Below are 71,656 nucleotides of genomic sequence, written 5' to 3'. Positions count from 1 at the left end.
CCTCGAACATTTATTTATTATTTATTTATTTTATTTTACCGTTATTTACCAGGTAAGAAGTTGACTGAGAACACGTTCTCATTGCAGCAACGACCTGGGAATAGTACAGGGGGAGAGGAGGGGGATGAATGAGCCAATTATAAACTGGGGATTATTAGGTGACCATGATGGTTTGAGGGCCAGATTGGGAATTTTAGCCAGGACACCGGGTTAGTGCCATGGGATCTTTAATGACCTCAGAGAGTCAGGACACCCGTTTAACGTCCCATCCGAAAAGACGGCACCCTACACAGGGCAGGTCCCCAATCACTGCCCTGGGGCATTGGGATATTTTTTAGACCAGAGGAAAGAGTGCCTCCTACTGGCCCTCCAACACCACTTCCAGCAGCATCTGGTCTTCCATCCAGGACTGACCAGGAACCGACCCTGCTAGCTTCAGAAGCAAGCCAACAGTGGTATGCAGGTGCTTATTGCTGCTGGCAAAAATAAAAAATAACAACACTGTTGACCTGTTGCGCGTGCGTGAGGGCCCCCACCACCCCAGAGGACTGGTGATCTCGTCTCTCCGAGGTCGACGTGAGTGTAAGGTCTTTAATCAGTCAAACACTCACAAGACCGGGGACCAGGGACGGAGTATTCCAGGGCACATCATTGCTCAGGCATGCGCATAACAGCTTGCAGGTATATTCAAGGTCATTTTCAACCTCTCCTTGTCCCAGTCTGTAATCCCCACATGTGTCTTAAACTGACCGGTCATTCCTGTCCCAAGAACCTCTAAGGCTTCATGCCACAATGACTACCGCCCGTTAGCACTCACTTCTGTAATCTATGAAGTGCTTTTGAAAGCCTGGTTATGGCACATACCAACTCCAATCATTTAGACCCACTCCAATTTGCACTTACGCCACCCAACAGATCCAATCTTCATATTGCACTCCATACGCCTGCAACCACCTAGACCCCTAGCAGTGTGGTGCCCAATACAAAAAACCTCTCCCTCAACTCAGTAAGACCAAGGAGCTGATCGTGGACTACAGCGAAACAGGGGCGAGCACACCCCATCCAACATTGACGGGATTGCAGTGGAGCGGGTTGAGAGCTTCAAGTGTTCCTCGGTTTTCCAAAATCACTAAGGATTTAAAATGGTCCACACACACAAGCACAGTTGTGAAGAAGACGTGACAGTGCCTCTTTCTCCCTCAGGAGGTTTAAGGTTGCATGTCCCTCATTCAAATCCTATCAAAAAAAGTTCTTACAGCTGCACCATTGAATAAAATCTTGACTTGGTTGCATCACTACCTTGGTATGGACACAGACCACCCTCGATCGCATTGTGCTACAAAGGGTGGTGCGTACAGCTCAGTACATCACTGGGGCGAGTCTCTCTGCATCCAGGACCTTCTATATCAGGAGGTGTGAAAGGAGGCCCGGAAAATCGTTAGACTCCAGCCACCCAAGCCATAGACTTGTTCTCTCTGCTTCCGCATGGCAAGTGTTCTACAGTGCATCAAGTCTGACAGCAACAGGCTACTGAACAGCTGCTATCTACTTATTTTGTATATTCTAATTTTTTTTATGTGTTTTTTTGTTTCTACTTATTTATTTAGTACTACATTTTTATTGATTCTGATTGTTGGCTGAGAAAGCAACCCCTACACATGAGAATGTCTCAGGATGCTTTCTGTTGGCATTTGGTAATTTTATTTCACCTTTATTTTAACAGGTAGGGTCAAGTTCTCATGTTACAATTGATACAGGGACTGATGCGTGTTGTTGTTGTTGGAGAGAGATGGATGAAGTAACTCATTACCCCCCGTGAACGTCTCCGAACTTTCCTATCCCGAGTCGTCTCCAGTCACCGGTGGTTAGACTTTAATGTCTGTTTTGAATGTCTATGATATTAAATTCAATTAATACTTTTATTTGAACACGAAATAAGCAGACGCGAGCTTTAACATTTGTTTGCATTTCCTTTGGGAAATAGACACATTCTGACAAGCATACGCCCCGAGATTACACGGTACTCAGGACACATATTTTAACACTTTTGATATTTTATAACAAAACAAGACTACATACGGGAAAAGGTGGCATTACATCTTTAATCAATTCACGAGTTAATAAAAGAGCAGATTGACTCATTAACTAACTTTCCAACACAGTCAACTCCCCCCGGGCTTTTGGCATTAGGTAGACTACATGTACAGTCAGTGTTGACCACATGAGTGGGAATCCAAGAGCCCATCTGCCACTTGTGATTATGCTGTAGTTAGTCCTGACCGCTCATCCCCAAAAACCTAATAATGGAGGAAATGTGAAAAAGGTCATTTTCAACCTCTCCTTGTCCCAGTCTGTAATCCCCACATGTCTTAAACTGACCGTCATTCCTGTTCCCAAGAACTCTAAGGCTTCATGCCACAATGACTACCGCCCGTTAGCACTCACTTCTGTAATCATGAAGTGCTTTGAAAGCCTGGTTATGGCACATACCAACTCCATCATCTTAGACCCACTCCAATTTGCATACCGCCCCAACAGATCCAATCTCAATTGCACTCCATACTGCCTGCAACCACCTAGAAAAGAGGAATACCTATGTGAGAATAATGTTCATTGACTACAGCTCGGCGTTCAACACCATTGTCCCCTCCAAGCTCGTCACAAAACTTAGGACCCTGGGACTGAACACCTCCCTCTTTAACTGGATCCTGGATTTTCTGACGGGCCGACCCCAGGTGGTGAGGGTAGGCAACATCACCTCTGCCATGCTGACCCTTAACACAGGGGTGTGTGCTTAGTCCCCTCCTGTACTCCCTGTTCACCCATGACTGTGAGGCGACGCACGACTCCAACATCATCATCAAGTTTGCTGACAACACAACAGTGCTAGTCCTGATCACTGACAATGATGAGACAGCCTACAGAGAGGAGGTTAGTGACCTAGCAGTGTGGTGCCAGTACAAAAACCTCTCCCTCAACTCAGTAAGACCAAGGAGCTGATCGTGGACTACAGGAAACAGGGGGCGAGCACACCCCATCCACATTGACGGGATTGCAGTGGAGCGGGTTGAGAGCTTCAAGTTCCTCGGTTTCCAAATCACTAAGGATTTAAAATGGTCCACACACACAAGCACAGTTGTGAAGAAGACGRGACAGTGCCTCTTCTCCCTCAGGAGGTTAAAAAGGTTTGGCATGGGCCCTCAAATCCTCAAAAAGTTCTACAGCTGCACCATTGATAAAATCTTGACTGGTTGCATCACTACTTGGTATGGCAACAGKACCACCCTCGATCGCATTGTGCTACAAAGGGTGGTGCGTACAGCTCAGTACATCACTGGGGCCGAGCTCTCTGCCATCCAGGACCTCTATATCAGGAGGTGTGAAAGGWAGGCCCGGAAAATCGTTAGACTCCAGCCACCCAAGCCATAGACTGTTCTCTCTGCTTCCGCATGGCAAGTGGTACKAGTGCATCAAGTCTGACAGCAACAGGCTACTGAACAGCTTCTATCTACTTATTTTGTTATTCTAATTTTTTTTATGTGTTTTTGTTCTACCTTATTTTTAGTACTACATTTTTATTGATTACTGCATTGTTGGCTGAGAAGCAACCCCACACATGAATGGTCTCAGGATGCTTTACTGTTGGCATGARTTTTATTTCACCTTTATTTAACCAGGTAGGCAAGTTCTCATTTACAATTGATACAGGACTGATGGTAGCGCTCACCTTGTCTTCTCCGGACAAGCTTTTTTCCGGATGCCCCAAACAATCGGAAAGGGGATTCATCAGAGAAAATGACTTTACCCCAGTCCTCAGCAGTCCAACCCCTGTARCCATTGCAGAATATCAGTCTGTTCCTGATGTTTTTCCTGGAGAGAATTGGCTTCTTTGCTGCCCTTCTTGACACCAGGCCATCCTCCAAAAGTCTTCGCCTCACTGTGCATGCAGATGCACTCACACCTGCCTGCTGTCATTCCTGAGCAAGCTCTATACTGGTGGTGCCCCYATCCCGCAGCTGAATCAACTTTAYGAGACGGTCCTGGCGCTTTCTGGACTTTCTTGGGCGCCCTGAAGCCTTCTTCACAACAATTGAACCGCTCTCCTTGAAGTTCTTGATGATCCGATAAATGGTTTATTTAGGGTGAATTTCTGGCAGAATAATTCCTTGTCTTGTGAAGGTGTCTCCTTGTTTTGTTGATGACTGGTGTCCGTGTTTCCTCGCAGTGTAATCATGTTTGATCAGAGGTAAGAGAAAATGATTTCCAAGCACTGCACTCTCTTTTTGAAGCTCCAGTCTTGTGTAACTTCGAACTCGATAAAGGAGTGATGCTCTGTTCAGCTTGTCGCCTGTGTACCTCAGCACCTGTGTTAACGAGAGAATCACTGACATGATGTCAGCTGGTCCTTTTGTGGCAGGGCTGAACTGCAGTGGAAATGTTTTTTGGGGATTCAGTTAATTTGCATGGCAAAGAGGGACTTTGCAATTAATTGCAATTCATCTGATCACTCTTCATAGCATTCTGGAGTATATGCAAATTGCCATCATACAAACTGAGGCAGCAGACTTTGTGAAAATTAATATTTGTGTCATTCTCAAAACTTTTGGCCACGACTGTACTTGGGCACGTGATTAAAACTTGAAACTGAAACATAGAASATTTGGCACAGATTCCACTACAGGCTGAAGTTGATTTATTCCAATGATTTATATATTCACTAGATGACTCATCGGGCACTGTTTTGATGCCACCGTGCCTCCCACTTGGCACTCCCCCACCGTTGTAAAAAATATTTTAGAAACTATAGAAATGCATTTGTTKATGTCCACACTTTGTTTTTGCCACATTTATTCCACTACAGACAGCTTAATGCATACGTTTTAATTATATTATGTGAGCTAAACCAAAAAAATTATTAAAACATTTTCCTTTCATTTTTTTATTTCACCTTTATTTTACCAGGGAAGACTTCTGATTTAAATTCAATTTTCACAGAACTGCTTGTTGCAATTTCGATGAGGCTCTCTTTTTCATATATCGGTAAGTTTACTTGAGGCAGGGCATGAAAAGGATAACAAATCCAGTTGTTTGTGTCATCCGTTTTGGAAAAGTACCTGCGTAATTACTCACCCAACTCACTCAGGTGCTTCGCTATATCACATTTMACATTGTCCGTAAGCTTGTGTTAATTTACACACAAAAAATTATACAATGATGGAAAGACCTGTGTGTTGTCCTTGTTAATGCAGACAGAGAAGAGCTCCAACTTCTTAACCTCTCTAGGGTATGTGGGACGGTAGCGTCTCACCTCGTCAACAGCCAGTGAAACTGCAGGGCGCCAAATTCAAAACAACAGAAATCKCATAATTAAAATTCCTCAAACATACATGTATTTTACACCATTTTAAAGATACACTTGTTGTAACTCCAGCCACAGWGTCCGAATTCAAAAAGTCACAGAAAAACACAGCCATTTTTCCAGCCAAAGAGAGGAGTCACAAAAAACAGAATTTAGATAAAATGAATCTGAATCTTCATCAGATGACACTCCTAGGACTTCATGTTACACAATACATGTATGTTTTGTTCGGTAAAGTTCATATTTATATCCAAAAATCMGAGTTTCCATTGGCGCGTTATGTTCAGTAGTTCCAAAACATCCGGTGATTTTGCAGAGAGCCACATCAATTTACAGAAATACTCATCATAAATGTTGATGAAAATACAAGTGTTATACATGGAATTTTAGATCCACTTCTCCTTAATGCAACCGCTGTGTCGATTTCAAAAAAACTTTCCGGAAAAATAAACCATGCAATAATCTGAGTACGGCGCTCAGACGACAAATCAACCCAAAGAGATATCCGCCATGTTGGAGTCAACAGAAGTCAGAAATAGCATTATAATATTCACTTACTTTGATGATCTTCATCAGAATGCACTCCCAGGAATCCAGTTCCACAATAAATGTTTGTTTTGTTCGATAATGTCCATCATTTATGTCCAAATTCCTCCTTGTTGATCGCGCGTTCAGTACACAATCTAAACTCACCAAGCGCGGGCAGGTCCAGGCAAAAGTTCAGACGAAAATCATATTACAGTCCGTAGAAACATGTCAAACGAAGTATAGAATAATCTTTAGGATGTTTTTAACATAAATCTTCAATAATGTTCCAACCGGAGAGTTCCTTTTTCTTCAGAAATGCAATGGAACTCAAGCTAACTCGCACATGAACGCGCATGATCAGCGCATGGTCAGCTCATGGCAGACCTTTCTCAATCCCCTCTCATTCGCCCCCACTTCACAGTAGAAGCATCATACAAGGTTCTAAAGAATGTTGACATCTAGTGGAAGCCTTAGGAAGTGCAACATGACCTCATTTCCACTGTATCTTGGATAAGCAAAGAGTTGAAAAAACTAAAAAACCTCAGATTTCACACTTTCTGGTTGGATTTTTTCTCACGTTTTTGCCTGCCATATGAGTTCTGTTATACTCACAGCATCATTCAAACAGTTTTAGAAACTTCAGAGTGTTTTCTATCCAAATCTACTCATAATATGCATACCTTAGCTTCTGGGCCTGAGTAGCAGGCAGTTTACACTGGGCACGCTTTTCATCCGGARGTGAAAATACTGCCCCCTACCCCAAAGAAGTTAATCATAGCCTCAATTTTGTCCAGCACATTGAATTGCGGAGAGTCCCTGTAATCCTAGATTCAGATCATTCAGACGAGAAAAAACATCACCCATATAGGCCAGTCGTGTGAGAAACTCGTCATCATGCAAGCAGTCAGACAAGTGAAAATGATGGTCAGTAAAGAAAACTTTTAGCTCGTCTCTCAATTTAAAAATACGTGTCAATAGTTTGCCCCTTGATAACCGGGCGCACTTCTGTATGTTGTAAAAGCGMTACATGGTCACTGCCCATATCATTGCATTGTGCAGAAAATACACGAMAGTTCAYGGGCCTTGTTTTAACAAAGTTAACCATTTTCACTGTAGTGTCCAAAACATCTTTCAAGTCAGGCATTCCCTTGGCAGCAAGAGCCTCTCGGTGGATGCTGCAGTGTACCCAAGTGGCGTCGGGAGCAACTGTTTGCATGCACGTTACCACTCCACTATGTCTCCCTGTCATGGTTTTTGCGCCATCAGTACAGATACCAACATGAGCAGCAGCTACGTTTGGCTACATTACGGCCCATTAGTGGAATTCCCACGAGAGAGTAATGGTTAATGTGATTGGATGTTAATTATTTGACTACGCTACCTGTATTTGACATTGTGTTGTTATTTCGCTGAATATTAGATGGTTTAATTTTATTTTTGGCAGTGAAACGAGGCTACTCAGGCGAGAGAAAAAAACGAATCCAAAATTATAGCCCTGTTGGAAAATGTGAAGAAAAAAATGTGAATCACATTATTATTTGCCGTACCCCCGATGGCATTGCGCGTACCCCAGTTGGGAATACCTGGCTTAGATCATTGGAATGACTGTGCTGACATATTTATAGACCTATCCAAGGCCTTTGATACTGTTGACTATTCCCTTACTCATTCAAAGGTTGTCTGAAATGGGCCTCGACCAGCGGTGTAAAGTACTTAAGTAAAAATACTTTCAAGTACTACTTAAGTAGATTTTTGGGGTATCTGTACTTTACTATTTCTATTTTTGACAACTTTTACTTTTACTCCAATACATTCCTAAAAGATAATGTACTTTTTACTCCATACATTTTCCCTGACACGAAAAAAAACTTGGCCGAACTCGCAAGGATATTGCTGCCTATCCAATTCACACACTTATCAAGAGAACATCCCTGGTCATCCCTACTGCCACAAATGCTTTGTTTGTCAATTATGTCATCAATGTGTCCTTGGCTATCCATAAAATAATAAAACAAGAAAATCATGCCGTCTGGTTTGCTTAATATAAGGAATGTTAAATTATTTATACTTTTAACTTTTGATACTTAAGTATATTGTATTTAATCAATTACATTTGTTTTGATACTTAACTATATTTAACACCAAATACTTTTAGACTTTTACTCAAGTAATATTTTACAGGTTGACTAACTTTTATTTTATTCATTTTCTATTAAGGTATCTTTACTTTTACTCAAGTATGACAATTAGGTACTTTTTCCACCACTGGCCTCGACCAGGCATCTTGCAACTGGTTTGGGAACTATCTGTGAGACAGGACACAATGTGTGCTTTCTGATGGTGTCAAGTTACTACAATATTACTAAAAGTGTAGGGGTCAATTTTGGGACCTGTCCTCTTTACTATTTCTATAAGTTATATTGGTCTATCTGCAAAAACCTGTAACATTCATCTGTATGCAGGTGACACTGTTATGTACACTATTGCCCTTATGGCTGACCATGCTATGGTGGAGCTGCAATCAGATTGTGTTGCCTTGCAGAAAGTCCTTGTTGATGTAAAATTGGTACTTAATGCAGGAATAACTAAATGTATGCTATTTTCTAATTCTCTTCGAGCATGTTCCCGCCTATAAATATCGGGGCTTTTGTATTGACAATAGTTTGACATTTAAAAAACATATGGTTGAGCTAGTTAGGAAGCTGATATTTAAAGTAGGCTTATTTTATAGAAATAGATCATGCCTCTCCTTTAACAGCAGGAAGCAGATTGCAAAGTCAATCAACTTTCCTGCCAGTTCTTGACTATGGTGACACCATTTATCGGAATGCAGCAGCCATTACTCTTAAACCTTTGGATGCTGTCTACCATAGCGCCCTTCGCTTTATCAAAGTGACCGTTTTAATATGCATCATTGCATCCTATATTGCCTGGTCCTCATTAATCCCGTAGGTCACTTCATTACTCCCTTTTTGTTTACAAAGCTTTATTACACAAGCTTCTGACCTACCTCACTTCACTGTTAAACATTTTACATATGAGACAACAAACCTCTTCACAGGGATGGTTAACTCTTGAGGTTCCACTAGTACATTCCAATCTAGGTAAATCTGCCTTCTGTTTTAATGCCCCCCATTTTTGGAATAGCCTACAAAACTCCCTACATCTTGAAGTTTAGGACTTTCATGTTGAATGAATTTAATGAGAATTGCAACTGTTTGGATTGAATAATAATTGTATTTGTGGCGTTTGAAGCTGTAGTGTTGATTCTGTCATTTGTAGTTTATTTTAATTTTATTGATCATTTTGATTTTGTTGTATTGTTGTCCTCAGGGCACCATTGTAAATGAGACCCTGGTCATAATGGGTTCCCCTGAATAAATAGAAGTAAAATAATAATAATAATTTGGTCCAAGGGTACCAGTGAAAACAAAGTACCTGTTTTTACTTTTTTATTATCATGATTTATTCAAACAGTAATGTACAATTGACCAAAAATAAACCAACCCCTGTCTATGTGTGTGCAGTGCAGGTAGGGCCTATACACTGAGTATACCCAACATTAGGAACTAATATTGAGTTGAACTAATATTGAAAGCGTTCCACAGGGGTGCTGGCCCATGTTGACTCCAATGCTTCCCACAGTTGTGTCAAGTTGGCTGGATGTCGTTTGGGTGGTGCACCATTCTTGATACACACGGGAAACTGTTGAGTGTGAAAACCCAGCAGCGTTGCAGTTCTTGACACAAACCGGTGCGCCTGGCACCTACTTCCCCTAAAGCCAAAATGATATCACCTAATTAGCCTACTCCTGTCTATACAGAAATAAATAAACTCATTCAACATAGGCTACTACACCAGAAAGCATGATTTGGCCAATAATAATGATAATGATGATAATTAGCTTATTTAAAAAAAATAAGCTGTGGATTGTTTTAAATCACATTGCCTACAGTCGGAAGGGCCCGCAATTTGGGCAGCATGCACAGAAAATACCACGTCTGGGCTGCCTTAGGCAGTATTACTTATGGCTAGGATGTGGGGATTGAGCTCAGGACGATTCAAGTGTGAATTATCTGGCCCAAATATATTACTTGGGTCTCGGGCCGATTGGGGCTACTCTCTGGCAGATGATTACATGGGCTGCTTTATATAATTACCATTTCATTATTTATATATTTTTCCATATTCCCTTCTCTCATTGTTTCTGTGATCAAAAAATACAACTAGCATTTAAATTAAATTCTCTAAGAGTCCTGTTTAAGTTGTATTTTAGTATTTTTATACTTTGTGCAGGGCAATTGATAGGCATTAAAAACTTTGGATGGAGCCTCCCGAGTGGCGCAGTGGTCTAAAACAGATGCTGGTTCATGACTTGTCCCGGCCGCGACAGGGAGACCCATGAAGCGACACACAATTGGCCAGCGTCGTCCGAGTTATGGGAGGGTTTGGCCGGCCGGGATGTCCTTATCCCATCGCACTGCAGCAATTCTTGTGGCGGGCCAGGCGCATGCACGCTGACACGTTCACCAGGTGTTTCCTTCGACATACATATTTTTTTTGGTGGATGGGTAGAATTTGTATGCATAACATGTATAATAGTAATATTTAAAATGACTAAATCGGGTAATTTTGTATATATTTATTTAAATTTGCATCGGGCCGCTTCTGGGGGGATTCTGGTAAGATGCCGGCAAAGTCGGGTGAATTCCGGTAGACGGAAACGGCCCGATGTACTTGGGCTGATTCTGGGCAGTCATTCATTTTGATTCCGGGCTGAGTCCGACAACCGATTCCTGCCAGATTCAATCAGTTCCGGAACCCCAGAAGAGGGCTGCTTCTGGGCCGATTCCTCATTGCTAGCTGGGATGTTTCAATCAAATGGACTTGTTGCAAATAAAAATCAGTGCTGATGATGTAGTGTACACAAAATGTACTTTTTCGCTTAAGTTTTCATGCACCGAATAAAAATCTAAAGTTTGATGTGTTTCCATCGCATTTTCAACTCTATTGATAGTTTTGTCACAGAAACTGTTGTGTTGAATAGCTAATGTGCCTACTCTGGTCTTGGCACCTGCTCTCTAGCCAACAGCTCGCAGATACAGTGCTGGTAGGATGTGCGGGTTGTCGAGTATACAGTACATGAAGAGATTATTATGGATAAGAGAGAGGATATTTTTTTTTGTCAAACTGCAGTCAATCATCGATCATCATGTCACCAGAATAATTTATGGAGGGGGAAATTATATTTTAGATGGTGTCAGCACCATTTTATTTTCATTCATTTTGAAGTAGAAAAGTAACTGACTTTCTCACAGTTATGGTAAAGGGTACAAAAATAAGAATAAAGGGTTTTGACATTTAAACGTAGTTAAAGCAGGGGTTCGGTGGTGACTTTCTGAACTGTTTGAGTTAGACCAACAGTTGAAAGTATGTTATTTATAATCAAGTCAAATGTTATTAGTCACATGCGCCGAATACAACAGTGAAATGCTTACTTACAAGCCCCTAACCAACAATGCAGTTTAAAAAATCAGGAAGTGTAATCAGGAAGTGAAACTATGACACAAGAAAACAATTAAGATTACGACGACCGACCAGCTACGGCGTGCAACCTAGCGGCACACAAACAAAGAACAAGATCCCACACAGAATGAGGGGAAAGGGCAGCCTAAGTATGGTTCTCAATCAGAGACAACGATAGACAGCTGCCTCTGATTGAGAACCACACCCGACCAAACACATAGAAATAGACCACATAGAACCAAGACATAGAATGCCCACCCCAACTCACGCCCTGATCAAACCAAAATAGAGACATAAAAAGGATCTCTAAGGTCAGTGTGTGACACACCGGAGATGTTTTGATTTCTATACAGGCTAATGTCACAAAAAGAGGATAGTCTAAGTTTGGAGCAGTGCTTAAGTTGTCTATCTACTGTAAAAAAAATGTGCGCAACATTACAGAACCAGTTACAGTGGAAGTATCTGATCATCAATTCATTCTAGAAAAAGCCATTTGTTGTTTAACACAGAAGTTGCATATCATCAGATAGGCCTATATGCACTGGTAACTTTTTTGTCATTTGGGAAACTATAATTTCCTAATGTATTCTATTTTATTACATGATATTGTTGTTCCTAAATAGATTTGTGTTGACTGTGATAAGAGCATCTGCTAAGCTATATTAACAAACTAGGCATGCATACTCCACTGCATGATCCTCAAACTAAAGACTGAATTCAGTCACAAGGTGTGAGGATCCAAATAGGTCAGATCAGGTATTCAATGAATAACTTCAACCAGGACTGGTGGGGATTAACAACTCACGCCCTGTTGTAAATCAAGGAGAGAAGATTCAGATRTSRKWKMRSYAKTSRYRCWYWWKSARSYYWYMAAMYTYRKTWWYTTMKAYGWYAKWMRWSKKGRVWWWARTKMWWRASMRRAKWWMMGGSYWBMMRYMRKSSSRMCSMSMKKRKWMWAWKWAMMRKRKWMSTRMWWYKWYMWAWMMAMYWRMWMWTKMSWYTSWYTWTYRKTYMWWYWYTAWYMGTAWYKWWYKMMYWATYYAWARARWRAWWWYCSKAWAKWYYWARYYMYMWTTMYYKATYYWYCAMYSYYWWWSYTRYGAYGCYARKTWRWMWKCYCWAYWMTAAMRTMYTRRYWRKRRRRSRSKRYWKAWWWAYAAWYWTYWAAWYYAWAWARMMWYAKWTYMAAWGTATACCCACTACATGTCTGAAGTGTCCATCCTATGCGTTGTGCATGTAATGTGAAAAATTATGAAAGTGTTTTGTTAAGAGAGGGGTGTGATTTTAGGAGCCATAAGTGATTTTACATATTTMTATTATTAACCCCCTCCTACATAAACTTTGCACAGTGACAAGTCATGCCCCTAAGTGAGGTCAGAGAGCGTGTCAGCCTGATGGAACCACCCTTTCAAACAAACTGCAMWAAGAAATTAACATACCAGATCAGAGAAACGTAGAGCTGCAGCTTATGTTTAAAGTGGTCTGAACTCTGAATCTCAACACGAGGTAGAGACGATAAACTCACCACCCGGACAATCACTGGTACAGCTGATTAGCTGTCCTAAGTAAAGTATATTCGAAAGTGAATTTAAGTGGAACCATTCGACTACTCTGTTCAAACCATCGTATTACGCTACTCTCATTACCCCACAAGGAACCATCGACACGGCTGGCTAGCCTATCTTCAAAGAAGCATCTTCCAGAGCGAATGGAAGGAAAATAAACTGTAGTTGTGTTTAGGACTACATGACAAGTCACCGGATASCGGACAACTGCAGAGGAGAACAACAGTAGAAGACTTGTTGAAAACCTTTTGGACAATCAGAGCCTCACAAGCGTGCTGCGAAAAGGCCCAACCCCCTTTCCAAGGCAGCCCGGTTCCGAGGGAAATACACGGTGAACCAAGCCATTTCACATCAATACATTCATGATTTCTTAGTCCAAGCGGGCGACGGTTCATGGGTATAGGATTACTATAAGTGAGAGTAGTTTCTAAATGTACCAACGTTAAGTGACTGTCCCTCTCTCTCTCGCCCTCTCCATCTTTTGTAACAAGCAGCCATATTGTTGTCAGTCCGTTAGGGACCTGTTTTTTAAGTGTGTGTATTTATCCTGTGTTACCATTTAATTAGCTAGTAAATAAATAATAAAACCAATTTGTGTAGTAAGGTTCTGGTTTTTGCAGATACAAGGAGGTTACAARTGTTGATACGAGGTTATGATTAATAAATTGACTGTTTATAGATGTGATAGTTAAAGACCTTTTAGAGTTTAATTCGGGAGATGGTAACTCTTTAAAGAACTGCTCTCATGGTGCCCCAGATCCTAATGAYTTAATTGTTACATGATTAATTTAATCGGGTAACAATTAAACATATTTAGGTAATTAGATAAATAACAGTTTTCAGATGAATGTTAAAGTCAAGATAACATTTTACCTTTATTTAACTAGGCAAGTCAGTTAAGAACAAATTCTTATTTTCAATGACAGACTAGGAACAGTGGGTTAACTGCCTTGTTCAGGGACAGAACGACAGATTTTTACCTTGTCAGCTCGGGGATTCAATCTTGCAACCTTTCAGTTACTAGTCCAATGCTCTAACCACTAGGCTACCTGTCACCCCATTAGGAGGGATCTTAGACCATTCCTCCATACAGAATATTTCCAAGYAACCACATTTGTTTAAGCAAGTCAGCCATATCAGCTATGTTTTTTTAAAGTCAGTAAATGAGGCTGAATGAACTGTTTCGCTGCCAGACAAGGCTCCGCTGATAGCCAGGTGTAGCAGTGGTAAGCTGTTGGGACTGCTGTTGGGACTCTGCTGTTGGGACAGCTTTAAGTAGGTCCTAACAGTTTGTGGGCACGGTTTGTCACAATTATAGTGCAATTAATGTATAGTTTAGTGTTGTGTTGTGTAGTGGCTTTGCTGGCATGTATCCCACTTTACATTTTTTMGGCCCCACCAAGATTTACATGATAAAATTGCCACTGCTCACACTGCCAGAGAGTGAGAGAGGGTATGAGTGAGTGACATAGTGTGAATGAGAGAGAATGAGAGAAAGTGAGTGAGTGAGAGATTGAGTGAGAGTGGAAGTCTCTATCACTCATGTTCACTCACTTATCCACTCACTCTCCCCCTCTCTCTGTCACTCCTTCACATGCACTCTCTCTCACGTTCTTGTTATGACCTGCTGTTCTCTCTCTCTCTCATCATATGTTTTTATTGCACTGTTTATCAATGATAAAACATAATGCAAGTTCTTAAGTCTACTATAAATACAATATCATTACACTTATTAAAAGTGTACTTTATATTTATCATTTTTCCAGTCTTTTAATATACTATAAATAAACTATCATCAACCTTCAGTATACTTCTTAAAAGTGTACTTTAAATTCATTAAAGTATACTATATGCTCACTATCATTCAACTTAAACACACTCATTAAAACTATACTTCAATTTCAATCGCTTTAATTGTAATTTATTATATTCATTCAAATGACACAGTTTTGTTTTTATGAAACTGCTTGTGAGTGATCAAGTACACTATAAGTATACAGTGCCTTGCAAAGGTATTCATACCCTTTGTATTTCTTCAAATGTTATTGTGTTAAAAAGGGGGGTTAAAATGGATTTAATTGTAATTTGTTGTCAACAATGAACTCAAAGTACTCTGTAATGTCAAAGTAAAAAATTAATAATACAAATTAGATAACTAAAATATAGCCATTGCATACGAATTCAGCCCCTTTGTTACGGCAAACCTAAATTAGTAAAATGTGGCTTAACAAATGACATAATATGCTACATGGACTATGTGGGAAGTAATAGGGGTTGACATGATTTTTAAAATGATTAACACATCCTCTGTCCCCCATACAACATTTGTAAGGTCCCTCAGTCAAGTATTGATTTTCAAGCACAGAATCAACGACAAAGAGCAGAGAGCCTTTTGAATGCCTCATAAAAGGTGATGGTAACAATATCAAATCAGACATTGCAAGTCTCTGTAAGCATGGTAAAGTGAATAATTATGCTGTGGATTATGTATTACACCACCCAGACATATCAAAGATACAGTCATCCTTCTGAAATGAGCTGCAGGACAGGAATGAAACTGCATAGGGATGTTACCATGAAGCCATTGGGGATTGTAAAACAGTTACAGAGTTAAATGGCTGTGATAGGAGAKAGCTGAGGTTGGATCAACAACATTGTAGTGACTCCACAATAATGATTTAAATGACTGAGTGAAAAGAATAATACAAAGTTAACATCGGCTGAGAAGATTATTATTACAATAGCTAATGTGGTTAATGAGAAGAAGTGTATTTGCTAAGTCTTGTAGTGAGGAGACTATAAATACAATTTTAGTATATTTCTAATTTATGACAAATATACATACAATGTATTTAAGGTGTATTCAAAGTATATTTATTTTGCTCTTTGTCTAATATACTAAGAATATACAAAAGTACAAAAAAAGTTCAAATTCCGATAATTTTAAATGTATTTAATATACTTTAAAATGCTAATAAAATACAAATAAAATGTACATTAAATGCATTAAATATATTTAAATTCTTCCAATTTAGATAATTTTAAATATAATTAAAATATGTTAATGAAGCATGATTTAAGTATATTTAAATATTTTTTTRCCCCCCATGGGTTTATACTGCAAAACTTTGTTTATGCATTGTTTAATGTACTAATGGTGAGCAAATTGACTTGTCCCAGTAGTGATGTATTGAGTTGTAGTGACATGTTTTGGGGATTTAGACAAAGATACAGTGGCTGCGTTTCAAACTCAAAATAGACATCCCTCGGCCCTAAACCCTTTGAATGACGTTTTACATCGTCACATCCGAGTGTACCTTAATATGTCCCTTGTCAAGGCGAGGGGGAGTGATGATTGGAGAGGCAATGTCCTGAAGTTGAGCTTAAAAAAATATGTCTACTAAGCTAACATATCTAGCTAGCACTCCTGTCAGGTAGCTAGCTACAGTTACCCATACATAGCTGGCTAGCTAGTTTTATAGTTTAGTCATTTATTCCAATAAATTTCAGAATTCCCKAAAATATGTTTATGAATCTAGCTATGTTTTATATGCTTCTCACTACAAGACTAAGCCAATTTGCCAACGCTAAAATCAATGTGTATATATACTTTATATATACATATATTTTTTCCTGACATGCCGAAAATGCCGCCTTGTTGATTAAATTTGACACTTCGCGGCCACAGTTTGCATTGAATTGTGTGTCATAACCCTGCAAGTGACCAAAGTTGTTCACCCGCTCCCTCAAGCTAAATTGAGGGCCGAGGTGGCAACGTTAGTGAATTGGACTTCTACTTAAGATGGCAATCAAACTGCATCCGGTTTAGACGGSGATTCCCCAGAGGGAAAGTGGCTAGCGCAAGGGCTGAGGGGGTAAAAATGACATGTTTGGACTGCAGCCAGTATCTATTATTTTGAATGCTAGAAAGTGAACAAAAGTATGTAATATATTAGACCAATAAAAACAAAGGCAATTAAAATACCTATTTTTATTTCTCGCTTTGTGACMGYCAGGCGCCTATCTTATCACTAGAAGATGCATATTGTTCATTTTAGCGGAAGAAGGCTATACTGACTATAGAATTGAAACTTAAATGAACGGTTATATGAAGCGGGAAAAGTAGCCGGTTTACAGTGAGTCGGCTATTTCACCAATGGCCGGCCCTTATGGGAAACATTTTATATAGAGACCTTTCTTCCAGGTCTTCAGTGCCTATTACAATTATTACAAATCAATTATTGGGTTGAATGCACACGCGACAGAAATACTATATTAATATACAATAAACTTGTATTACACATTCCAGTTTCTCTGTGTGATACATGTATATACAACTTCAGGTGTATTTTATTCATCTGATCCATAGAGTATATTTGTTTATCAAATATATTAGTTGACACATCAGTCTGTTCTAAAGTAGATCCTTCATGATTATGAAAACATTATAGATATCATGTTTATTCCTTTACTCACCAAACCCAAATTGGTCAGAGATATCTATCTCTATTTGATGATTTATATACAGTATAAAACATTCATTCAAACCTCAATAGAACAAAGTAAAACATCATTGCCAATTTAAATAGTACAATTTGAAAAAAGGGGATACTAAACGAGTCAAATTACAAGTGCAGTTATATTACTTGAATCACAATACGTATGATGATCGATACATAATTTAATCATAGGTAATATAATATTATCACAGCTGACGGATGGTGACCGCTGACTCATACCAGACCCAAAAGCCTGGGTAGACAGGCTCAGCAAAGGAGGCCTTGAAGCGGTGTATGAGAGACATGGTGTCCCCTACAGTGTAGAATGAGAGGGTGCCTGCTGAGTGGTCCAGGAAGACCCCTATCCTGGACGAGTAGGGTGCATTGATTTCCACCTGGTCTTTACCATATCGGGCGGAATAGCTGGAATCGGAGCAAAAGAGGCTCCAGGACTTGCGGTTGTAGCCGATGCGGCTGCTGTCCCCGTAGCCTACTCGCTTGATGCCCTTGTAGGTGACGCCCACGGAGGCCCCCTCTCCACTCCAATCCACCTCCCAGTAGTAGGCCCCTCCAGACAGGGGCTCTTTGCAGAGGACCTGGGGCAGGCAGTCGAACCTGGAGGCACTGTCAGCGTAGTCCTGTGGTTCTCTCTTCAGGGCTGCCTTCCTGTTGCCTCTAGACAGGTATAGCTGGCGGTAGGCTGTGTTGGGGTCCAGGGTGAGAACGCAGGCATCTGAGAGAGGAGAGAGAGAAAGCAAGTCATGAGTGAGGGCCACTGTGTGAACTGAGTGCTCTTCTTTCCTATGGGCTTGATCATTTAACCCTTATACCCATACAATGCTAGAAATTACAAGGTTAGTTATGGAATGTAAAAGGTTGTTTAAAACCAATATTATACACAATTATACAAAACAATGGCTGCATTTAGACAGGCAGCCCAATTCTGATTATGTTTTTCAGTAACTGGTCTTTTGACCAATCAGATCTGCTCAAAAAAATATTTGATGTGATTGGTCAAAAGACCAATTAGTGAGATTTTTTTATAGAATTGGGCTGCCTGTCTAAACACAGCCCAAGTCCCAGATTGAAGTACCCTATCGCCTAGCACACCCCCAATCTGAAATGTCAAAAAGGTCAGTCTTATTAGATTTGTCCTGCATGTCCAGAATGGGATTCATGCCTGTCCCAATAACCATTTGGAATTCAGTGAATTCAGACAATATGCTGTTCAGAGAATAAATAAATAAATATTTGGATCATAGACATTGATAAAAGCAATATTCTTTCAATGGATGTAATAAAAGTAATTTTCTTTCAATTATGGATACATTTAAGGAAAGTGATTCTGCCTTCTTGATCTTTGCCTTTACCAAGAATGMTAATTGAGGTTCTTATAAATCATTATGATTACACATTAGTTTTGTTTGGGGCTTTGTACAAGTGCTTCTCTATTTTATGTGTGTCCTTTTGAACAGGTTTGTTTCTTGGAGCATTGCTATATAAATATGGTTTCTTGCTAGGATATCAAGACAGCTGYAACATTTGATAGGACTATTAAGGCTTTTCATTTACCAAAGCTGGACTCCAATCAGGATGTAGAAACATCTCAAGGATGATCAATGGAAACAGGATGCACCTGAGCTCAATTTAGAATCTCATATCAAAGCGTCTGAATACTTTTGTAAATAAGGTTTCTTTTTTTTTGTTTTGTAATACATTTGCAAACATTTCTAAAAACCTGTTTTCGCTTTGTTATTGTGGGGTATTGTGTGTAGATAGATGAGGAACAAATTGTATTTAATACATTTTAGAATAAGACTGTAACGTAACAAAATGTGGAAAAAGAGAAGAGGTCTGGACACTTTCTGAATGCACTGCATATAAACAACTTTTAGAAAGCTCATGTTCTGAGCTAGCCATTAAAAGTATGGTCCACAGATCTAAGTGAATCTGAACAACCCTTTAACTGGAACAGAGTATGGAAAAATATGACCTTGACATCCCATCATCTGAGCCATCAATTTATACTTTATTTGAACTGTATTTAACACCAAGGAAAGTTATATGATGAAATTGGCCCCATGCCAAACTGTTCACTGTGTCCCCTAAATCAGGTAGGCACAGTCCTTCATATAATGTGGGCGTGAACTGCAGTTAAATGCTTCTGGGACAAAGTCACACTTTTCTTTTTTCAAAGTGCATGATTGTAAATGTTCAATCTGCTATGTTATATTACTTCACGGTGATAGCTCCTTGAATCTCTCAGATGATTACTGCTGGCAGGGGGAAGGCATGGTTTGGGGAGGGTTCTCTGGTCTCTGGGAGGAAATGGGAAGGGAGGGAGGATGTAAAAGCATCCTCAGTTGACAAGGAACCGTGGATGTTTAGGGGAGTGGGCACTGACAACTAACCCGGGTTGCTAGACGGGGTAGAAAACATGATTACATACCAATTGTACTATTACAAAATCCTTTTTGATCAAAATAATTATTTCTGTATGTATTTCTTACTTAAAAAAAAAAGTTGTGGTGCCCATAGCTACATGTTATATAAACTGAATATATGAATTGATATTGTACCTGTAAACCACCCAACAAAAAAATTTACAAAATAAAAACTTGTGACCCTGCAGGACAGGTGTGCACCAGCATGCAGGTAGAGTAGAACAGCCACAGTAGCTCATGTACTATAGACTTGGTTCACCTGGCTGTGCTGCTGTGTGTGCGCCTGCACCCCCTCAGCCAGGTCAGAACTGGTGGTACTCTCTGTAGCCACGGCTAGGACGAGATGACCGACCACTTGGCCCATCTGGTCTGGAAGAACGACCACTTGGCCTATCATCTGGAATACCACCGGAGGCAGAGCCATTTATTTACATGTATAGCTCGGACCACAGTTATTCAAATCTGCTTGTGACCGATGTTTCCCTTTCCGCATGCTCAGTTCGCACTTCTATTCTGTATCTTGTTTGTCCTATTCAGAGCAGGTTTTAAACTTGCTGAAGCTGTAGTGTCCAATAGTTGTAGTAGTCAAGTAACGTACCTTAGAAAGATTTGCCAACACAGTGATGTCATTCTGTATAACCCTTTTACAAACCTATACTCCCACTCACCGCAGTAAACCGGTATAAAGTTCATTGAGCATGCCCACTTACACACCTAGTATCTAAGGAATGCGGTAAGACTACTCCCATCACAGCAKTAGTCTGTTTCCATGTGGGCTGGGCGCCAGGTAGTATTTTACACTAATTCCTGTCTTTATACTGGTTTTGACGCAATTTATGAACAGTAGTTCACACTTAAATGATCAAATAGTATGAATAATTAAATGGCACTAGAATGAGCCCTCAGTCCTATAGTAGTTGATTTGGTAAGTATAGTCTCAGAAGGAGAATCATTAAATAGACATACATTTCAGGAAGTCCTCTCTATGCTGGGGCTCCTGGCTTGGAGTCTTGTACACGGCAACAACTGCATCGGCTACAAAGAGCAGGAAATGCAAAAAATTAAAACATACATACATAACATTGTATTTGGATTGTACAATATAGTCTGATACTGCATGCATGGAAATTTACTTTACAATCTTTGGATTTATTAGTGTTTCGGATATCCCCAGAAAATCCAACTTTAATGAGTGTGTGTTTGTGTAGAATTGCTTGATGCGTGTGTGGCGTTCTAAGAGAGTTAACTTATCAGCCAATGTAAATATTCAGGTCCACTTGAGCCTCCACCTGACCATTGAGTGCCCTCTAATAAAGATCAAGGTGCTCAGACCACTTTACTATTCCAACGATACTAGAGGAACCATTTTGTTTTCTTACGCAGAGCCGAGCAATAAGGAAATCATAATCACTCAAGGAGCCATTCGAAATTCAGATTACGCTGCGATCGCCCTTTGAAAATGTTATTATTGGAATTTAGCTACAACACAAGGCAAGCCCATATTTCCTCAGCAACCACCTAACAATGTTGTTTGTGGGTTTGGTGAAGGTCTGGGGGAGTGGTGGGGTCGATATTCCTGTTTTTGAACTAATACCATTCCAAGTATTTTCCAGAATGAGATCAGTGGGGAGTTTCATGTTGATTGACTCACCTTTCACAGTATTTCTCCTTTTGCCTTCATCCAGTTGGCAGAAAGGCATTTTGTTCACTGAAAGAGGAAAAATTCTGGTTGAGTAAATATTCTCCATAAGAATATACTGTCAATTACTGAAGCATTTCCAAGTCTACGGTTTTAAAAAAGGACAAAAGCCTGGGGTTTAATTTAGGTCTCGGCTCTACATCATTCATTCAGCAATGGCAGTAACCAACTGAAGTTACAGTGCATTATCTCACTGCCTCACCAATCGTGGCCACTTTGACCAGCTCCTCATTGCTGATGTCATGGAGATGGACCTTCATCTCAGAGACAGCCTTGGTGACGGGTCCGAAGGAGAAGTAGGGGTTCACCGAGACTGTGGGCAGCTCCTCAGCCTCCGTCTGGGCGATTAGCATGTGGTAGCTCTGCGACAGAGAGGATAAGAGACGGTTAGATGTGTGACTGGATGAGGACAGACATGCCCTCTTTTCAAATGACACATTCATRATTTGAATTGGCTCGTGTCATTTCCTGTCTTCAATTATTATAGACAGGTTGGTTGTTTAACAACAAAACTGACGCGGGCGCAACTATGGGTCAAAACAGACTGGGTTGGCTTAGATTGTTGACATGTAACTATTTAGTCTTCAATGTCCATTTAAAAACAAATGCATTTGCACAATTGTTGTCTCAAATACATCATTGCGGTTGTTGGTTAGCTAGSTAGTGAATTTTTGCCATATTAGCATAGACGTGACATCAAAACAAGACATGGTATCAAGAATAAAGATTAAACTAGCCAGCTACGAGTRTCCACATTGCAGCTTCTTGTCATTGTTACTTGCCATCTGGCCATCCAGAATCACAACAACACACGGCCTTCTGCCCCATTGAAGCGGCAGTAGCATTAGGCCAGTAACCGAAAGGTTGCCAGTTCGAATCCTGAGCCAACTAGGTGACAAATCTSTCAATGTGCCCTTYAGCAAGGCARTTAACCCAAATTGTGCAAAGAGTTCTGGTTCTTTTGGGGTGATGAGCTTGGCGGGCCACTCAAATATGAGATATATAGTGTTAGGGGGAAGGCAATGTTTAAAATTGCTTGTGTCATTCCTTGGCTTGAGCCCAAATATTATAGTAGTWGTTTTAGGTTGAGGGGTGTTAGACTTTAAAGCCCGAGAGTACTTAGCACCTCTGAACATCATTTGCGAACTGYGTGSTCACAGATTTTACGGTGGTTCCTAAAACAAAGTGCACTGAACGATCGGAAGACAAACGCTAGATCCACYTTCGGTGCGATGTGTGCAAGCCTTTAGTCACCTGGATAAAGTGGATGTGGTCCTCTGTGCGTGACAGCTGTGTGATCTCGTTGTCTCGCTTCTTGAGGTCAGCGATCTCGTGGGTCAGACGCTCTAGGTGACCCTCAGCGTTGTTCAGTGCTGCCCTCTTATTGGAGGAGATGAGCTTGGTCATTTCCTGTTGCATCCTCTCGATGGAACGCATCATGTCACCAAACAACTTCTCACACTCCTGCATAGCCCTCTGGGCTGAGCTCTGGAAAGGAAAGGGGCACACTTAATGGGCATGCTGTTAAAATCTCTAAAGCATTTTGGGTTGTACCAATACACCCAGGAGGTCAGTCATAATGGAACTATTGGTGAAGTATTGATATTTGTGATTATGAAATCTCTTGGTGGGAAAAGATCATTTGTCTCTCCAGGACACACATTAGAAATATACACTGTGAGTACATCTACAGTATGTTTAGTATGACTTAACAGTATATTGTAATTGTGTAATTTCACAACCTACTGTATTTTATGTGCTGTGGAGACGTGTACCTTGAGTGAATCCACAGCTTGTTTCAGCTCCTCCATCTGCTTAAGCCTCTCATGGATCCTCTCCTGGATCTCTGCCTGGGTGGCACCCAGACGTTGCTATGGKCGGAGGACACAGGACGTCAGTGACATAGCCCCACAAGTCAGACAATCGTTTCCAAAATATTCCAAATAGTGAGCAACCCAAATGCTACCGACAAAAKAATTGTGGCTGAGTGAAGTGGCATCTTTTTCCTCGCCATTCATGTAACTTGAAATGGCCTTCAAAATGCATTATTATAATGTGCATTAGGTTCAGACAATGCAGTAATAAAATCTAGCCAGTAGTAGTTCTTGGAATAGAGGTTAGGTTACAACACCCCAGCCCACACACATMTACAGTAACTGCTTTCACTCATGTGGGTGGGTCTAACTGATTGCCTGAAGTATTTGTTTTAGGGGCTTGGCTGATACTAGCTACTCTACTCCAACAATAAACCTGTCGCCCTCAGTCACACAACTGCAGTCAATTGGCTACAGAAACCGTATGGTTTTGAATAGGCAAACTATTGAAAAGCCTAGAAAAAAGTTGACGTTTTTTTCCCCCCTGTTACATTAATGGCTTTGTCATTTTAACAGTACAGAAAGGCAACTACTTCAAAGAGATAAATCATCATAATATAAAAGTTTAAKGCCGTTTTACCTGTTCTTCTGACCTCTCCTGTTCGGCAGATACCATGTCGTGACCTTTGTGCTCCTTCACGGTGCACAGAACACAGATACACATCTGGTCCGTCTTGCAGAAGAGCTCCAGACCCTTCTGATGCTGGGGGCAAATCTGTCTGTCCAGATGGCCGATCTCATCCACCAGCTTGTGCCTCTTGAAGCCAGGGTTCTCATAGTGGGGCTTTAGATGCCTCTCACAGTAGGACGCCAGACACATCAGGCATGTCTTGATGGCTTTGTGCTTCTTCCCAATACAGATATCACATCCCACGTCTTGRGGTCCGGCGTAGTTGTAGTCTGGGTCTGGAGGTGGAGGAGGGTAGGTCTCAGACATCCTGGGTTGGGAGTGAGTTGAGTATGAGGAGGAGCGGGAGGTCTGGAGGCGGCGTGGGGTGGGTCTCTTGTTGTAGGTGACCCGACAACGTGGGCAGTTGTAGGAACCGGTGTGGTCAGCGTGGTCCCAGTAGGTCTTCAGGCAGATGGAGCAGAAGATGTGGCCGCACGGGATGGAAACCGGGTCCCTCAGGTCTTCCTTACACAGATGGCAGCTCTCCTGGTCAGTAGACATGGGGATTGACTGATGCACCCTGGTGCTGTTAGGTTCTTGGTAGTAGTAGGCTAAAAACGAAGTGAGACTGTTAAAATGTCTGTCTGTCCTGTCCGTCAGGTCTGAGCAAAGTGAGCCACAGGTGCTTCCGCAGCATGTTATATAGAGTAAACAGTCAGGAAGGGAAGGAGGCTAAACTGGTTGAGCAGAAACTAGTAAAACGTGGGTGGGGCCAGGTGAGGACAGAGTGTCAATGGAACCATTCAACAGCCGTCAATCAGGAAGAGGAGTGTGAAAACAGAAAGTGAGAGGAATGATTGAATTGTGTGATCTCAGGATTTAACTTTGTTTTGACAGTACTGCAAATAGATAGTGTAGTTACAAATATAGGTAACTGTTGGTTTCCATCATTTCCAACAGGGACTCTACCCCAGACACAGCTCACATTTTGACCCTCGTGTTTGTTTTTATGCAGTGCAATATTTTTATTTAACATGTGACATAAAACATGGTTCACTGCACACAGTTAAGATCAATTTCACATTGGATTTCCCTGCACATCTAATAATGTAAGATACGTGTTGCACTGGACTTCACTGCACATCTAATGAAGTACCAACATCAGTTGTACACAAGTGATACGTTTCTTTGATAAGTCACACTACAAAAGGGTAAACTATTGGTCTAACCCACTAAATGACAAGATAATCTCAGGCTATGGGAAGTGGTTTGTCTAATGTTTTAAAATTCAGCCATGTTTCAATACTAAAAACAAAGGACAAAAAAAAACTGGTTGGAGTTGCCTTTTTATCAACACCACAGTTACAAAATATTCCATTAGAATCTTTACCATTAAATCACAATACAGTTTGTAGAGGTTACTTGATAATTTTTTGGAAGCAAACTTACAAATAGGGCATCTTTCACACTAGTTCTAAAGTCTGGCCCAAAGCATCCATCAACACCTCGACAATGACAAAACATGTTGGATGCATTGTATACCACCATTCCATCATACAAGTAGATTTGCAGACCAGTCAAGGTCTATCTTCAACGTGACAAACACATGGCCAACAGAATCTCAGGTAAYATGGCTTTCAAGATGGCTGATTCCATTTCCCTCATTACTGCCACTTATTGGTGGACCTCTAACAATGCCCTACCTATTACAATATTTTAAACATGAAACACATTCTTCTAAAAATGCATTCTAATTTTAAATGTACTTTCTGTCAGTTCATGGAAACAAAAAAGATCAATGACCATATATCTCAAATGCCATAGGGAATAAAATATATTTTTTCTCAGGAGGCATAAGGAGGGGGCGTGTTTTTGCATGTAAGAATTGTCCATAGCGAGATGAATCTGAATCTGTCAACATCGTCACTGATAAATGTGGCCCCTAGTTCAGGAGTTTGGCTTCAGAGTATAGTTGTTGGTTGATAGCATCCAGCTTGTAGTGAGGGCATGGCTGTGGGGAAGAGTGATATGATGGATGCCCACTCAGGTCCAGATACACACTGACCTTTTGGCACAGAGCGGTAAAGCCTGGCTYCAAATCAAAGAGGGGAGGGTAAAGAAGACATTTTTTGTGGACTTTTCTTTAGAGTGACTAATGACATAACTAATCCCCTCGCCCTTCCGCTATAAATTAAGTTGGCTGGTTGGAATCTGGCTTGAGCAACAGGAAGTGACTTGCAATAGGTGTTCATCACCCTGCTATGCGATTGAGAGCAGTTAATTATCAACTGTTTATTTCCCATTTCTCTTCCACTCATTTCCTCTCAATCCAAATCATGATTCTAATTGGATTTTATTTTTTTCTCCACATTTCTCCTCTTCACATCAGCCTAAACACTCCTCCGTCCGTTTCAAGATGGCTGTCAGCTTGTTAGCTCTGTGGAGTTTCAGGGTTGTTAAAAATTAAGAATGTAAAGTGACCAGGCTAGATGGCCCAGATAACACCAGGGTAAAGAAAACTGCTTTAAAAAAGTACATTGTGTTAGTCAGAGCATAGTGGCTATATTCTACACACCGAATGTCATTGTTATAGGGTCTGCAAGTCATCCTGAACAAGTACTGTAGCCGACATGCTACTCACAAAATGTCCAGTGTCATGTTTGACGAGATGGTTGCAAGAGATTATTGCACATGAGGTGATCTGGTCAGTTCTTTGTGTTGTAGAATGTAGGTAGAGGTTGAAATCTAGATTTAACCTGAAATTGCCCCAGGGCCAGGGAAATTACAACATGATCAATATTTGCCAAGCAAATCATCTTATTAGTTCTAGATATTTAAAAAACAAAGAAAGCCTTGATATTTCTATAGCTGGCTCACAGCAGTAGTGCTGTTACAATTATCCAGTTTGTAAATCTGTGAATCTTGCACACACAAAACAGAAGACAGCAATGCTTTATTTATTGGTTGGATTGACTCTGTACTTTGTTTGGGTATACCAAACATTAGGAACCCCCCCCCCCCCCKCCACACACACACACACCCCTTTGCCCTCAGAACAGTCTCAATTCGTCGGGGCATAGACTCTACTACAAGGTGTCGAAAGCGTTCCACAGGGATGCTGGCCCATGTTGACTCCAATGCTTCCCACAGTTGTGTTAAGTTGGTTGGATGTCCTTTGGGTGGTGGACCATTCTTGATACACACGGGAAACCGTTGAGCGTAAAACAGCAGCATTGCAGTTCTTGACACAAACCGGCGCACTTGGCACCTATTACCATACCCTGTTCAAAGGCATCTTTTGTCTTGCTCATTCACCCTCTGAATGGCACACATACACAATCCATGTCTTAAATTGTCTCAAGGCTTAAAAATCCTTATTTAACCTGTCTCCTCCTCCCCTTCATCTACACTGATGGGAGTGGATTTAACAAGGGACATCAATAAGGGATATAGCTTTCACCTGAATCCACCTGGTCAGTCTATGTCATGGAAAGAGCAGGTGTTCTTAATGTTTTGGATACTCCGTGTAAATGTAGATTCATGATGAGCTTCAGAGGACATACAATTCCATTGCCAATGACAATACAGAGCCAGCTAACAGATAACTGGGCGGCGCACAATTGGCCKGGTGTCGTCCAGGTTTGGCCGGGGTAGGCCGTCATTGTAAATAATAATTTGTTCTTAACTGACTTGCCCAGTTAAATAAAGGTTCAATTTTWAAAAAWTWATAAAAGCATAGGGCTACCCAAAATACAAGCCCCTGAATGGAGCRCATGACAGCTCCACATCAGAAGGGCCTGAGTTCAGTTCAGTTGAGGCCCATATCCAACAAGACAATCAGGTGTTGTGATTCAATATCATATCACTCCCTTTATAATTGACAGACATCCTGMTGGTCTTTCAAATGAATGTGACTGTGAAGTCAAAGTTAGTTTGTTCAGTTGCCCTTAAAGTGAACCTTCAATAAAGATCTGTTTATAGGGAGGCGGTTATGTTGGCCCTTTTTTCTTCTGAGGTTTATTTCCACATCAGCTACCCACATGTAGCTGTGATGTGCGGTAACTGTAGTGACATAACCAGGATGACTACTAAAATAGTTAGTGATGTATTACAGCAGCATCCTATCTGGCTCACCTGACTCATTCTGGTTGTTGTTCAACATGCMGAGCTGATGATGACAATGGAAACACATGATGAACATCACATGATTGCTTATCTTACAGAGAGTCATGTTAATATGGATTCACTGGTTGCTTTCATACATTTACATGCAGAGCCAATGTTAAATCTACAACCMACATTTGCATAATACATTTCTGTCTCTGTTTTCCAGGTACTTTTCCAAGTGAACTGTCCAAAGTACCACACAAATGTCATAAAAAATATATATTTAATCAACAATTGTCCCTTTTTGCCCCCATTTGTTGTGGAGGTCTGTTCTGCAGTYTGCAGCAACAACCTGTTCCCTGTGWTCTGGCCCCTGTCCAGACTCCTCCTCTCCAGCCCTGTGTATCTGCCAGCCAGCACTAACAAAGGTAACCATTGTTCCAAGGCAACACTTGTAAATACTTTGTCTCTCTCCATATTCTGACCAATCACACACAGACACAGCTGGGTCCTTGACTTCTGGGTTGCGTCTCAAATGGCACCCTATTCCCTACATAGTTCACTACTTTTGACCAGCAACGTATGAGCCCTGGTGCATTATATAGGGTATAGGGAGCCATTTAGGAAGTAATCCTACACTCACACAGCCATTTTGTATTTTCTTATTCACTGACTCTTTACAACAACATCCCCTGACTGAAATCTCCTGGTTACCCCTGGTTACCCATCACTACACCTGATGCAAGAGAATGTTTGGTTTAATGAATGTTGACCTTTCACCTTGTAAACCGTAGGGTTTTATGCCTGACTGATRAAAAGACATAACTAGGACATGTTTATGCATTTATGACAACTGAACTGCTTCCTCACCCAATAACTTTGAGTGATGGGCATTAGTCTCTGAGTTTATTAAGTACATTGCYAGACATTGCATCAGGCCTTGTGCATTGCTTTTCATAAAAATGGGAAGTGTCTGTACCTAATCAGATGAGCCTAACTTGTATACCTGTGTGTTGATTTTTTCCCACATAAATCAAGACCATGCATTTGGCAGTGTATGGCCCTTCCCATCATAGTCTCTCTCGTTAATCAATAACGAAAACAGAGGGCTGCTTTTACTCTGGATTGGACTGCTTTCCTGGTATCTGATCCACACAAAAAAAAGAGTTAGAGAAACTGGCTTATCAGAAACCTGACCAAATACGGAGAGGCGAAACTCTCTCTAAAGTGCAATGATGTAAGATATGCAATGAGGGAGGAGTTGCGTACACGGCCTTGCGCAACCGGTTGGTAAAAATGTTTCAGTGGCCCTGTAATTTAAATTATTGTAACGTACTGTAAACTTAGTATGCCTATCAACTCTTCTGGAATAAGACAATTCAACCATTTTATCCCTAAGGTCCACTACCTCACACATTACCTTGTGGCTACAGGGTAATGAGTTTCTCATTTAGGCCCTCTTTAGTGAACTAGTGAGAGAGAGAAATGTGCACTACAGTATGGCCACATCCTTGGCCCAAGAGGAAACCAAGGTGTAAATTGAAATGCAAATTAGCTAATTAGTTCATGATGTCAGAATTGATCCAGAATTCTAGGGCGAGAATGGGCCATCCCACTGGGCACAGACGTTAATTCAATGTCTATTCCATGTTGGTTTCATCGAAACAACGTTTATTCAACCAGTGTGTGCCCACTGGGATGGGTCTTTAGAGCGAAACCAGCAATTGAAACATTAACAAAGCATCCTCCCGGTCCCTTGTTTCCATAAAAAGCTGAGGGATGGGCCAGGAGAAATGTATCACAGAAATGTCAGCAACTCTGGTATGCTCCCATGGTGATTTAAATCAGACACACAAAAAAGAGACAACGTTTTGATCCAAGTTTGATCTTCGTCAGGTCATAGACAAATGAATAAACAGAGCTATGGATGCAAGGACTGACCATCCATGATATCAAAAATAGTTTTGCCGTGTTTTGAGGCTATATAGTGTTAGTTTACATTTACTTTGTTTACAGACATTGTAGTACAACAAGCTTATATTTGGGGTTCTGATTGGGTATGACAGTTGAAATAAGCTCARGAGGTATTTATAAGTTATAWTCTTCAAGTATCAATGGGTACATATAATTCATTTGTAATTCCAAAAATGTATGTAGCAACTGCAGGCTTACTCTTTAAAGCCTTTGRAATATTACTCAATAAGCCTGTCATGGGAGAAAGAGGATAGGATGACACTTGGCAATATAGAAACCAAGGTGTGTTTCTTGAAAGATGGACTCTGCTGGTTTTAGACTATCGCTAATAAAGACACAGGATATGTTTATACTGTACATACCAAATACTAAAGTAACAAGGGGACTTAAGTCGTGGGCTAGATGTGCATTTTTACATGGCACAATATCTTAAAAAATATGTGAAGCATTCAGATCGACATCAGACAGATACACCTGAAAGAGATAGGAATGTTTTGTCAAACATGTTTCTGTGATTGCAATGTTCCCTTTCGGCTGCCTCTAATGAGCATTTTCTCTCTCTCTCTGTTTGACACACACCATATCTACTTTTACTACGCCATGCACCACTGGTGGAGGCTGCTGAGGGGAGGATGGCTCACAATAATAGCTGGAACGGAGCGAATGGAATGGCATCCAACACATTGGAACCATGTGCTTGCCGTATTTGAAACCATTATACTCATTCTGCTCCAGCTATTACCACGAGCCCTTCCTCCCCAATTAAGGTGCCACCAACCTCCTGGGATGCATCTGTAAAGGCAGTTAGACCCGTTCAACAGGCTGCAGTTGAAATATATACGATAACTTCTGTCCTGAACTCGAACTGCTCTTTGTCAAAACACCTGTGGCAGGCAGTTCAAACAGTGACAGGTACCGCTGTTTGTTTTGGGTAACAAAAGATAGAAAAAGATTCCCTCTGAAATTCGAAATGTATCCTATCCTGTTTGTGGTGGTAGCAGGTTTATTTGTTCAGTGGGTGGACTCCAGCCCCTTCAAAACCTGATCTTCCACAAAATGTGCATTTGTGTCTATTCAACTGCATCTAATGTAGGGCCTATGACATCTGTTCACTGTTCCAGTTGAGTTTGAGGGTGAAAATGGGAAAACAATGCCGTATCGTAGTCTCTGATCAGCACACAAAACTTCTGAGCTAATAAAATACAATGATTAACTGATCCATCCTGCGGTGTAGTTTGTACACTATCAAGTCAAATACAGTTAAAAAAAATTGAATCAAACAACACTGAAACCCCCCAAAAATGCAGGCATATTTAGCAGCAGTTAATGCCTCCCTGTGTGATACAATTCATTCATTCTCCCTGCCTCAGCCTATCCCCTATTTTTTTTAATCTCCTTTCAGCCCGCCCCCTCGCTCTCTCCCCCMCCCTTTAAGTCTCCTACAGCCTTTGCTCAACCTGTTTATCTGAACTGGGCTGAGCTCTACATACTCTCTCTCAGGCAGCACAAGGGTAGAGCCTGCTTTCAATCAATAACCTCTGGAATTCAGAAGTAGGTCCCGTCTCTGGCAGGCTCTGCCACACTCTTGTGGACGGCGGACTCCCTAGTGCACCGGTTAGATCCCTCTGTGTATTCCTCCGTCTGTCTGTCTGCCTTTCTCTCTCCCTACAGTTCTGAGGAGTGTCTGTGTAGTGTAGTGAGTAGCGACGATGGCTGATCCCACGTCTTCGGATTACTTCAGCTGCCCACTGTGTGTGGGGCTGCTGAGGGACCCCGTGGCTATCCCCTGCGGACACAGTTTCTGCATGGACTGCATCAGCGGCTACTGGAACGAGGCAGACTACACAGGGATCTACATCTGCCCCCAGTGTAAGATCACCTTCACCCAGAGGCCTGTGCTCAGGCCCAACACTATGCTCACCAAGGTGGCAGAGAAGATCAAGAAGACTGGTGCCAACCTCAACCTGAACCTCACGCCTCCAGGGAACACCTTTGCTGGGCCTGCCGACGTGCCCTGTGACTACTGCTCTGGTAAGAAGCTCAAGGCTGTTAAGTCCTGCCTGAACTGCCTGGCCTCATACTGTGAGAAGCACCTGAAGCCCCACTATGAGTCAGCCACATTCAAAAGGCACAAGCTGGTGGACGAGCTGGGGAACCTGGACAGAAAGATCTGCCCCCAGCACCAGAAGTCCCTGGAGCTGTTTTGCCGGACCGACCAGATGTGTATCTGTGCCATCTGTACTGTCAGCGAACACAAGGGACATGACATCGTCTCAGCCGAGGCAGAGAGGAGTGAGAAACAGGTAAGGAGAGGAGACATGTTTCTCTCTATCCGAGTGTCAGGCTTAACTGTGAGTTTTATGGGYGTAGCCCAGACCTTGACTTGTAGGTTTACAATTTTTCACAGAATGATTTGTATTTTGAAATCAAAATATGAATAATTTAAACTGAAATCAAAAAGTGTGATGTGAGGATATCTGGATACTTGACATACAATGTAAATAACTTGTTCAGTCGGTCATATGGCAGAAATCAGTACACCCTGAAGGTACAAGGCACAGTCACTTTAAGGGGAGTGTTCTAGAACTAACTCAAAGGTTAACTGACTAATGATTTATTCAGCAACACCTCCGTCCCTCCTTAAGAATCACATTTCTCTCAGTGAGCGAACAGATCTAGGTAGTTAGTCAGAGGGTAAATACGGGACAGGGATGTGAGTGAGTGGCCAGTGGATTGTGGTGGTGCGTGTTGATGATACAGGAATGTGGGGTTAGGCAGACGTGCAGTATTCCCAACCCCCACCCTCACTGCCACCACCTCTGCAACATTCGTACTTTGACCCAGCTAGCTCACCAACCAAACAGCGTCACCACCCACTCCTGCAGGTCAGGCAAGCACACTCACACATCCAAAACAAGTACAACTCTCTGATTAGCTGCGAGTTTGATCGAGGAATGTGTTCTTGATATGTGGTAAAGGTTTGTGGTGTTCCTGCTGTGCTTGATGACAGTGTTCCCGATCCGATAGCCATGTTCCCGGCTTACAAACAGGGGGTCTCAAGTCCCAGGAAGACCCAAATACACCAAAGGCAGACCCAGGGTTTCTAGCCTGGTGTATTCGGGGCTATATTATTACAGAAACTAGAGACTCCAGTTTCCTGGAGTGAACTTTGAAACCCACCTGTGGGAAGGCGCTGGGTTTAGGCCTGGTAGTGGGAGTGGGGATGGTGGAGGTGGTGATAATGGAATGCAGTTGTACCAGAATGCAGAGACTGAATCGAGGCCTTGTCTAACCGCATGTCCTATTTATGATCAACAAACCATTGACCTGACCATGACCAGCCCAGCCACTGCATCCAAATCAGTCTCCATTCGAATGGACTGCCCGAATTGGCAGTCAAAATGKTACAGTTTTTAAAACAGCCACAGTTGGGCCACATCAAATGAATATACAGTATGTTACTTTTACATTATTATCACCAATATCTATGACATGAATGTATATCAAGGACATTTATAATGACATCATCGTAATACTGTGAAGAAAAGCTTTTTACAAAGGCCATAATTCAGCCTTTCTGTTTGCTAAATGGGGAGACTGGTTCCTCTCATCCTCAGATTTACAACCTGACTCTCCTCTCCCATGGCTTCACTCCTTCTCTTTCACACTCCCCTCCCTCTCGTCCCCCAATCCCCTCTCCCCAGATTCCCCACATTCCTTGAGCTTATCTTGAAGAATGGGCTGGTAGGTTTTGAGTAAAGGCTGAATTAGCTCTCCCTCTCCTCTCTATACTGTATGTGTGCACCTTAAAACATATTTTTTTTAGAAGTCAGGCTCAGGCATACAGCAGTAGTTTCACATTCCTGGCATGGTCAGGATTCCATGAGGCTCTTTTTTCCCCCTCCTTCGGAGATAAAGCCGCCCATTCTAAGTAGATCTTTAGAGCTAAGCAGGTTCTGMGAAAAAGGCACTATTACTCTCATASTATAATRYCATCTTTGTCACATAAGATACGTTTTTTAACTTCATAAAGAGACACAAACAACCTATTAACTAATAACAGTATGAGAAATAAYCATTCGATCTTAATTGCAGAGTATAACATAAACCCATGCAATGCCCCTCAAGATAACGCTGTACACTGTCACTGTTAACCACAAATAAACCATTCAGTGACATTACATAATCAAGCCCAAGTTGGAAGGCATAACAAAGCCAATGATACTAATCGTGAACTGAATGACATGCAAGGCCCTTAAATATTCCCTCACAGGAGGCTGCTGAATGGAGGATGGCTCATAATGATGCCTGGAATGGAGTAAATGGAATGGTAACAAACGCATGAAAAACGTGTCCGATGTTGTCTATCATTCCATTGATTCCGTTCCAGCCATTACTATGAGCCCGTCCTCCCCAATTAAGGTGCCGCCTGTGACTCACTTGTAAGAGGCTATTGTGTTGATGATTCTGTGGTGTCGCCTCAACAGAAACTCCTGGGAGTTGCTCAAGCTGAGATCAGACAGAAATGTCAGGACAGGGTGAAGGAGCTGGAGGAACTGAGAACAGCAGTGGACTCACTAAAGGTACGGAGAAAATGTCTTGAAAACATTGTCTGATGAAACACTTCTATTTCATACACTAACTCATAACTGCTATGTCATGTTCAATGTTTAAAAAAACATTAGATATCATTTTCTTGTTAAACTTACATTCCTGATTCCCAATTAAAGCAGAGAAATGTAGATCAACTTAAATGTGCGATGACCTTCTGCATGGCAGCCTGTAACTCACGATGTATCAATGATGACTGTGTCTCGTCTAGAAATGTACATCTAGCTTATGTGTGTAGGCCTCTTGACCGGAGATAAATGAATCATTAACTGTGTTGTCCAGAGCTCAGCCCGGAGGGCCATGGCGGAGAGTGAGAAGATGTTTGAGGATATGATCCGCTCCATCGAGAGAATGAGGTCAGAGGTGACAAAGATGATTGGCATCAACGAGAAGGCTGCGTTCAACCAGGCTGAGGGGCTGGTGGAGAGGCTGGAGCAGGAGATAGAGGAGCTGAAGAAGAAGGAGACGGGACTCAAACAGTTGTACAGCACTGAGGACCACATCCACTTCCTACAGGTGAGACGGAGGACTACATACAATTACATACTGTATGCTCTGAATATTCTGTAGTACATTCACTTATAGTGGTCAGTGGATGTCCACTAAATTGTAAAGTGCAAGAAAATTGGATCTGTAAAAGGTTCAATATTTCAATTTATGTTTGGTCCATCCTTTAAAAAGGACTATGATATTAAGCAGCAATCAAAGTCATGGATCTCTACAATATGCTCCTCTGCTGCTCGTTCATTGTTGGTCCTTGAACATGCTTATTTGATGACACTCYTGATTATTTTTATACAGAACTTCAACTATCTGTGTACTCCCACGGATGATGGCTTTATCCCCAGAGTGTCGGTGAACCCAGACTTCTCGTTCAGCGCAGCCAGGAAAGCCGTGGCAGAGATCAAGGATCGTCTGGAAGAGCTGGGTAGAGAGGAACTTGTGAAGATCTCCAAGTCAGGTCAAAACAACATGCATAGCCTCCGTTTCCAGTCTTTCACGTGTCATATTTCAGAAGCAATTGTATGACCTGTGAGACTAGAACATATACAACCAGTGTCTAACTGACCACCATTTGTTTTAGATCTAAATACAATACATCCGAAATTCTGTTAACAGTAGCCAAGACACTCAATGTTTTGCTGACTACCTTTTATATTGCCTCTCACAGTGAACGAAGTCCCTGTTTATACGACAGAAAAGAGAGAGAAAAGCAGCAGAGGTGAGTCTTGTGATCAGTGTACTGTATACATGATGTTTGTTCATTGTGTAAAGTTAGATAACACACTAGCAAACTAAAACAATTTATGGTTTGGGAGGTGAAGGCCTATGAATAAATTCAGTGCTGTGGTTTTGAATAGACYTCGAGACATTGTCTTCTATTTTCACCTTCTAGTCATAGAAGTCATGACAGTGGACAGCCCTCCTCCACCAGAGCCCAAGACCAGATCAGAGTTTCTGAAATGTAAGTACATATCTGTTCAATTAGCAACTACTCTCAAACCTGGTTCCAGATCTGTTTGTGCTTTCTTACCAACTCCTATGGTCATTGTCGTGCCAAACAATGACCATAGGAGTTGGCAAGATAGTACAAACCCGATCTGAGACCAGGCTTATTATCTCTTCATAAACCTGTTGACTCATAAACCTGTATCACAGAACAACCCATTTCACTTCCATCCCTCCCCCAGACTTCTGCCAGCTGAGACTGGACCCCAGCACAGCCTACAAGGAGCTACACCTGTCGGACAGCAGCAGAAAGGTGATCCGAACCAGGGACCTCCAGCCCTACTCTGACACCCCGGAAAGGTTTGACAGCTTCGCGCAAGTGCTGTGCCGCGAGGCCCTGTCTGGTGGCCGCTTCTACTGGGAGATCGAGTGGAGCGGGGAGTTCTCCATGGGGGTGGCCTATAAGGGAATCAGCCGCAAGGGGAAAGGATCACTGTGTCTGCTGGGCTATAATGATAAGTCCTGGAGCCTGCTGTGRTCTGATACAGGGTACTCAGCCTGGCACAACAGGGCAGATAAATCCATCAATGCGCCCCATTCACCGAGGATAGGAGTCTACCTAGACCACTCGGCAGGGGTCCTGTCCTTCTTCAGTATAGGCAACCACATGACTCTCCTGCACAGGTTCGAAACCATGTTTGTGGAGCCCCTCTATCCCGGCTTTGGAGTTGGAACCTCGGTCAAGATCTGTCAACTCAAATGAACACGYACATGTGCCTCTTGTTCCTTGATGAAAAATATACTCACAGTTTTCTTTTCAAGAACGTTTCGGTTTATTTTTCACACGGTGCCCCCTATGCATCATTTGTCATTTGTTTTGTTTTTCTTTGAGACTGACTGTGCCACATTGCTCCATCCAAGAGTTCTATTTTATGAATGTTCTAAACATTTGAATGAGCAGAGGTCCTAATAATAACATTGTATGTAAACATATAACCTTTATCTGACAGCAAGTATTCTTTATTTAATGGTATTTTGAAAAACTAGTATCTACATGGTCAACTAAATGTGTTTGTACTGTATGTAACAGTTAGCTTTTTATGACTAGAATAACTATTTTCAATAAAGATGAAATGACCACTCATATATATACATATATATATATATACACACACACACGTATGTGGACACCTTTCAAATGTGTGYATTTGGCTATTTCAGCCACACTTGTTGCTGACAGGTGTATAAAATTGAGCACACAGCCATGCATTCTCCATAAACAAACATTGGCAGTAGACTAGAACTGAAGTGCTCAGTTACTTTCAACGTGGCACCGTCAAAGGATGCCACCTTTCTAACAAGTTAGTTCGTCAAATGTATGCCCTGCTAGAGCTGCCCCGGTCAACACTAAGTYCTGCTATTGTGAAGTGGAAACATCTAGGAGCAACAAGGGCTCAGCCGCAAAGTGGTAGGCCACACAAGCTCACAGAATGGGACCGAGTGCTGAAAATCGTCTGTTCTCGGTTGCAACACTCAATTACTGAAGTTCCAAACTGCCTCTGGAAGCAACGTCAGCACAATAACTGTTTGTCGGGAGCTTCATGAAATGGGTTTCCATGGCCAAGCAGCCGCACACAAGCCTAAAATCACGATGCGCAATGCCAAGCATCAGCTGGAGTGGTGTAAAGCTCGCCATTGGACTTTGGAGCAGTGGAAACGCGTTCTCTGGAGTGATGAATCACGCTTCACCATCTGGCAGTKCGACAGACGAATTTGGGTTTGGCGGATGCCAGGAGAACGGTACCTGCCAAGTCATAGTGCCCGCTGTAAAGTTTGGTGGAGGAGGAATAATGGTCTGGGGCTGTTTTTCATGGTTGGGGCTAGGCCCMTTAGTTCCAGTGAAGGGAAATCTTAACGCTACAGCAGACAATGACATTCTAGACAATTCTGTGGTTCCAACTTTGTGGCAACAGTTTGWAGAAGGCCCTTTCCTGTTTCAGGATGACAATCCCCTCCGTGCACAAAGCGAGGTCCATACAGAAATGGTTTGTCGAGATCGGTGTGGAAGAACTTCACTGGCCTGTACAGAGCCCTGACCTCAACCCCATCGAACACCTTTGGGACGAATTGGAACGCAGCAATATTCCAACATCTAGTGGAAAGCCTTCCCAGAAGAGTGGAGGCTGTTAAAGCAGCAATGGGGGGACCAACTACATATTAATGCCCTTGATTTTGGAATGAGATGTTCAACGAGCAGGTGTCCACATACTATTGGTCATGTAGTGTGTGTGTGTGTGTATATATATATATATATATATATACTGCATGCAGTATATTCCAGTGTCTGACATTGCTCATTCTGATATTTCTTAAATTCTATATTATTTTTCGTGATTATGTGTGTATTGGGTTTAAAAAATTGTATTGATGTGGGTATTACTGCACTGTTAGAGCTAGAAACATTTTGCTGTACCTGCGATAATATCTGTAAATGTGTGTACGTGACCAATAAACTTTGACTTGATATTTGTGTGCCTTTGACCTAATCTGTCTGATGTAATCAACTTGCAATTTATTGTCAAGGTAAATCCAAGGCTGTGTGTACCCTTATTTTCTTATTTAATAGAATAATTGTATTTTTTTCCCCCAAAGGGAACTTCAGTTGTGGCTAATTATAGTAAAAATTGTTTATATTATCATCATCATCATTATTTTACATGAAATGACTGATTAGTTTGTGAGCTGTCAAATCAAATGAGGCATTTTTCWTGAGGAGAATCTGTTTGATGTTAAAGTTACATAAGCTGTTTAAGGAATTAATGCTAACATGGCGTGTTTAAGTCAACTAGGAGTCAAATTAAAGTCAAATTATTATTTGCTTCATTCCAGTGACTGTTTGATGCTGAATATCAGTGAAGGCAAGCCCCACGGATTTTTACAATGGCCTCAATAGTGTTTAGTYTGAGACATGAACAGCCTAAATAATCACAACAATTACTTATTTGYGCCTTGTGCTGTGAACAGTCCTGCATGACAAAACACTGTGATTCTGAGTGAGTGTTGGTGATAGTCACTAATATTAATTATTTAGCCTACCATAATAAAAACATGTTTGAAAGGATTGCCGTTACAGTAGTCTTGCATGTCTTTTTGCTAAATTAATTTATATCCCTGTGTATTTATCAACTCAAACATATGTTTTATCCATATAGACAACATGCCCAATGAAGCAGCTTCAAGTTTAGTTAACACCACAATGATACAGTATTTCTGTAATTCTACGTCAAGACAAATGTTTGTCTAGTGTTCTCTGCTCATAGGCTTCTTCTTCTTCTTTAAAGTTTTATGGCTGACAACACCTATTTGTGTCTTCTTCTCATCCCCATCCAGCGTGACAACCTCTGYCAGACTCCTATTTCTCCTCCTGTCAGTACCTGTTTTAATGGTCCAAAAATATTCCACATAGTTCATATACACACACACTAGGCTCACAGAATAGGTTATATTACATACACATTTTGCTCAAAGCAGCCAACTAAAGTAATGCAGTTAACTTGATCATGGGCACAGTGGACATTTATATCTGTGATGTTCAAATTATTTCTTACCCCGTGTCTTACTTGCTTAAGGACCCAGTCACCCCTGTCTGTACCTGACATTGTTGAAAAACAAGTCAATAATGAATGAAGATCATTCAAACAATAGGCTCCTGGAATAGGTTATATTACATACAAGTGTTACTCAAAGCAGCCAACTAAAGAAATGTAGTTAACGTAAGTTCAATCACAAAATCTGGTTTGAGTGCATCGCCTCAGTTTCATTCAGTAGTACAACACGATTCACATTGCATTTTATCATGGGCACAGTGGAAATGTYTATCTGTGATGCTTAAATGTTGTCTTACCCCCAGAGTGAGAGTACCCTCAGATCTCCTTGCTGAGGGTGGAATTGATCACGCACAGCTTCTCGTGGGGTGAGCCTGATGTTCTGCATGTCACYCCTCATGTCTAAAACAGGGGAAAAGGACAAAGTCAAAATGTCGATGCATCTACAAATTCAATGTTTTACACAATARTGTATCATATTTGATGAGTTACTGACCTGCCCATCCCCAGGCTGATCTGCTAGTCTCTACAACTGGACGTGTGTGCTCAGATCACACTGGCACAYYATGTCCATGCACCYGATMGCCTGAGGGATGCACWCCTGRTGGACTGAYAAACAAAGAGACATTTAGTCAGTGGTGGGTCTTTTTCAATGCTGTATCAATCTGGACAGAAAATGCCTTATCATAACACAAACCCATCTTGGACAATGTGACAAGTGGTCCCTCAACACTCAACTTTCATTGTCTGTTCTTGTTTTCCCAATCGACAGTCTGGATCTTCCTCTTCCATGGTGCCATGGTGGATAAGCTACGTTTTCTAGTAAATACAGGGCCAGACCCGAGTGTTGTCACTGGGTTTCCGGTCTTCCCATCTGAAAGACAAAAAATATATAATTACCTAAATGGTAACATCTATATTAAAATACCATAACCCACAGACTTGACTATAATAAGGGTAAAATAGACTGGGGTTTTGTCTGTCTGCAGATCTAAAATCCTACTATGTGGATGGGACATTTCTACTGGGATGGAGGAATTATCTGGAATGATCAACTAGATCAGGACAGTCTAGGGTACTATTTGTCTGAAGAGGCAAAGTATTGTGATGAGCTATATGACTGTACTTCTGATTCTAATTCTCAAGACGAAAATTAAAACCCTCAGCCGTATGGTCATTGAGGAGGATCAACAGTGATGGGGGATCGTCTGAAAGCAATCGACATGCAGGGATGTAATAAGGAWTTTGGGCACTGGCCAGCAGACCACGATTTCTACATTCAGGTCCTAATCTGTGGTTTGTAAAGGCAAAATGTCACTGCTGTGTCAGGCTAGTTTGGCACATTGTCTACTAGCAGAGTCTGAAAAGTGCTTAATTTCCATCCCTGCTGACATTTCTAACTGACTTCACAGGCCATTTGATTAGTCATGTACAACCGTTTCTGTTCTGTAAGGGGAAAACATGAAGTAGTTTTGTAAGCTAGCTAGCCAACTTTAGCTAATGTAGCTAACTAGCCAACCAAGGTTCCTAACTACAAGGCGATATTTAGCCAGGCAGTTAACATTACCTCACTGTTTGTGTAGTCAGACTTTTCTAAGTGGTGACATGCTAGCTAACAAACTATCCTTGCCATGGTGCTGGCCTAATGTTAGCTAGCAAGTCTGACTACACAAACGGTGAGTTATCTAGCTAGCAAAATATAGCTTCCCTGGTGGGCTAAAGCTAGCTAGCATGTCACCACGTGAAAACGGAGCTGGCTAGCTCACTAAAGACTAACGTTATTTATAGGCAAATATGTTGACACAAGTTAACTTGTCCGAGATAGATTTGCGCGTTTATCAAAACGTCACACTAGGGTAAGTCTACACGAAACACAGACKTTATATGGGAAGATATGGCCTATTTCAGTCATGGATCAAATCATTCTGCTGGTGTTTTGTTACTTATTCACAAGTTTAAAGGTGACGTTCTAGAATCCACATCTTCACAAGACGGGAGATGGGTCATAGTAACTGTTAAACTTGACAATGCTATTTTCATCATTTGTAATGTATACGGACATAACTCACATGCTCCTAATAAGACCCCTTTTACCAGGAAAGTACAGGATTTAAGCAACAAATACTCAGGAGGCGTTTCTAATTATTTCAGGTGATTTTTAATGAAACACCTGATGCATCTGCTGATCGTTTTCCTCCTAGAACGAGTCAAAGCCCTCAAAATAGCAATAGTATCACTACATCATGCAAGGATCTCTGTGTTGAGGATGCCTGGCGTTATTTCAATCCGGATGCAAAGGGTTATACCTGGACCAACAAAACTATGTCACGTAAATCTAGAATAGATTTATTCCTAATTTKCCCTTTTTTGTTACAATTTGTTAWAGATGTAGCTCATCASTTGGCTCCCTTTTCTGATCATCACTTGATTTCCTAGAATTTACAAGATACWAAAKAATCAAAAGGTACTCGAGGATATTGGAAATTAAACAACACACTTCTTAAAGATACTACTCTCATTYAAAACATKAAATCGTTAGCTAAAMATATTTTTGCAAGAAAAGACTTGGGTCATGGAAGTAGATGGGAATTTTTCATATATAAAGTCAGAYTGGTAGCCATTAAAAGCGCCAAAGAGCTGATGCAATTAAAGAACCWTAGAGAAAAGGAGATGATGAGCAAGCTTGACAGTTTTCTAAATAAAGATAATCTATCTGAAGAAGAGGAGTCTGTATTCAAGTCTTTACAACTAGAATTAGATCAGCTTTACACGGATCTGGCAAAGGGCGCCTTTGTAAGGTCAAGAGCTAAATGGACTGAAGAGGGGGAAAGAAACACTAGTTASTTTTTGCACTTGAAAAGAGAAACTACAAAAGAAAATCTATAACTGCACTCAAAATTAACGATGTTTTATGCAAAGATCCCGTTAAAATATCATAATTTGTCAAATTKTTTTATGAAAACCTTTACAGCTCTCAATTTCAGGAAGATGGTTGTGAAAGCTACATTTGCCACATTCAGAATTATGTCACTGTAATTGAGGATGATTTCCAATCAGTTTGCAATTCACCTGTGTCAATTGAAGAAATTAGAGAGGCTGAATTCTATAGACAGTTTTGGGAGTTCTTGCATCTTATCCTACCTCATTTGCACATGCTCTATATAGATTTTTCTACTGTATTATTGATTGTATGTTTGTTTATTCCATGTGTAACTGTGTGTTGTTGTATGTGTCGAACTGCTTTGCTTTATCTTTGGCAGGTCGCAGTTGCAAATGAGAACTTGTTCTCAACTAGCCTACCTGGTTAAATAAAGGTCAAATAAAAAAAATAAAAAGTTACTAGAAGACCCGATTTTTTTACATGTTTCAAGATTGCATTAAAAGTGGGAAAATTGTCTCCACTARGAAACAGGGCCTTATTTCATTGATTCCGAAGACCGATGAAGACCCTTCTCTCATTGACAATTGGAGACCAATTACTTTATTAAATATTGATTACACATTTATTGCTCTGATTTGMGCCAAAAGATTAAAGAAAGGAATAGATACCATTATAAATGACACTCAAACATGATTTATGAAGGYCCGTCACATAAGCTCAAACATTCGTTTAGTCTTYAACCTTATAGATTATTCAGATGCAATTGACTCAGATGTGGTTGTCTTATTTTTGGACTTCTGTAAAGCCTTTGACACAATTGAACATGAATTTCTCTTCAGGTCTCTTAAAACTTTTTGGATTTGGTGAAAATGTTATCAAAGTAATTWGCATGTTTTACAAAGATATAAATAGTTCTGTGTTASTAAACCTTAATACTTCCAAAAGATTCAGTATCAACAGAAGTGTACAACAGGGATGCCKAATTTCGCCATTTTTATTCATTTTGGTTGTGGAACTTCTATCTCTAGATATTCTGAATAATGCAAATTTGTATGGCTTAACCATTTTTAAGAAATCAAAATTTCCCAACTGGCTGATGATACTACTCTTTTCTTAAGAGACAAAGACCAGGTCGTCCATGCCCTTAATGCGATAACTGCATTTTCTATTGCATCAGGATTAAAACTGAATGTTTCTAAATGTGAAATCTTATGTTTATTTAACTCTGATGATAAAGAAATAGAACATTTTCCTGTAAAGGACTGTGTTAAATATTTAGAAATACATCTTTCAAAAAACCACTTAGTCAGACAACATTAGAATTTCTCTCCTAAAATTAAGAGAACTAAAAATATATTTAATAATTGGCTACAAAGATATCTTTCTATACTTGGGAGAGTACTTCTGTCCAAGGCAGAGGGACTGTCTCGTTTTGTGTACCCCTCATTATCGTTATGTGTAAATCATGCTACTTGTAAAAAGATCAATAAGACCTTTCTTGACTTCATTTGGAAAAATAAGTCTCACAAACTGAAAAAGTCRGTCCTTTCTAACAAAAGAGCAGAAGGAGGTCTAGAAGTGTTGGATTTTGTTGACATAAATAACACTTTCAAGATAAACTGGTTGAAAAGATGTTTGATCAATACTGATTCAATATGGTATTTKATTCCAAATAATGTGTTTAATAAGTTGGGAGGTCTTCAATTTTTACTGAAATGTAATTATATTCCTGAAAGATTACCTGCTAAATTGGCTAGGTTTTACCAACAAGCTTTAATGGCCTGGAAAATATGTTTCCTGCACAATTTTTCCCCTCATAAAGCTCTTTTGTGGAATAATTCAGACATAACTGTAAGSAATAAGTRAATGTTCTACCCCAGCTGGCATGAGAGGAATATTGACTTTGTTCTTGATGTTTGACAASAAGGGTAATATTCTCACATATGAACAATTTATAACATTGAAAGAGTTTCCAATACKTTTCAGAGAGTTTATTTCTGTGATCAAAGCCYTTCCCAGTGGTCTAACTACACTAATGAAAACTCATCTTAGCTTTGGTAATGATCACAAAGTTTATCCAGAACTCAGATCGGAAGGCGTAGGCTTACTTGAGAAATCTTGTAATAAATATATAAGACAAATTCTTCATTTACAAAACCAACTTACACCGAGAGGAAAGTTTTTCTGGAACATGCTTATTCATGACATTGTCTGGAAAAATGCATGGTTAAGGCCTTAACAAAGTTAAGGAAGTGCACTTCAAAAGTTTACATAAGATGTAATCCATGTAATTCTATGATATCCAAATTTGTGGCTATTGATGATATCTGCGTTTTCTGTGAAAAAGAAGGTGAGAATCTGTCTCACTTGTTCTTTGAATGTAAATGTATGTCAGAATTTTGGGGAAACCTTGCAAAATACTTATTTACCATTATGAACACTACCTATGTTTTTGATATCAAATCAAAAATCAAATCAAATTTTATTTGRCACATACACACAGTTAGCAGATGTTAATGCGAGTGTAGCGAAATGCTTGTAAGATATAAAAATATATAAWWMMTWKRWWTMSKAWMYWWAKKAYYKCKKTMYAAWTWWTMMMYAWTTTTTWWWTRRTMMTMSCKAAWWAWTRKWWKKKKAAKKAAAAWTRCKAWAWTRRWWWKCKAAAWTWKAWWWWWWWWTMYWTMYAWTMWAKRWWTTTWWTWAAAKKWTWAKCCKAWMMTWKYAKKAWWAKKAYYAWWAKKWTTTRCRWAAWRKWTWKKAWWAYYWTTTTTRKYYYMMYWTWWWAWTMSKKRWYYAWTMMTTWWTTRRTTWWWWTTWTTMMTTMMTRCKYMWWTTTRRRSMTWAWTKCRMMMMTRRMMTTTMMWWMYWMMWAYYAWMMWAAWTMMTMYWRRMMWWTTWYYWTTTTRTTTTWAAGAGAAAAAAAAACATGAATATGAAGTGGTTCTAAAATAGAATACGTAATTCCCAAACATTCTATTTTCTTCTTTTAAATTGTATTTATTTATTGTTTACTTCAGTTTATTTAGTAAATACTTTCTTAATACTTTTTGTCTTCTTAAAACTGCATTGTTGGTTAATGGCTTGTAAGTAAGCATTTCACTGTAAAGTATACCTGTTGTATTCGGCGCATTAGAAAAATACAATTTGACATGATTCTATGAATTTATGACAATAAAAAAGACCAAGTGCTCACTTGTCAGAAAAATAGAAAAAGAAAAGTAGCATATTATTCCCGGGGGTGTACATGGTCAGATTTTAATCAGATTTCATGTTGCTGAAACSCTGTCAATTCCACTTTAAATCGACATCCATTAATGGAAAATGGTCTGGGGAGWAATAAGGTTGAATGATCTTTTCTCTTGTGGCATAGACAAATTCCTTTAATTTCACGTTAAACTGGCAATAATAATTATTTGATGGAGACGTCGTTACAAACTATGTCGATATTACGTCGCTCGATAACGTTATGGAAAAGGGTTTATTGGATAAATGTGGCATCTACTCTTGCTTCAGAAAAAAAGTGCTAGTTACAGGATTTGTTTGCTGGTTTTGAGTGGTCGTTGCTCTTTAAAAAAAGTGCTAGTTCACAGGATTTGTTTGCTGGTTTTGAGTGGTCGTTGCTCTTATTACATGGCAACCCTGGGGCAACCCTGGGGCCACCCGTCTGCCTTGGAAACCATAGAGATGACGAACATGTTTACACACGTCATCACTAGCTATTTAGCAAGGGATGTTTTACGTTGCGTGTGTTAGCTATATTTTGTGCTAGAACTATAAAGTATTGGAATCAGAAGAAAGTTTGCATATTGTTTTAAAAGATAGTTATCTACCCTTTTCATTGTTGAGTAGCTTGCATTTAGCAGCTTGGTACTGATAATTAGCTAACGTTAGCAGATTTGTTCAGCCAGCAACGCCTAGCAGCTAGCTAACGTTAATCTGTACAAGTTATCAACACAAGAGAAGCGGAGATGTTCAAGGCAAAAATACTTTTAATTGGACCAAGTGAGGTAAGACGAAAGAGCTATTTACACATAAGGTATATATTTTGCGGCTGGCTAGCAATGATAAATTGTTTGGATTCATTGGGTACGATGTAGCATGGGTGCCAGTCTGTTTCTGCTCTCTTTGACTACTTATGGAATTGGCATTCCAAACACTTACAGCAATAGAGTTGGCAAGAGTACAGACAGATGTGAGACCAGGCTAGGTTAGATGAGTTGTAAAATGAAAGATATTGCCAGCTAATCTCTCCAGTGAAAATTGATGAAATAAATCTTCCATTGTGTTTCAGTCTGGAAAAACAGTTCTAGCCAACTTTCTCTCTGACACCGTGGAGACAGTAGGAGGTGAATACTGTCCTACTCAAGGTGTCAGGTACATTGAGGACTCATATCTCCCAGTTCCAGCATCAGATTTGTCAATCAGCAAAAGCTTGGTAGCCAATGTTTACAACTCCAAATGATGGCTTGTGCACCATTTAACCATTGTGTTGTTCCAAGGATACTGGAGTTTGAATCTCAGAATGAGGGAAGTGGGGACAAATCCTCAACATGTGAGGTGGAACTTTGGGACTGTGCTGGAGATTTCAAGTAAGGACCAATATGGCTATTTCAAACACTTTTCAAACCCATTTCACAGCTTAACTGTACACCTAACACAGAAACTCGCTCGACAGAATTAGTCAAATAACCGTTTCAGTCGTATAATTTATCATTCTGTCCATCACTATTCACAGCAAAGAGTACTGCGTTGCAGTTATGTCAATCTAATCAAAGCTACAATTCTACCAACTTGTCGCTTCCGATGCAGGTTTGAGTCGTGCTGGCCAGCATTGATGAAAGACTCCAATGGTGTGGTGATCGTGTTCAACCCAGACATGCCACGCCACCTAACAGAAGTAGAGACATGGTACTCCATGTTTATCTCCTCACAGGGGCTACAGGACAGCCAGTGTCTACTGATGGCCCACCACAAGCCTGGCAGTGGAGTAGATAACGGACGACCCAACCTAGGTAGGACTAATTATCAACGAGCTTGTTACATTGTATCTTTTTCTAGTGCACTGTAGGAGCATCTTTCCTTTGAATGACATTTCAATATTTCCAATGCCCCCGCTGTTAAAGCAACCTTATGCGAGTACATGCCATTTGTCATCATGCCACTTAAGGCCCAATGTAGCAGTTCTCTATCAAATCATGTATAGGTAACAATTAAGTACCTTACTGTTATTTTTCCCAAATAAAATTGTAAAAGTAGCTTCTTAACAAATGGCTATTTCTCAAGCAAGAAATTTGCTAGGGCTGTGTAGGAGTGGTCTGAGTGAGGGACCTAATTGCATGAGCCTAATGGGAGTGATATGTAACCTGAACTAGCTGTTGTTGAGAGGTTTGAAACTCCTATTGGTATATTAACTTATACCACCAGGTGATGTCACCAGGAAGGCCAAAACTCCATCCCACCAAAACATGTGAACATTTCAGGCTGTCTTTTCAAACAGCCCTTACACTAAAACTACATTTTTCAGTTTTTCCAACCCGTGTAGAAAAATAACACAGAATCACATTTGACTGCACTGGGCCTTCAGACAGGCCATACACCACTGCTTTTCAATTCATACCAATAATGAGGACAATTATCAGTTGGATTTCTTTGACATGTTTTGTTGTGTGTGTGTAGCTTCGCATTTGAACAGGTTACCATTGAGTCACTCTAACCTGGAGGAAGATCCTGAGGATGTGCGGCAGGGGTTCCGCAGGTACTTGGAGAACATTGTGCAAACACTGTCAGAGAGCCGGGAGCGAGAGGAGATGTCTATCATTACTTAATATCATCCCGAACTTCATCTATCGAAGGTTGGATTTAGACTCCASTAGATACTCTGCAGTCAAAGGCTCTGCAACCACTTTGACTTCCACGCACCTCAGTCTCTTTTTACACGCACAGGAATGTCTAACTTTAATCAATCAGCTGCACTTGTGCTTTTCCAAAACATAATTCCACCCTATTTCCAGAGTTGGTGGCAAAAGTAACCAGAAATTAAATCTTTCAACCAACTGCACTTGGATATTTTGTTGTGTGCATACAAATGCTTAAATTGTCTACTTTTATACATTCTGAAAAATAAATGCGACATGTAAAAGTGTTGGTCATGTTTCTTGAGCTGAAATAAAATATCCCAGAAATGTTCCATATGCACAAAGCTTATTGCTCTGTTTATATCCCTGTTATTGAGCATTTCTCCTTTGCCAAGAAAATCCATCCACCATCCAGGTGTGGCATATAAAGAAGCTGACTAAACAGCATGATCATTACATTACACCTGGGCTGGCAGAGCATTGGGCCAGTAACCGAAAGGTTACTAGATCAAATCTCCAAGCTGACAAGGTAAAAATCTGTTCTGCCCCTGAACAAGGCAGTTAACCCACTGTTCCTAGGCCATCATTGTAAGTAAGAACAAATTCTTAAGACTTGGCTAGTTAAGGTTAAATAAAAAATAAAAAACAGGTTGCTAGGCCATCAGTGCTGGGGACAGTTGTCTCAATGCCACAGATGTTGAGGGAGCATGCAATTGGCATGCTGACTGCAGAAATGTCCACGAGCTGTTGGCAGAGAATTGAATGTTCATTTCCCTGCCGTAAGTTGGAGGAAACTCGTTTTAGAATATGGCAGTCCATCCAACCGCAGACGATTGAGCAGTTTGCTGTCAAATTATTAAAAAGTGGCCCGTGGTGGGGCAGGCATAAGTTACGGACAACGAACAGTTGCATTTTATCCATTGGCAACTTGAATACACAAATAACATGACAAGATCTTGAGGCCCATTTTAAGGTATCTGAACAGATGCATACCTGTATTCCCAGTCATGTGAAATCCATAGATTAGGGCCTAACACATTTATTTAAATTAACTGATTTCCTTGAACTGTAACTCAGTAAAATCTTGAGTTGCTATTTTTGTTCAGTATATTTCCCACTAAATTTGTTTCAGAAGAAAGTTGGCAACTTCAATATATTTGATAGCAGTCCTATAGTGTCATGATAGTTGTAAATGTTCCAAGTTACAGTGCTAAAGTTCTTTAAACAATATACATTTATTAATTGGATCTCCACAGTTGAGGTGGAAGTTAAGAGCAGAGCAACAAGACAGTCAGATTTAAACAGCGTATCCAACAATGCCTCCTTTCCCGATGCACTCTCCAATGTAGAACCACATCAACACTTCAGTGCACACCAATCCATTTCTGAACGCATCCTGTAACAAAAGCATATTGAGATGAATGCCACACAAATACCATCAAGTCACACCTTAAAACGTGAATCTATTCAGAGACAATTCCATATTTCCCAAACGGTTACGGTGTAGACCTAATGTCTGCTCTAGTGGATTGTGGCGTACATCAATCTTAAGAAGCACTTATTTTGTTTATGAAGGGACTACTTGTTAGACTTTGGATAGGTCACAACACCCACAGTCAGTGTCCAATGGGTAAAATAAAGAATTAGCTAGCTACTTATACAGTATTGCATTATTTCAAACAATCTTCCCAGTTTTCACCTTCACTGTGGTCTGTCCAAGGCGCCCACTGTTGACACCGGTGACAATGTTTTTGATTCCAACAATGGCCTGGGGAATCTCGGCAGGGGAAGGGGGCACGAGCTCGACTTTAGCGTAGTGCCAGAAGGTCGCTAGACGGGGCTTGGAGTAGGTAGCAGCGGCTGAAAGCACATAATGTACATGTCATGAAATGTGTCCTCTGCTGAACACTGTTGGGTCAAGCTAGACAAGAAACATAGCTAGCATAAGAGGTTACAGGTGAGATACACAAATTGGTATACACAACCTGAAGCTAATGCCTGCAAAAATGTGTAAATATGCCCTACAAGACAGAATGTTGGATAAAATTACATGTATACATTTTTTTTATTTTTTTTTAAGTACTCTACTGGTTGTGCGGTTTGTCCTTTAGCTGCTGGACAAAATATCCACAGGAAAGTATCGTTTACCCAACTTTTTAGAGAGCCGGTAGGTATATGGTTCGGTTCTACATGGGTTGGCACAGAGGTAAAGTACGTTTTATTGGACATTTGGTTCTCGTCAACAGTTATTGAACCAAGTATGCCATGACAATTGTATATTCTGAATCAGTGGAGAACAATCCACATTTCAAAAACATTTTAGATTGAGGATTGAAATCAGAATTTAAAAAAGGTAACAAAAAGTGTTGATTGTTCACCATCCTCCCGATTCGGAATAGCATTTCATGGCATGCTTTGTTCAATAGCTATTGACAAGATTGACAACCAAATATTAAACTTTACCTCAGTACCAAACCATATTTCGAGCTGTTGAAGGACAAACCGCACAGACAACCTGTAGAGTAAGTTTAAATGTAATTTAACATTCTGGCTTGTAAGGAATAGTTGAGAATTTATTTGGGCTACTCATGCAAGGGTTTTATTTAGAATTCCAGGCACTCTAAACCAGCATGTCTACCATGGCATTCTGCAGTGATACACCATCCCACCTGGTTTGCTCTTAGTGGGACTATCATTTGTTTTTCAACAGGACAATGACCCAACACATCTCCAGGCTGTGTAAGGGCTACTTGACCAAGAAGGAGAGTGATGGAGTGCTGCATCTGGTGACCTGGCCTACACAATCACCAGACCCTAACCCAATTGAGATGGTTTGCGATGAGTTGGACCGCAGAGTGAAGGAAATGCAGCCAACAAGTACTCAGCATATGTGGGAACTCCTTCAASACTGTTGGAAAAGCATTCCAGGTGAAGCTGGTTGAGAGAATGCCAAGAATGAACCAAGCTGTCAAGGTAAAGGAGGCTACTTTGAAGAATATAAAATATATTTTGATTTGTTGTACACTTTTTTGGTTACTACATGAGCCCATGTGTTATGTCAATTGATGTCTTCACTACTATTCTACAAAGTAGAAAATAGTAAAAAATAAATGAAAACCCTTGTATAAGTAGGTGTCCAAACTTTTGACTGGTACTATATATTGTCACATACACCATCCAGTAAAATGTGTTCTTTTACAGGGTCAGCCATAGTAGTATGGCGCCCCTGGAGCACATTAGGGTTACGTGCCTTGCTGAAGGGCATAGCAACATATTTTTTATTTTGTCGGTTAGGGTGTTCGAACAGGCGACCTTTCAGATACTGGCCCAACACTAACCTCTTGGCTACCTGCCGTCCATTTACACGAATTTTGCAGGCATTAGCGTCAGGCTGTATATACCAATTAAATTGGGTATTACAGCATGATTAAATCAGACTACAGTTGAGAGTTAGGTGACTCAGATTGTCAGAACACCTGAGGTTGACATTTAGCTAACTGCCTACATCAAATATTAAATCTGAGGCTACATCATTAGGTAACTTAAGTTATTTACTATACCGTTAGCCAGCTCGATAACAAGTTAACTACAGTACTAAAATGAGTAACCTCATATAGTTAACGTTAATTTGGAGACACATTTTTATTCATGATTAAGGGGGGGGACGGCTTGTTAGTTGTCAATCGTTAGTTAGCTAGTTATCAAGTTTGAGTAGTTAGTTGCAGTCGGAAGAATGTGCTAACGTAGTTAACATTGACAGCAGAACCAGGCCATGCAAGCTTGACTGTCAGTTGGACTGCAATAACATGCATGTTTAATAGCGTCAAGGTTTAGCTAATGTCCAAACAAAATCATTAGACTTACCTCCGATCAAACTAGGTACTTTGGCCACCAGTTTCAGGACTGCCTGTGCCATGATGCTTTATTTTGAGTAATTTTCACGACTTCTCTTACCGGCTTGTCTGCTGCAACTGCGAATGTCACCTCCACCTAGAAGGACCCTTCAAGTGGGGCTGCCTTATGAATTGCCTGAACAGAAATAGCTGCAGCGCTGTCTCATGTAACGCTGAATGGATGTAAACTACTGTGTGCTTATTTTCCCCCACGTAATCCTTCTCAAAGGTGAACAATCTGTTTTTCATGGCAACAACAGACTGTAACAAATTGAACCAAATATCGGTAAATCTCCACACTTTCTTTCCACTATATCTGATCTGAAAAAGCACTGGATAGGTACACACACATCACTATAGCAGTCTTCTGCCATATTGCTTTCACCGATTTAATTTGTTATATCAGAGCAGCTGGGGGAAAGGATGCACCCAGGGCTTGGGGAGCTGTAATATTAATCAATTGTGAGGCATATTGGCCTTATATTATTTGTATGTCCAAATGTACTTTTTTTAATGCTTATTGTTTTTTTTGTTGCATTTATATACAGGCCTATGTATTATTTTACAGTTCCTTCAGAAAGTATTCATAGACAATGACTTATTCCACATTTTGTTGTTGTAGACTGAATTAAAAATGGATGACATTTTTTTTTTTACACACAATACCCCTTAATGACAAAGTGAACGCATGTTTTTAGAAAGGTTTGCACATTTATTGAAAATGAAATACAGAAATATGTCATTTACATAAGTATTCACACCCCTGTGTCAATACTTACTGGGAAATTGTGAAGGTTAGAATCACCTTTGGCAGCGATTACAGCTGTGAGTCTTTCCGGGTAAGTCTCTAAGAGCTGTGCACACCTGGAATGTACAATATTTGCCCATTGTTCTTTTTTWAAATTCTTCAAGCTCTGTCAAATGTGTTGGTGATCATGGCTAGATAACAATTTTCAAGTCTTGCCATAGATTTTCAAGCAGATTTAAGTCAAAACTGTAACTCTGGTGGAAAGCAGACTGAACCAGGTTTTCCTCTAGGAAAACCGCCTGTGCTTAGCTCCATTCTGTTTATTTTTTATCCTGAAAAACTCCCCAGTCCTTAACGATTACAAGCATAACCATAACATGATGCAGCCACCACTATGCTTGAAAATATGTAGAGTAGTACTCAGTAATGTGTTGTATTTGATTTGCCCCAAACATTACACTTTGTCTTCATGAGAAAACATTTTTTGCAATATTACTTTAGTGCCTTGTTGGAAACGGGATGCATGTTTTGGAATATTTTTATTCTGTAAAAGCTTCCTTATTTTCACTCTCAATTAGGCTAGTATTATAAAAATATAATTCCACTTTGACATTATGGGGAATTGTGTGTAGGCCAGTGACAAAAGAAATACATTTAATTCAGGTTTAATTCAGGCTGTAACACAACAAAATGTGGAAAAAGTCAAGGGGTGTGAATACTTTCCATTCTTGGTGAGAAATACAAATAATAGCGGGGGATAAAAGCATCACTTCTAATTTTGCAGTCATCATTAATTTGCAGTTTCAAGTAGCATCATATAGAACATTCATGTTCAATGTTTTAAAATACAGAAGTTCCAAGTTGAGGCCAAATTGCATCAACATATTCCAGTTTAAATGCATTCATCAAACAACGATAATCTAATAGGATAACAATCTACCGTCAAACTACATGGATAGAGGTTACAATACTGATGTCTAACACTTTATTTAGGACCTTGTGAAGATGCTGGAGGAAACCGGTACAAAAGTATCTATATCCACAGAATAACGAGTCCTATATCGACATAACCTGAAAGGCCGCTCAGCAAGGAAGAAGCCACCGCTCCAAAACCGCCACAAAAAAGCCAGACTATGGTTTGCAACTGCACATGGGGACAAAGATCGTACTTTTTGGAGAAATGTCCTCTGGTCTGATGAAACAAAAATAGAACTGTTTGGCCATAAAGACCATCGTTATGTTTGGAGGAAAAAGGGGGAGGCTTGCAAGCCAAAGAACACCATCCCAACCGTGAAGCACGGGGGTGGCAGCATCATGTTGTGGGGTTGCTTTGCTGCAGGAGGGACTGGTGCACTTCACAAAATAGATGGCATCATGAGACAGAAAAATGGTGGATATATTGAAGCAACATCTCAAGACATCAGTCAGGAAGTTAAAGCTTGGTCGCAAATGGGTCTTCCAAATGGACAATGACCCCAAGCATACTTCCAAAGTTGTGGCAAAATGGCTTAAGGACAACAAAGTCAAGGTATTGGAGTGGCCATCACAAAGCCCTGATCTCAATCCTATAAAAAATGTGTTGGCAGAACTGAAAAAGCATGTGCGAGCAAGGAGGCCTACAAGCCTGACCCAGTTACACCAGCTCTGTCAGGAGGAATGGGCCAAAATTCACCCAACTTATTGTGGGAAGCTTGTGGAAGTCTACCTGAAACGTTTGACCCATGTTAAACAATTTAAAGGCAATGCTACCAAATACTATTTGAGTGTATGTAAACTTCTGACCCACTGGGAATGTGATGAAAGAAATAAAAGCTGAAATAAACAATTCTCTCTACTATTATTCTGACATTTCACATTCTTAAAATAATGTGGGGATCCTAACTGACCTAAGACTGGGAATTTTTACTTGGATTAAATGTCAAAATGGTGAATTTGTGAAAAACTGAGTTTAAATGTATTTGGCTAAGGTGTATGTAAACTTCCGACTTCAACTGTATATATATATATACAGTATATTATATATATATATACTGTATATATATACTGTATATTCAACTGTGTATATACAGTATATATATACACACACAAAAAAAAAAATATATATATATAGATATATCTGTGTGTGTGTGTACATATATATATACGCTCACGCAGTTCTAAATGAGAACTTGTTCTCAACTGGCCTATCTGGTTAAATAAAGGTGAAATAAAATAAATATACACACAGATATATCATATATATCTATATATCTTTGTGTGTGTATATATATATACATACACTACCGTTCAAAAGTTTGGGGTCACTTTGAAATTAGCTTGTTTTTGAGAGAAAAGCAACATTTTTGTCCATTAAAATAACATCAAACTGATCAAACTGATACAGTGTAGACATTGTTAAGGTTGTAAATGACTATTGTAGCTGGAAACGGCTGATATTTAATGGAATATCTACATAGGCGTACAAAGGCTCATCACTCCTGTGTTCCAAGGGCACGTTGTGTTAGCTAATCCAAGTTTATCATTTTAAAAGGCTAATTGATCATCAGAAAACCCTTTTGCAATTATGTTAGCACAGCTGAAAACTGTTGTCTTGATTAAAGAAGCAATAAAACTGGCCTTCGTTAGACTAATTGAGTATCTGGAGCATCAGCATTTGTGGGTTCGATTACAGGCTCAAAATGGCCAGAAACAAATAACTTTCTTCTGAAACTCGTCAGTCTATTCTTGTTCTGAGAAATGAAGGCTATTCCATGCGAGAAATTGCCAAGAAACTGAAGATCTCGTACAATGCTGTGTACTACTCCCTTCACAGAACAGCACAAACAAAATTAAATAGTCCCGGCAAAACACCAGTTTCAACGTCAACAGTGAGGAGGCGACTCCGGGATGCTGGCCTTCTAGGCAGAGTTGCTCTGTCCAGTCAGTGTCTGTGTTCTTTTGCCCATCTTTTATTTATATTGGCCAGTCTGAGATATGGCTTTTTCTTTGCAACTCTGCCTTGAAGGCCAGCATCCCGGAGTCACCTCTTCACTGTTGACGTTGAGACGGGTGTTTTGTGGGTACAATTTAATGAAGCTGCCGGTTGAGGACTTGTGAGGCATCTGTTTCTCAAACTTCACACTCTAATGTACTTGTCTTCTTGCTCAACTGTGCACCGGGGCCTCCCACTCCTCTTTCTATTCTGGTTAGAGCCAGTTTGTGCTGTTCTGTGAAGGGAGTAGTACACAGCGTTGTACGCAGTTTCTTATGTTTACATACCCTACATTACTCATCTCATATGTATATACTGTACTCTATACCATCTACTGCATCTTGCCTATGCCGTTCGGCCATCACTCATTCATATATTTTTTTATGTACATATTCTTATTCCTTTACACCTGTGTGTATAAGGTAGTTGTTGTGAAATTGTTAGGTTAGATTACTCGTTGGATATTACGGCATTGTCGGAACTAGAAGCACAAGCATTTCACTACACTCGCATTAGCATCTGCTAACCATGTGTATGTGACAAATAAAATTTGATTTGGATTTGATTTGATTTGGATTTGGAGTAGTACACAGCGTTGTAGTACACAGCGTTGTACGAGATATATCTGATATATATATATGTGTATATATGTGTGTCTCAACCAGCTTCATGAGGTAGTCACCTGGAATGCATTTCAGAGAGTGAGTGAGTGAGTGAAGGAAAAGCAGCCAACAAGTGCTCAGCATATGTGGGGAACTCCTTCAAGACTGTTGGAGAGGCATTCCAGATGAAGCTGGTTGAGAGAATGCCAAGAGTGTGCAAAGCTGTCATCAAGGCAAAGGGTGGCTATTTGAAGAATCTCAAATATAAAATATATTTTGATTTGTTTAACACTTTTTTTGTTCCTACATAATTCCATATGTGTTATTTCATCATTTTGATATCTTCACTATTATTATACAATGTATAACATTGTAAAAATAAAGAAATAGCCTTGAATGAGTAGGTATTCTAAAACTTTTGACCGGTAGAGTAAATATATATATATATATATATATATATATATATCAGTGCTTTCGCAAAGTATTCAGACCCTTTGACATTTTGCACACTTTGTTAGGTTACAGCCTTATTCTAAAGTGGACGGAATTATTTTTGCCAACCTCATCAATCTACACACAATACCCCATAATGACAAAGCAAAAACAGGTTTTTAGAAATTTTAGACCCTTTACTCAGTACTTTTTTGAAGCACCTTTGGCAGCGATTACAGCCTCAGGTCTTCTCGGGTATGACTACAAGCTTGATACACCTGTATTTGGGGAGTTTCTCCCATTCTTCTCTACAGATCCTCTCAAGCTCTGTCAGGTTGGATGGGGAGCGTTGAAGCACAGCTATTTTCAAGTCTCTCCAGAGATGTTCGATCTGGGCCACTCAAGTACATTCAGAGACTTGTCCCGAAGCCACTCCTGCGTTGTCTTGGCTGTGTGCTTAGGGTTGTTTTCCTGTTGGAAGGTGAACCTTCTCCCCAGTCTGAGGTCCTGAGCGCTATGGAGCAGGTTTTCATCAAGGATCTCTCTGTACCTGACTAGTCTCCCAGTCCCTGCCACTTAAAGACATCCCCACAGCATGATGGCAGATTTCCTCCAGACATGACGTTTGGCTTTCAGGCCAAAGAGTTCAATCTTGATTTCATCAGACCAGATAATCTTGTTTCTCATGGTATGAGAGTCTTGAGGTGCATCTTGGCAAAGTGGGCTGTCATGTGCCTTTTACTGAGAGTGGCTTCCGTCTGTTCACTTTACTATAAAGTGCTGCAGAGATGGTTGTCCTTCTGGAAGGTTTTCCCATCTCCACAGAGGAACTCTAGAGCTCTGTCAGAGTGACCATAAGGTTCTTTGTCACCTCCCTGACCAAGACCTTTCTCCCCCGATTGCTCAGTTTGGCTGGACGGCCAGCTCTAGGAAGAGTCTTGGTGGTTCCAAACTTCTTCCATTTAAGAATGATGGAGGCCAATGTGTTCTTGGGGACCTACAATGCTGCAGAATTCTTTTTGTTCTCATCCCAAGGTCTGTGCCTCGACACAATCCTGTCTCGGAGCTCTATGGACAATTCCTTCAACCTCATGGTTTGTTTTTTTCTCTGACATGCACTGTCAACTGTGGGACCTCATACAGACAGGTGTGTGCCTTTCAAAATCATGTTCAATCAATTGAATTTACCACAGGTGGACTCCAATCAAGTTGTAGAAACATCTCAAGGATGATCAATGGAAACAGGATGCACCTGAGCTCAATTTCGAGTCTCATAGCAAAGGGTCTGAATACTTATGTAAATACTTTTATGTTCACTAATTCTCTGTTTGAGAGAGCGGGTGGTTTTACCGACATAACAGAGCCCACATGGACATTTAATAATGTAAATAACATGGGTGGTGGAACACGTAATAATGTCATTTATTTGGAACCTTTTTCCTGTGTGTGGGTGACAGAAATATTGACACTTCATCATATTGTTGCACTGTGCGCATCCTCTGCATTTATAGCTACCATTTGGTAGCATAAAAGTTCAATCAGGAGAAACGACAGGGATTATCCAGTCGCTGTACATTTCAATGACATGAAGCATGACATTTCCACCTTTAGATTTTGTGGCATAGAGAAAGTTAAGATATCAGACAGGGGAGGTGATATTAATAATACTCTGAGTAAAAGAGAATGTTTTTGGATTTTCACCCTCCAGACATTGTTTCCAAAAGGACTTAATGATGAAATGCCTTTGTATGTTATGCTGTGAATTGGAACATGAAATGTGTGTCTCTTGTAGATTATTCTGACGTTTTTCATATGATGTACCCAATGACTAATGAACTTGCTATGTCCTCATTGAGATTATACAGAAGTGTTCAATACGCCTTAGTTATACACTTTTGTAATATTTATGAATTGCACATTGTTATATTTGGTAGCACTTATTTATTTTCCTTTGCCTCCAACCCCCTTCGATGTGTAGAACGGATGTGGGTGGAGCCAGGTCTACATAAGGGTGCAACTTTCAAAAAATCCCAAAAGCTCTGACGAAGGCCGTGTGGCCGATACGTAAGCTTATTAAATATCGGTGATACTATCAAGAGCAGTGTGCGGTTTCCTTTTCCTTCATCATTATGGGGTATTGAATGCAGATTGCTGAGGAATTGTTTTTATTTAATACATTTTTGAAAAAGGCTGTAACGTAACAAAATTTGGAAAAAGTCAAGCGGTCTGAATACATTCCGAAGGCACTAAATGGGAAGCACGCAAATGCCTTTCACTGAGCTGTGTATAGACAGACTGACAGGGGTTAGACAATACATTTTAATTTATCTTAATGTTCTTTTTGTTGTTGTTTGCAGGTGCACTATCCTTCTTACCCTATGCAGCCAGGTCCTATCTACTTTTTAACTCATCGCAAGTCTGGCTTGTTTGGTGTCTGCTGTGAAGGATTACCACAAGAAGTCAACTACTTGATTGATGAAGGCATGTCATCCAGCAAAGTCAGCAGCGCAGTCATCATCTAAATGCACCAGCACTTCAGTTTAATATAATTTTCATTGCATTGTATTCGGTTATTCTTCTTATCTAAACTTGGGAGGTCAATTGATGTTATGCAAGGTTTTAATGTCTTCAAWTTTTTTMTTTTGTTATTTCCTGTTCTACAGCTTCGATGCTCTGGAGCCTGGTGTTGTTGTCGCCAAGGAGCATTCAGACTCAGTCTGGACCAGGTTTCAGCTGCTGAGCAACGCTAACATCCTTCCACCCATTGATGGTCTGCCTGTACAAGCACCACCTGGACTGGACACAGCTAGACAAACGTATCTTTTTGAGAAGATCAGGGAGTTTTGTGACAAAGATGCTGTGGACATCACATGCCCTGCACCAAAGTCAAGGGCAGGAGAGAAACAGGCTCTCCGAATATAGATTCCCTTGTTCATGCGTGGTTCGGACGGAGCAGTCATCAGCACTATCTGCAGTGCCTCTATTCACATTAGTCTCTCCCAACACATACGTTGCTGCTACTATTTTTTTTATCCTGCTGTTCAGCCACTTTACCCCTGATTGTATGCGTATAACTATCTCATCTAGAGCCTCCCGGGTGGCGCAGTGGTCTAGGGCACTGCATCGCAGCGCTAGCTGTGCCACCAGAGACTCTGGGTTCGCGCCCAGGCTCTGTTGCAGCCGGCCGCGACCGGGAGGTCTGTGGGGCGACGCACAATTGGCCTAGCGTTGTCCGGGTTAGGGAGGGTTTGGCCGGTAGGGATATCCTTGTCTCATCGTGCACCAGCGAATTCTGTGGCGGGCCGGGCGCAGTTCACGCTAACCAAGGTCGCCAGGTGCATGGTGTTTTCTCACATTGGTGCGGCTGGCTTCCGGGTTTGATGCGCGCTGTGTTAAGAAGCAGTGTGGCTAGGTTGGGTTGTTTCGGAGGACACATGGCTTTCGACCTTCGTCTCTCCCGAGCCCGTACGGGAGTTGTAGCGATGAGACAAGATACGAACTACTAACAATTGGATACCACGAAATTGGYGAGAAAAAGGGGGTAAAATTTAAAATAAAATAAAAATACTATCTCATCTACCACCAGTATCACAGATATGGTTATTGTTCTTGTACATACTGTATATTATTTGGTTCTTTTTCTACTGGCATTGACACTTGTTCTTTGTTCTTTATATTGACACTATCTATTTTTGATATTGCTACGATGCAAGTAAACCTTTTGCTGTACCATTTATACCTTCTGTAAAGACCCATCCACTTAGCAAGATATGGCTGGGTGTTATAGCATTTCTTTCACATGACCCATCAATTTAGACAAGTGTGTCTGGGTAAGCGTKATCTAATATTTATGAAATATTTTTATCTGGACACTTTGTTTACCTGGAATTGTTCGTTATTGTAGGCTATTACTTTTACCACTTTTAGTCTTAACCTTTACAACAGTACTCACTGTTTAGCACATGACCTCATGTGAATCCTTGAAGAGATGGGTGGGGCTGGTTTAAGAGGTTGTGAACAATGCTGAGTAGGTATTGACAAATAGGAGCTCTCCAGGTGTACCAAAACATTCAAGGGACATTTTCTCAAAAGTGGGGTTACAAGTTTATCAACTTTCAAAGCAGAATTGCTTTCCCATTGTTCCTCTGCTTTTATCCAATGTAAAAAAAAAAAAAAAAATCAAATTTTGCTACATGAGACCGAATCAAGGCGGTCAATCACAATTTGTCTCTCGACCTGTGCATCTACATTATAAACGTTCATTTGTAGGCTAGGTTGTAGTTGTATTTATTATGGATCCCCATTACTGTTCCTGGGGTCCGGCAAAATTAAGGCAATTATACAATTTTAAAAACATTACAATACATTCATAACAGATTTCACAACACACTAAATGTGTGACCTCGGGCCCTTACTTCAGTACCACATATCTACAACACAAAATCCATGTGTATGTGTGTGTATAGTGCGTGTGTGTATGCATGTGTCTGTGCCTATGTTTGTGTTGCTTCACAGTCCCCGCTGTTCCATAAAGTGTACATTTATCTTTAAAAAAAAAAAATTATCTACTGCTTACATCAGTTACCTGATGTGGAATAGAGTTCCATGTAGTCATGTCTCTATGTAGTACTCTGTGCCTCCCATAGTCTGTTCTGGACTTGGGGACTGTGAAGAGACCTCTGGTGGCATGTCTTGTGGGGTATGCATGGGTGTCTGAGCTGTGTGRTAGTKBTTTAAACAGACAGCTCTGTGCTTTCAACATGGCAATACCTTTCACAAATACAAGTAGTGATGAAGTCAATCTCTCCTCCACTTTGAGCCATGAGAGATTGACATGCATATCATTAATGTTTGCTCTCTGTGTACATCCAAGGGACAGCCATGCTGCCCTGTTCTGAGCCAATTGGAATTTTCCTAAGTCCATCTTTGTGGCACCTGACCACACAACAGAACAGTAGTCCAGGTGTGACAAAACTAGAGCCTGTAGGACCTAAGGACCTTAAGAAGGTAGAGCAGCACTTTATTATGGACAGACTTCTCCCCATCTTAGCTACTGTTGTATCAATATGTTTGGACCATGTCAGTTTACAATCTACAGTAGGGTTAAACCAAGTAGTTTAGTTTCCTCAACTTGCTCAATTTCCAAATGATTTATTACACGATTTAGTTGAGGTTCAGGGTTTGGTGAATGATTTGTCCCAAATACAATGCTTTTAGTTTTTGAAATATTTGGGACTAACTTATTCCTTGTCACCCATTCTGAAACTAACTGCAGCTCTTTGTTAAGTGTTGCAGTCATTTCAGTTGTTGTAGTAGCTGACGTGTATAGTGTTGAGTCATCCGCATACATAGACACACTGGCTTTACGCATGTCGTTAGTAAAGATTGAAAAAAAMTAAGGGGCCTAGACAGCTGCCCTGGGGAATTCCTGATTCTACCTGGATTATGTTAGACAGGTAACTCTTTATCCACAATATAGCAGGGGATAGCCAACAGCAGATTATGATCGATAATGTCAAAAGCCGCACTGAGGTCTAACAAAACATCCCCCACAATATTTTTGTCATCAGTTTCTCTCAGCCAGTCATCAGTCATTTGTGTAAGTGCTGTGCTTGTAGAATGTCCTTCCCTATAAGTGTGCTGAATGTCTYTTGTTAATTGGTTTACTGTGAAATAGCATTGTATCTGGTCAAACACAATTTWAAAAAATTGACTTAGGGTCGGTAGCAATCTGATTGGACTGCTTTTTAAACCAGTAAAGGGAGCTTTGCTATTCTTGGGTAGCGGAATTACCTTTGCTTCCCTCTAGGCCTGATGGCACATGCACTTTCCTGTAGGCTTAGATTGAAGAGATGGCAAATAGAAGTCGCAATATAGTTTGCTACCATCCACATTTTCCATCCAAATTGTCAGTACCAGGTGGTTTGTCATTATTGATAGACAAAAACATTTTTTTTTAACTCTTCCACATAGGGCTGTGGCGGTCACGAAACTGGTGATTGTCAAGCAAATAACTGTCAGTCTCACGGTAAATGACCGTTAATTAACATAAACACATTTAGCATCTCCTGTCTTCCACGCATAGCCTACAAGCCACTGGTGCAGACCTTTGGAACATCTACATTTTTAAAAAAGTGTAAAAAATCCATGTKATGTAGCCTACACCTTCACAATAGATCCATTATTTATTTTAGACAGGTCTAAAGAAACATGATATGAAGAAAATGTAGTCTATTTCAGAAGAATAGAATAACATAATCTAAGTTGTCTTATGTCAGGTCCTGATCTGGCTATGCCATATGGCTGTGGGCTACACTAGTTAATTTAGCAGACAAAATTTGGTTAGAACTCCGTGGCATTATTTTGTATTATTTGATAGTAGGAAGAATACAATTGAACAAAGCTGAATAAAATAGAAAGGATTTTCTCCAAATAATTTGAGGGAGTGCGCACATGCGGCTATTCTGTGTTGAGCGGTTAACAAAGAAATAGGTACACCTATACGCTTAATTTGAGTTATTAATGGAACTTTAGTTGTTCTACCAACGTTGGGCTATATGTTTTGATTTTTAATATATTGTAAGGCTGCATGATGTGACTAATGATGATTTGAAAAAAGTTGCTTGAAAGGCATGAGCTCTGCTTTGTTTTTTGCGAAGGCTGTACACACTTCATCAGCCTCTCATTCACAATTTGACAAGCACTTGATAATGCCTCGAATTTCCTGGTGGCATCCCCTTTGTGTGGCTGTAATACACCCTAAAAAATACATGCCTTTTGTGTCCAGTGGCCGTTGTTCCCTTTCCCTGAGTGCTGCATGCTCCGAAGCACCTCCTCACTACATGGCTCTCCATCGCGTGATTGGGTCTTCTCATAGGCTACAAGTGAAGACACTTCGGGGATGAAACTGCTCGAGTCCTTATCCAATTCCGAGGTGCATATTTAAGATATTGGAAAAACTGTCCACATTTACTTTTRTTCAGACAACAAGATGAGTAGGCCTAACGAACAGCAAAATCACTAGCCTATGTCAATCTACTATCCCCCATAGTACAAAAGTTGACCTATTCTGTGTGAGAAAAATGTTTTCCAAACATAGTCTGGGACAGTTGTGGGATGCGATAGATCCCAAATGAATACAACCACTAGCATCAAAAAACGTTTTTACGCAATGAGGCTGACGCAACAGATCAGAACGTTTAGCTTAAAATGTGATAAACTATTAGGCTATTTCTTCACATAATAAGAGCAGCAATGTGCACACGGCAGTAGGCTATAAATGCAAATGTTCCATTAACGGGAAACCACCATTATCAAAATTGACCGCAATTGTGATTATGTATATAATGCTTTTATTATAAAGGTGAATTTTTATGGTAAAAATGAACTTCCCCATCCTTGAAACTCACGCACTGCTTGTTAGGCTCTACACCCCTTGTAAAGCAGATTAATATGCTTAATTTTAAGAAGTTATTAGGCCCCTTTAGTTGTGATACAAACCTTATCAAAACATGTAGGCCCATGGGCTAGGCTACATGAGGTATGTGACTACGCTGGGCATCATTCACAAGTGATAATGTATAATTCACAAGTGATAGGCTAATATTGTCACCCATCAGACTATTGATTCAATATTGTCTTTACATATACTAAATAATATGTGTAAAATTTGTTTTGAGTTAGAATGGACCATTTTTATGCACCTGTCTCGATACAGGGGGGGGGGGGGGGGACAGGTCATCTATGCTCTTCAATAACAAATGGAGGATGCTTTTCCCGTGGTTCATTTTCATGCAAGCCAGGTAGGCTATACTCCTGTTGTAAAGATAAGCTGAAGATAAGTTGAGAAATAAATATAGTAGGCCTAGCCTATAGAAAGCTGATGGCCCTCTTTTTAATAGAGGCCATCACTGTTTTCTCTCGCAATTGCATAGCCTATAGAACTGTTCCGCAACAAGAGCTCATGGGTTCTCATTAAGTGTTTGATTAGATTTTCGATTACATTTGCATTGATGTCAGAGTGATTAGAGGGAAAAAGTACTGAGTACCAGGCAGTTAGCAAGTTTTGTGGGCTACTAATAAAAATCAGCAGCATCAGAACTTGGAGAAGCCTAATTACCGTGCCTTCATGACTCGTGACCGCCGGTGTGGTGGTAATACAGTCACCACAACAGCCCTACTTCCACACTCAATTTTAGAATTCAAAATTACATTGCTTGTCTTTCATTATTTGGTCAGTTATGCAAGGATATGAAGGTTCAGAGTTTGTTTTTGGCATGTCATGGTTAAGTTTTTCTAATATTGTAAATGAAACTATTTAAAGTAGTTGGCAAAATCAGAGGGTTTTGTGATGATTGAGCCATCTGATCTCAATGAAGGATGGAGCTGAGGTTGCCTTTTTGCCCAAAATGTCATTCAAGGTACTCCAAAGCTTTTTACTATCATCCTTTATATCATTTATCTTTGTTTGTAGCAGAGTTTCTTCTTCTTTTTGTTTAGTCACATGATTTCTCAATTTACAGTGTATTTGCTKATCGGCTGTGCGGCTAAACCTATTTGTCATTCCTTTTGCCTCTTRCCTCTCAACCATATAGTTTTCAATTACTCATTAATCCACGTGGACTTTCTTAATTGGTGCATGCTTATCAGTAACTGGAAGAAGCAATTTCATAAATGTMTCAAGTACGGCATCTGGTTGCTCCTCATTACACACAACAGACCAGCAAATATCATTTACATCTTCAACATAGGAATCACTGCAAAACCTCTTGTATGATCTCTTATACATTATTTTAGGCCCAGCCTTTGGAACTTTGGCTTTTCTGCATATGGTCACTATATTATAATCACTACATCCGATGGGTGTGGATACTGCTTTAGAGCAGAATTCTGCAGCATTAGTAAAGATGTGATCAACACACGTGGATGTGCTGTTTGTAAATACCCTGGTAGGTTAACTGATAACCTGATCCAGATTGCAGGCACTGGTTACAGTTTTAAGCTTTTTCTTGAGTGGACAACTTGATGAAAACCAGTCAATATTTAGGTCACCCCAAAAATATACCTCTCTGTTGATATCACATAGACTTTCAAGATTTTCACACATAGAATCCTGTTAGCACTCGGTGGTCTATAGCAACTACCCACAAGGTAGGTGAACATGTAGCCATATTACTTCAACAGCATTTGACATGTTCTCCTCTCGAAGCTACAGGAATATGATTCTGAATACACACAGCAACACCTCCCCCATTGGCATTCCTATCTCTTCTATATATATTATAACCATGTATTGCTACCACTGTGTCATCAAAGGAATTATCGAAGTGAGTTTCAAAGATAGCCAGTATATGTTCTCTGATGTTAGCAAGTTATCAATTGCATGAACCTTGTTTCTCAGGCTACATATGTGAATGTAAGCCATTTTTAGCCCTTTTCTGGGTTGCATGTTTTGTTTTGGTGCTTTCCTGGGAAGCTTATCAGAGGTCTACTTGAGATTGATATTTACATTTGAGCTACTAGTACAGGGTGATCTGCCCACAGTGGGCTTAGTAGTAGGGCAAACAGTCTCAGTGCTAACAGTGCAATTCAGGTCCATAGGCACAGGGTTAGCGCTGACAATAGCCACCGAATTATCGGAGGTATTCAGGAGAGAGATTAGGTTAATTACATTGGCCGCACTATCATTTCTACGGGAGGTGATATGCTTTCCATGTCCTCTGTTGCTGATTATGACAGGGAGGACTGAAGCAGTCTCTAAAACAGTTTGCAATGATGCTGGAGATAATCAAAGCATGTTTGAGGAGTCAGTGGTGCGCTACACTGTATTAGAACAATGCAAACAAAAAACTTCTGCACTTCAGCCCATGTTTTCATTCAAATCAGTGGTTTGTTCCATCAATTAGATACAGTTGAAGTTTACATATGTAACAGTTGTTAAAGTACTGTGTGAATTTCACCAGGTTCATATATTAATATGCCATGTTGATTTGTTATTATGCATGCCTGCATCCTAGGAGTAGGGGAGTGTGTACTTACGTTATGCCCTGCGTGCTAAAATCATTTTGATGCACTATGAGAGGTAGGCCCGCTTTTTCTGTCGTCTTCAGAAAAGTTAGATTATTTTAAGCACGAAGTCATACACACAGTGTTTTGTTCATGAATAATGTATATTTAGAGGTTACTCATAAGTGGATGGTATTGTTAAGATGCACTTGTAATTGTACTTTTTAGGATGATATCAACATTCTGAATTCAACATGTGGTTAATAGCTAGCTAAGGTATTAGCAGGCTATTGTATGTGTGAACGATGGCTKGCTCCTCAAATGATCCCAGTCCCTTGTATTGTGCATCTGTTGTAGAAAGAGGCGACGATTCGTAGAACATATGTGCTCTACAAGTGTTTTATTTTCTTTTGGATGCAGGTATGTAATTTTATCTATGTAAAATATGTTATGTATAATAAGGAGAGGCTGTACTAATTTTTGTATTCAAAAATCATTTTGATGCACTATGAGAGAAAGAGGCGGCGATTCGCAGACCATATGTGCTCTACAAATGTTTTATTTTCTTTTGGATGCAGAAGCAGGATGCAGAGAGTGAATTCTGCTTGATTTAAAACTATCTAATCTCCAAAGTCCACGTCTATAGTCTCAATCAACCACACACAACGCAGAATTACAGCGGTGCAGTACAGCACCGGTTACACATACACCTTAGCCAAATACATTTAAACTCAGTTTTTAACAATTCCTGACATTTAATCCCAGTAAGAATTCCCTGTCTTAGGTCAGTTAGGATCACCACATTATTTTAAGAATGTGAAATGTCATAATAATAGTAGAGAGAATTATTTATTTCAGCTTTTATTTATTTCATCACATTCCCAGTGGGTCAGAAGTTTGCATACACTCAATTAGTATTTGGTAGCATTGCCTTTAAATTGTTTAACTTGGGTCAAACATTTCGGGTAGCCTTCCACATGCTTCCCACAATAAGTTGGATGAATTTTGGCTCATTCCTCCTTACAGAGCTGGTGTAACTGAGTCAGGTCTGTAGGCCTCCTTGCTCGCACACGCTTTTTCAGTTCTGCCCACACATTTTCTATAGGATTGAGGTCAGGGCTTTGTGATGGCCACTCCAATACCTTGACTTTGTTGTCCTTAAGCCATTTTGCCACAACTTTGGAAGTATGCTTGGGGTCATTGTCCATTTGGAAGCTTTAACTTCCTGACTGATGTCTTGAGATGTTGCTTCAATATATCCACAATTTTCCTGCCTCATGATGCCATCAATTTTGTGAAGTGCACCAGTCCCTCCTGCAGCAAAGCACCCCCACAACATGATGCTGCCACCCCCATGCTTCACGGTTGGTATGGTGTTCTTCGGCTTGCAAGCCTTCCCCTTTTTCCTCCAAACATAACGATGGTCATTATGGCCAAACAGTTCTATTTTTGTTTCATCAGACCAGAGGACATTTCTCCAAAAAGTACAATCTTTGTCCCCATGTGCAGTTGCAAACCGTAGTCTGGCTTTTTTATGGCGGTTTTGGAGCAGTGGCTTCTTCCTTGCTGAGCGGCCTTTCAGGTTATGTCGATATAGGACTCGTTTTACTGTGGATATAAATACTTTTTTACCTGTTTCCTCCAGCATTTTCACAAGGTCCTTTGCTGTTGTTCTGGGATTGATTTGCACTTTTCGCACCAAAGTACGTTCATCTCTAGGAGACAGAATGCGTCTCCTTCCTGAGCGGTGTGATGGCTGCGTGCTCCCATGGTGTTTATACTTGCATACTATTGTTTGTACAGATGAACGTGGTACCTTCAGGCATTTGGAAATTGCTCCCAAGGATGAACCCGACTTGTGGAGGTCTACAATTATTTTTCTGAGGTCTTGGCTGATTTCTTTTGATTTTCCCATGATGTCAAGCAAAGAGGCACTGAGTTCGAAGGGAGGCCTTGAAATACATCCACAGGTCCATCTCCAATTGACTCAAATGATGTCAATTAGCCTAACAGAAGCTTCTAAAGCCATGACATCATTTTATGGAATTTTCCAAGCTATTTAAAAGGCACAGTCAACTTAGTGTATGTAAACTTCTGACCCACTGGAATTGTGATACAGTGAAATAATATGTCAGTAAACAATTGTTGGAAAAATTACGTGTGTCATGCACCAAGTAGATGTCCTAACCGACTTGCCAAAACTATAGTTTGTTAACAAGAAATTTGTGGAGTGGTTGAAAAACGAGTTTTAATGACTCCAACCTAAGTGTATGTAAACTTCGGACTTCAACTGTATATAGGCTAGTGTTCCATCAACAGCTGTTGATCAGAGACAGGGTTGTTGCTTGAAGTAAAGTTCCGGTGACAGCAGGGGGCGCCCTTACCCACAAACTGCTGTCGTCTGCTGCTGAGGATGATGACATCACCGGTATGTTTCTTTGAACTGCTATCTGCCAAAATAAAGGAAACACTTGAGTACATTAAGGATACAAAGTATACTGAAAGCAGGTGCTTCCACACAGGTGTGGTTCCAGAGTTAATTAAGCAATTAAACATCCCATCATGCTTAGGGTCATGTATAGAAAGGCCCAGTTGCCCATTATTTTGGCTACCATGGATAGAATAAGAGATCTCAGTCACTTTGAAAGAAGGGTCTCAAAGGGACATAGGGTGTTTGATGGTGTGTGTGTGTCAGTCACAAGATCTCAACCCGATTGGGAGATTCTGGCGCGGTGCCTCAGATAGCGTTTTCTACCACCATCAACAAAATAGCAAATTATGGAATTTCTTGTGGAAGAACGGTGTCGCATATTCTTTAATATATTAGATCGGACATTTATGTATATTCTCTCATTAAAAAAAACATCTCACCAAAACATTAATATTCAAACAAATCTTATCTTGGAACAGGTTATAAATAATTGTCTTTATTGTAATCTTCTGAACTGCGTTCAGTACACAGAGCTTGCATTGTTGAAGTTGATAAGAACAATTACATCAAAAGAATGATAAACAAACCAAATAAACACAACAAGATAAGACATTATATTAAGACAACAAAAAAAGTATGGTGGTGTAAAACAGTCTGTTATTCCACTATAAATAATCAATATCCAGCAGCATCATTGCCCTTCATACCAGTGCAACACTCGGAAGGATAATCAATGATCATCATTAGCCATGCCTGAATACAGTGCAAAATTCTGCACTGACTGGCATTTCCCAAAACGTGTCATATGCCGAGCTTAACACAATGCAAACATAACATGATAGATTTTCTGGCTGAGCCACAGTGGCACGTCACATTCTTCTCGCCCTAAAATCAGTCTACAAAGAGGTAAAATGCCCTCGGATGGGTATTGCACACATAGCATGGATAGGCTAKAAAAAAAAAAAAAAAAAAAAATTCTCTATCATTTGCAGAACATATTTTTTTTTMMGGGGGGGGTATCCAGCTCTTGTACAAAGACGTTGGATGTGCATCTTTTCCAATACAAAAAAAACAACTAAGCAGGTCAGAGACATAACATGAGCACTGTAGAAATATCTGAGGGGGAGAAATTAGGTAAAACTGACAAAGCAGAGAGACTATTGCTATTTGTAAGAGATTCAAGACAATCTGTTCTGTTGTCTTCCTTTATTAAGAGACTAAGACTAAGCCACAGGAACAGAGACTAAATATACATTATCATTCTAATCCTGCTTTAAGGCTGAATTCACATACAGCTCCCCAACCACACTTGTAGCCTGGTCCCATACTGTATGGGAGGTAGCCAACTCTTCTATCTTGTCATGCCAAACAGAATGTATCGTCGCATGGCAATGATAGAAGAGTTGGTTACAGCACATACATTTCTACTCAACTGGCTCTCCCTCTATAATAGAATATTGCACAATGGACTTGAAACTAGGTATAATAACATCCTGGTATTTTGTTTAACAGAAATTACAATATCGGTAAGTACTATTCAGACAGCCTCAGACTTGTGTCTGCTGTCTAGTTCACATCTTTGTATCCCTGCTTTAGAATGTACACCATCACTGTCAAGGAATCATGGGTATCCAGAGTAAATGTCAAAAAGAAAGAACAAGTAAAACTCTGGTACCAACTTGGGTAAATATTTGGGGAGAGAATAAGATAATACTTTAGTGGGTCACCATTCCTCTATATAATGTTTCAAATGTTATAGTTCATTATTTCCTTCCACAAATCATCATGCAACATCTAGTTGCTGACCCCTTCAAGCAGCACTTTTCACATGGATATATAAAAAAAWKAAAWAAAATACACAAAAAAAGAAGCTATAAACATACATCAAAAAGTGCATATGTACATTTTCTTTACAGCATAACATACTCACTGTACAATCATTTGATTATATACTGACATTATTATTATAAGTTCTGAACACACAG

General features: G+C 40.3%; 5 protein-coding genes and 1 long non-coding RNA gene across 9 annotated transcripts in view; 2 read left to right on the top strand and 4 right to left on the bottom strand.

Moving 5' to 3' along the window:
* Window positions 1–17,412: 17,412 nt before the first annotated feature.
* Window positions 17,413–24,756, bottom strand: ftr83 (finTRIM family, member 83). The gene is made up of 7 exons (XM_023967827.2): window positions 24,075–24,756; window positions 23,396–23,491; window positions 22,875–23,108; window positions 21,823–21,982; window positions 21,573–21,629; window positions 20,888–20,956; window positions 17,413–18,210 (listed from the first exon to the last, which is right to left on the bottom strand). The coding sequence occupies exons 1-7, from the start codon at window positions 24,663–24,665 to the stop codon at window positions 17,684–17,686; spliced, it is 1,734 nt and encodes a 577-aa protein (XP_023823595.1). The 5' UTR covers window positions 24,666–24,756; the 3' UTR covers window positions 17,413–17,683.
* A 6,882-nt stretch (window positions 24,757–31,638) lies between these two features.
* Window positions 31,639–38,771, top strand: ftr82 (finTRIM family, member 82). The gene is made up of 7 exons (XM_023968739.2): window positions 31,639–32,488; window positions 34,673–34,768; window positions 35,079–35,312; window positions 35,598–35,757; window positions 35,968–36,018; window positions 36,193–36,261; window positions 36,488–38,771. Exons 1-7 carry the CDS (start codon window positions 31,895–31,897, stop codon window positions 37,006–37,008), a joined length of 1,725 nt encoding a protein of 574 aa, XP_023824507.1. The 5' UTR covers window positions 31,639–31,894; the 3' UTR covers window positions 37,009–38,771.
* Window positions 38,772–39,305: 534 nt separating this feature from the next.
* On the bottom strand, window positions 39,306–42,121 carry LOC111950839 (uncharacterized). The gene is made up of 5 exons (XR_002875534.2): window positions 41,920–42,121; window positions 40,347–40,724; window positions 40,150–40,252; window positions 39,854–39,897; window positions 39,306–39,679 (listed from the first exon to the last, which is right to left on the bottom strand). It is a non-coding gene; the product is annotated as an uncharacterized lncRNA (long non-coding RNA).
* Window positions 42,122–46,330: 4,209 nt separating this feature from the next.
* On the top strand, window positions 46,331–51,549 carry ift22 (intraflagellar transport 22 homolog (Chlamydomonas)). 3 transcript variants are annotated; one of them, XM_070434685.1, is made up of 6 exons: window positions 46,374–46,741; window positions 47,026–47,108; window positions 47,234–47,323; window positions 47,544–47,746; window positions 48,411–48,489; window positions 51,300–51,546. In XM_070434685.1, the coding sequence occupies exons 1-6, from the start codon at window positions 46,703–46,705 to the stop codon at window positions 51,529–51,531; spliced, it is 726 nt and encodes a 241-aa protein (XP_070290786.1). In that variant the 5' UTR covers window positions 46,374–46,702; the 3' UTR covers window positions 51,532–51,546. The 3 variants fall into 3 exon arrangements, with proteins under 3 accessions (XP_070290787.1, XP_070290786.1, XP_023824508.1); XM_070434686.1 differs by lacking the exon at window positions 47,026–47,108 and having other exon boundaries at window positions 46,331–46,741; window positions 51,300–51,549; XM_023968740.2 differs by lacking the exon at window positions 51,300–51,546 and having other exon boundaries at window positions 46,404–46,741; window positions 48,411–48,873.
* Window positions 49,806–52,866, bottom strand: atp5l (ATP synthase, H+ transporting, mitochondrial F0 complex, subunit g). Its single transcript, XM_023968742.2, has 3 exons — window positions 52,454–52,866; window positions 50,289–50,449; window positions 49,806–49,985 (listed from the first exon to the last, which is right to left on the bottom strand). Exons 1-3 carry the CDS (start codon window positions 52,503–52,505, stop codon window positions 49,887–49,889), a joined length of 312 nt encoding a protein of 103 aa, XP_023824510.1. The 5' UTR covers window positions 52,506–52,866; the 3' UTR covers window positions 49,806–49,886.
* A 17,280-nt stretch (window positions 52,867–70,146) lies between these two features.
* The window catches only part of abcg4a (ATP-binding cassette, sub-family G (WHITE), member 4a), a 36,584-nt gene continuing 35,074 nt past the window's right edge, over window positions 70,147–71,656 (bottom strand). For both annotated transcript variants that reach the window (XM_023968736.2, XM_023968737.2), the window contains exon 15: window positions 70,147–71,656. This exon is cut by the window's right edge and continues 2,021 nt beyond it. The gene's annotated coding sequence lies outside the window, so the exon portion shown is untranslated.

This window comes from Salvelinus sp. IW2-2015, linkage group LG23, assembly GCF_002910315.2.
Source record: "Salvelinus sp. IW2-2015 linkage group LG23, ASM291031v2, whole genome shotgun sequence".
Lineage (NCBI taxonomy): Eukaryota > Metazoa > Chordata > Actinopteri > Salmoniformes > Salmonidae > Salvelinus > Salvelinus sp. IW2-2015.
Note: the sequence above shows the minus strand (reverse complement) of the source record. Positions and strands in the feature narration are given on the sequence as shown.

What these genes read in the sequence shown, in the direction of transcription:
- atp5l (XM_023968742.2), bottom strand. Translation starts at nt 52,505, where the DNA reads ATGGCACAGGCAGTCCTGAAACTGGTGGCCAAAGTACCTAGTTTGATC. An exon ending in AGTACCTAGTTTGATCGGAG is followed by an intron (nt 50,450 to 52,453) that starts GTAAGTCTAATG and finishes ATGTGCTTTCAG; the next exon opens with CCGCTGCTACCTACTCCAAG. An exon ending in TTGGACAGACCACAGTGAAG is followed by an intron (nt 49,986 to 50,288) that starts GTGAAAACTGGG and finishes CTTTTGTTACAG; the next exon opens with GATGCGTTCAGAAATGGATT.